Source organism: Haliotis cracherodii, unplaced genomic scaffold (assembly GCF_022045235.1).
Source record: "Haliotis cracherodii isolate W230 unplaced genomic scaffold, xgHalCrac1.p SCAF_7, whole genome shotgun sequence".
Classification (NCBI taxonomy): domain Eukaryota; kingdom Metazoa; phylum Mollusca; class Gastropoda; order Lepetellida; family Haliotidae; genus Haliotis; species Haliotis cracherodii.
The window spans coordinates 60,877,996-60,950,084 of record NW_027266330.1 but is presented as its reverse complement, the minus strand read 5'-3'; the positions used below and the strand labels follow the sequence as shown (position 1 = coordinate 60,950,084).

Genomic DNA, 72,089 nt, shown 5'->3' with positions numbered 1-72,089 from the left:
AAAGATGCCAGTCGAAAGTAGTCTATGTTGGTCATACAGTCATAGCTGTACGTGCGAGGGGCAAGTGTCGTGAACGCACTGCAATTTGCCTGGCTACGTTCCTTAGGGATGCCTGGATATTCTGACCGTGGATTGGAATCCAAGATTCGACATGATAATGATCCTTGGTTAGCCAGCACTGAACTGTCTTGGCAAACAAGAAATACACAGCTATCCGGGTGCCCCCGTGGGTAGCACTCCACCGTCTGCCATAACTACTGCATTACAGCACATGAAGCAAGTTAAGGACGTCAACAGTGGTCATGGGTGGCCCGATCGTCTAGAGTTGGACTGTTCTCTGTACAGTGTTGCCTGACTGATATACTGTTCAATAGCAGCATTAAACTAAACTCACTAAGGGACCGATCATGCATAATAAGGGGAACGAGGGAGTGGAATTTGTCTTAGGACTGTGGCATATTTTAACGCAACCCCACCCCCGTTAACGTCACATTTTGTCATTACCGTCAACTTCCCCAATACATCAATTTCATGACGCCCCCTCAACCCATAATAAATTACCAGTCCGTGAATCAACAAATTTATTATCGTTGTATTTGTTTTTTACATTGTATTTATAGTTTCCATGCCTCCCGCTCCGAATATAGAATATAGATGTTATCCTCCCCCACCCCTTCTTCTTCCCTGTATCATGAATTTATTTTCATGCATCGCCCCCGCTACCCTTATCATGTTGGTCAGCATGAGGTCAAGGAAGGACGGGCCGCTTTGGCCAGCAGCAAAACCCTGCAGAAAGAGTGAAGGAATAAATGTTTGTTTGTTGTTTAACTCTGCCCTCATCAGTACTCAAGCTATATGACGGGGGTATGTAAATAATCAAACCTGGACCTGCCAATCCACTGATCGATACTGTGAGCAACGATTCATGCCGTCAGTGCTCGATGGATTACATGTCCAAATCGCCGGGCCTGATCTGTGAATTCGGGACCTAACCATCATCTAACTAACAACAGAGGATGCCTGCCCCTAGTTTAATTCTAAGCAAGAATTAAAAATTGTACAAATGTTTTGTTTGTTGATTGTTTAACGCCTCACTCAGCAGTCCTACAGCTATGATTGCGGTCTGTAAATTATCGAGCCTGGACCAGATAATCCAGTGATCAATGTTGTGAACACGCCGTCGGGGTTCGATGACACGCATTCAAAGTCAAAAGTTACAAGTCACCGAACACGACCATGGTCACCCGACCCATTTTGTCATCTCATGCGACCGACATACGAAATGTTCCTTATGGGCTTTCCATATTTCAACGTCAATGACCTCCATTGTTGCTGGTACTGAAACAGAACACGCGACGCTATGGAATATGCCACATAGGGTACTTACCTGTATGGGTGATCTCAGGGAGGTATTATACCATATAGACAATGATTTGGGTTGAACGCCGCTTTGAACAATGGTTGAGCCAAATCTAGGGCTGTTAGCTTGAAATGCGTGCGTATGTAGTTCTTAGACGTTTAAAACATTGGTTGGTTTTACTTTGTCACTGCTCAAGTCTACACGCGCACACAACGACGCACACACACATGCCCACGAATACTACTCCGTGATTTGCTGTGAAAAGTTGTTGTTCTCAAACGTGGTCCAAGGGATAGCGCGACTGCCCGGAAGTGGAAGATCGGTGGTTCGATCCATACCTTTTCTTATGGTACTTGTTGTTTCCCTGCCTGTCGCTCGGGCATGAATAGGATAAGACAGGGATATACTGTGTCTGAATGTGCTCTCCATGTTAAACTGCGGTATCTCACGAGCATGCAGTGCAATAACACTGAACGCGACGTAAAACGCTATTTCACCTCATCTCACCTCACTCATATTGATTTGCATATGAACAGGCTCCCAATTATGTCATAAGATTCTTACTTCAGTTAAGATCGCCATGTACGCGGACAGTACAAACGTATTACATCTTCTCTCTTTAGTTTGTAAAGTAATTAAAATGAATCCAAATGTTTGATCCCATGTATCTCTGTAATAGATATGAATTAAAGCATGTGAATTGCATTTTTGTATTTTGTAGTTTTTAAATACAAAAATAAGTACAACAGTGATTTTTTCCACCATATTAAGATCCCTTATCTCATGGATGGTCACAGATGTTGCTTTGCGAAGCAATGCACGTATTATGTTGATTATGTCGCAATTTATTGCGAGCATATGTGAGTGAGTGAGTAAAATTTAACGTCACATCTGCGGTATTTCAGCCATATCGTGACGAAACAGTTATAATAATTATATCGAGATTGTATAAAAATCTGTCAACGATTGACAGTATAATAACTAGTGCATCACAGTTTCGATTTTTAAATCTAGTTAAATATATTCAAAAGAAGACATTATCATTCAACAATACAATATAAAAATGGGCTATAGATCACCAGCAACCAAAGTTAGGCCACCATACTAGAGACCGTGGGGCGAGCATATGTACTACAGGAATGAATGGCTGGAGAAAACGTTCAGTTACAGACAGAATCGTCGATTCGCTGTGTTGACGAAACGAAAAACATAAACAGTATCAGAACCTTGTGGTAACAAAATGAAATCGATATGTTTGTTGAGCTGCATGCAAGTGGCACATAGCGACAACCCACGACCTGGAAACGTCCTTTGTGACTTCCAGGGCAGAAAAAGTCCCTAGTGCCCTACACAATTCTTGTTAGACTAACATTTAACCCATTGGAATTCTGGGTTGGAATATTGGTCCCCATCAACCTCAGGTGATCGGAAGAGGCGACCAAATAGATCAGGTGGTCAGTCTCAGTGACTTCGATTACTGGATTGTCTAGTCCAGACTCGTTTATATATTGTTCGTCTTCATTTAGCTGGATTATGTACACTGTTCATAAAAAGAAATGCACAGGTAGATTTTTAGGAACTGTATTGTACCTAATACAGCCCATATAAATAATTTAATAACATAGATACAAATATGAAATTTTGGAGCTCGATAGTCACCTGTTGTCGTTGTAAAAGGCATTGAAAACTGTCCATTGTCATGTCACATAAGGCCACAAGTTTGCGCTGAACTCACGTGTGACTGCCCCGGGCTGCAATCACGGCTCTGCATCTCCTCGGCACTGACTAGATAAGTGTACGAATTCTGTCCTGTGGTATTCTGCGCCATTCGTTGGCCAGTTTTGGGAGTGTCTGCGGCGTGTTCTGACGTTGACGTACACGTCGATAGAGTTCACCCCAAAGGTGTTCGATTTGGTTGACATCTGGTTCTGCTCCCTACACCATGACACTACCGCCATCGAATTTGTTGAATTCACGTACACAATGTGGGACAAAACGCTCATTTCGATGACGATAAACACGTTGACTTCAATCTCGCCAATGAAGAAGAAACGTGATTCATCGCTGAACACCACCCATCTCCAGTTTCTCAAATCCCAAGGCTATATGGCACCAACGCAAGCGTCGCTGACGATGGATCTGTTGAAAAACAGGGACGATAACTGGTCTTCTGGGTCGGATTCCAGCCTCATGAAGATGGTTCCTGACAGTCTGGTCCGATATCCTCCTCAAACCAGGGATGCCCCCTGCAGTCTCCGTAGCTGCGGCATTGCGATGACGAAGGTGGAACATTCGAATGGAGCGATCCTGTGCAGGGGTGGTAACTCTTGGTCGGCCGGTTCTCAGACGGTCTGAAGTGGAATTGAACAGTGTGTATCGGTCACAAAGGCGGCAAATGGTGCTGTGGTGGACGTTGAAGTGGCGTGCAACAGAAGACTGCGTCTCCTCTTTGGATACGTCCTATGGCAATGTTCGGATCGGCAGCGCTGAGTCTCGGCGTTTTCGTTCTTGAAAAAATATTGACAATTGAATAACAAATTATTGGCTTATGTTTGCCTTTTTATAGCCACTACCACGAGTAATGAATGCCATAACTCGCACATGCATTTTGCTTTACTGTTTTCCTCCATGACATTTTTGAACAAGTGTCAAAGCAATGCCGCTAAAGACATTGCAAATCGACCATGGCTGCGTTCTAACGCACCGTTTGTCGAATATCAGGCCACCAACATTTTCCAAATATTCAGTTAATATACCGGATAATATGTGTAGTCAGGTTCAATGAACGACATACTGCCTGTACGTTTCATTTTTTGAAGAATGTTACTGTCAGCTCTGGGTAGCACCTCTGTTGGTTTCCGACATTCTGCACCAAAACCACTTGCACATCTTTCTCTCATGCATGCGTCTAGACCTTTTCTACATTTGCTGAATTCCTCATCATCCATAAGATTGAAAGGTGATCCGTTAAGTTCGAGAGCTGAGGCTATTGCTGTGAAAAGGCCATTCCGTTATAGTTGGATAGGACGTACCATCAACTTTTCTCACTTCAAACACAAAGTATTTCATAGCAGTAGTAAGATCTTCAGAGTCCATTTCCAACAGATCATCTTTCAATACCGACAGCCATATTATCATCGAAAGAACGTTGCCTACGCTCTTCTTGCCACCTTTTTAACACACTTTTCGTCAAGTCATGTTTATACTTCGTAGATTTGGGTCCGCATGTTTCTAATTCTTTTCTGGACCTCCGCTTCAGTACATGGGTCAAAGGTCATCATTATCAGGGTTTTATAAATTTGACTGTGTTACATTTTCTACCAACACCTCGGAGGCGTGTTTTTTCCTTTACATAATTCCACCAGGTATTCATAGCATACATTTTGCCGAAACACGTGACATGCATTCAATGTAAATGAGGTAATGTGGTTTCAAGCTAATTACATGTATGTGGGTGAATGCATCTGAACTCGTTGTACGCATACCAGTCCACGTTTCTCCGTTGGATGTTAATAGCAAGTGTCGATTGTGGCAGCATACGCAATGTTGTATCCCGGCGAAAAGAAATCTCTATGAAGTAATTCCCTTGGCAAAAAGGAGTAAGTGGGAGAGTTCACTTTTAACACCACTTTTAACAGTATACCAGCTATGCTACAGTGAGTCAGGAAATCCCGAAGTGATGCAGGTCTCAGACCACTTTGGTGAAACTCATGAGCACAGGTATTGTGCTGTCAAAGCTAGAAACATAATCGAGGCGGACCGGGATTCAAACTCACAATCATAGTTTCCTGGAATGCCCTAGAGACTCAACTCTGCACAGCGAATAGCCGCGCCTTAGATGAATGGGCCACCCATGCCCCCTTGGCGAAAGGAGGTGTACTATAATGTACACCCATATCATGGCCCCTTACTGTAACACAATGATGTCCTTATCAAGACGGCCATTCAACAAGACATCGGTCCCTGAAATTGGCGTTTCAGGAATGATTGGTCTCATTTTCTACAGGAAAATATGATTATAACGAACTCAAAGGGACATGACAGTACTACTATCAGTGAAGGTTTCATAACCGCCGTGTATTTAACAATGACCTTTAGCGAATAATGTTGACTAAAGCGAAGTGAAGAGATATTCGAAAATTACACATTGCTGTAAATAACCGTTTGTCTCTTGAGTACAGTTATATATGATTCATATATAATTTGGGTTACAGAAGAGATTCTATATCAGCATAATGCATTAAAAAAGTAGAGGACTTCAAACGGTGATAACATGTTTGTTTGTTTTGTTCGTCTGCTTGTTATTTAACGCGGCACTCAGCAGTATTCCAGCTATATGACGGCAGTCTATAAATAATCGAGTCTGGACCTGATAATCCAGTGATTGACATAATGAGCATCGCTCCACCCAATGACATGCTTCAACCAAGTCAGCAAACCTGACCACTCCATCACGAGAAGCATGGTCGCCTTTTACGACAAGCTGAAGACCTAGTCTACCCCTGATTTTCACGGGTCTGAAACTGTGGTACCATGATTAGAAATGGAAATCTCTTAATGCAGACAAAAACAGGTGGTATGTAATAAACATTGTAGCCTGTTTTGTAGACATACCATACCAGTTTTTGAATATACAACAATTGCCAATAATTAAATCCTAGTCAGGGGCGAGTCGAGGTATATTTGAAGGGGGTAGGGTTAGATTGGGAGGGATTGACAAAAAGGGAAGCTGTGCACCCATGCACCACCTAAACGTTAATGTAGAACAATACAAAATTACATTTCTGTGCTGATCTTAGTTTAGGACTTTCTCAAAACAACGGAGTTTAAGTGGGTTTTGGTGCAAGTGTATACTTAAGTTTTGAAAAATTAACAAACAATGATATTCATTGAACTTCACCAAAATAGGTCCTATCAACCAAGTAAAATGCCGCCAATATATTTAAGTATGTCATGCATCAGAGAGTTGGTATTTTACGACCGCTTCAAACACCGTCTATTTCGAAGCCGGACAGTCGGGCAGTCGGGGTCAGGTGGGGGGAAATTTGGAAACTTAATATGGCAATAGGATAAAACCACTTGTCCCAATAAATATAAATCATGGGAATAAGTTAATGAAACTGTAATGGTATAGTAGCGTAGAAAAAGGAGATTGGCCAAATAATTAGTAAAGAAAATAAACAAACCTAAAATTATTAAATATACTGAACAACAAAAATTCCTGTGACATTGAATAATATTTAATGCAAAGTTATGTTTTTTACTAAATCTGAAACACTTTCGGTTTGCAACAGATATGAGACTCCTGTGGGTGTTCAAATGGTTTAATTTGCCATACTAACTTCAGACAATGCGTGATTTCATAAAAAAAACCATGAAAATACCAAAATGTCAATTTACAATAGCGTGTGTGTCCACCTCTGGTTGCGATGCAAGCAACACATCTTCGTCTCATGGAATGGACCAGGTGTCGCACAAAGTCCTCTGGGATATCTGTCCTTACCTGCTAGAGCATGTTTCGTAGTTCCTGGAGTGTCTGTGGAACACGTGGTTGACGTCGAAGGCGCCAATCCATCTCATCCCACAGGTGCTCGATTGGTGAGATAAGGGGGGCGAGCCGGCCAGGGGATGACATTCACGCTGATTTGTTGAAGAGAAACCTGGAAAAGTCGAGCAATATGAGGCCGGGCGTTGTCATGTTGAAAGGTAATGACTGGGCCATGACGACGCAAAAACGGAAGAACAACAGGGCCGATGTTCTCGTCGCGGTACCGCTGTCCATTGAGATTTCCCTCTACCACTATCAAACGGGTCCTTTGTCTTGCTGCAATCCCGTCCCATACCACAACGCTGCCGTCCTCGAGCCGATTTTCTTCCATGACACAATGACTCACGTAACGTTCACCTCGACGTTCTTACACTCCAATCCGTCCATCGCTGTGGCTGAGGTGAAAACGAGACTCGTCAGTGAATCGAACTTGTCCCCAATGCATGGCCGTCCAGCGTAGACGCTGTAGATGTGCTTGACGGTGTTTCTCCTGTCAAAATGGGACGTCTGGCGGGTCTTCTGGCGACAATCCCTGCACATCTGAGGCGGCGACGTACGGTTTGTGAAGATATTCGTCAAAGGCCGGGGATGCTTCTTCCAGTCACTGTTGCTGTCTAGAATCGATTTTGTAGGTGTGTTGTTCGAATCCAGTTGTCATGTCGATTATTGGTTACGCGTGGCCTGCCACTCCAAGGATGGTCTCTGACTGCATTCGTCTTTTGCCAACGTTGCCATAAACACCAAATGGTGTTTCTGTGGACGTTAAATTGTCTTGCAACATCAAGTTGACTCGACCCTGCTTAAAGCATACAAATGGCTCGCAGACGCTCATTTTCGGACAGGCGTGGCATATCGTAACGTTGAATTATTGCGTAATTTTGTTCTTTTTCTATGAGGTTGTTGTCAGCACAATGATATACAATGCATATGGAATCCCGTTAACGCACATGTTTTATACCCATTCTTGGGTAGTGAAATGCATGGGGCTTGCATAAAAGTCAACTTTTGCATGAAATGCATGCTTTTCTGTAGCATCGTAGTTGCGTTTTTGTGACTTGATGCCATACACGTACTACAATATTTACAAACTTTACTTGTTTGAAAAATACACTGCAATATTGCTGTCACAGGAACTTTTGTTGTTGAGTTTATAAATCTTAGGTGGCTACCTGTGTACAGCTAGGTTAAGAATGTAATAAAAAAACATAGGCTAGTAATATATTAAGTAAACAAAAATATAGAAAAAAGAAGGAAAAGAAAAATATACAAAAAGTGGATACTCATAATCATAATCATATTCGTAATCCTAATCATATTGCAAGGTATTTCCGGAACAAGAACACACATTTTATTCTGCAAATTGTGTATGAGGCGGATGCTACTGCTACGCTTGTTTACGACTGTTTTTAACTTTGGGATAACAGTTTCCCATTATTTGGCTTTGGGTTGAAATGGGCATGTTGTGGTTGTTTTACTTTTTATGTTTAAGAAAATAAGGAAAATAGGTTCAACAGACTGTTTTCACAATGTGTTTTCTAGTTACAGTTTAATACAAAAAAAACAAAATTATATAAATTCAAGCAGACAAAACCGATGAGATTGATAAACATTTTAGGAATACACACTATGGCTGATATGGATGTTGCAGGGGAAGTGTATGACGAGAAATCACGAGCTGCGGGTGTGTGTTGAGGTGACATTTGTTCCATCGGACATGGTAAAGTGTACTGAATCAGTGAGTGAGTGAGTCTATCAATCTATCACCACTGTGGGGGGCACCAGGGTGTGTCTACAATCCAAAATCATGAATATAGGATTGTGGCATTGCTGTACTATTTGTTGTCAATGTATTGCCGACCCGGGAAAATTCGGGTAGAGAATAGGTATTCAGCAACCCTTGGCTGACGTAAAAGGCGACTATGCTTGTTGTAAAAGGCGACTAACGCAATCGAGTGGTCAGGATCGCTGTCTTATTTGCGTAGATCATGATGTCAAATCACTGGATTGTCTTGTCCAGACTCGATTATTTACAAACCGCCGTCATATAGCTGGAAAATTACTGAGTGAGGCGTTAAACAACAAACAAACAAACAAATCTATGTCTTGCCTGTGCGGATTTTATCAGCAGAGTCACTAAAATGTGTGCAAATGCAAAGAAACAGGAATAGAATAACCAGTCCACCCTTAAATAAAATGGACCAACCGCTTGGACTCTTACATCTTATGCTACAGCTAATAAAGATAAAAACTACTTGAAATGGAAAAGCTAAAAGTATATTCCTGACAACTATATAATATCCTGTTGCATGAATTAGGTGATTGTTTAATTCACGCACATAACCTGACACGCCCACAGAGTCAGCAGCCAATCAACGATGAGAAGCATCAAACAGAGTTCAAAGGACCTGTCAGGCAAGAGGCGAGAAGTACAACTGTCAGACTGTATACAACGAACTGGAACAAATATGCCCGAGAGAAGATGGCTGATTCAAATGACACGGTCAGTAACCTCCAGATTCAAACATTAGTTCCATGATAATTGGAAGACACAGTTGGAAAAATGCGAGTTAGAAAAGAAACCAGAAGACATGCAATTTGTGGAGTGAGTGAGTTGGGTTTACCGCCATTTTTAACAGTATTACAGTTATATCGCGGCGTGTCAGCTTAATGCGGGAGGAAAGCCCGAAGTGATGCAGGTCTCAGACGTTTACCACTTCGTTGAAACCCACGAGCACGGTGCTGACAAACCTAGAAACATAATCGGGGCGAACCGGGATTCGAACCCACAATCATGGGTTTCTTGAGTGACCAAGGGACGCAACTCTGCACAGCGAATCGCGGCGCCTTAGACGACTTGGCCACCCGTGCCCCCTGCAATTTGTGGAACAAATAGAGCTGTTTCGTTCATTCTCGATTTCAGCCTGGATGGGTGGTTTGAATGTTCAAGAGGCTGGTTCTTTTCCGACTGAATTTCCGGGAAGTCTACTTTACCAGGAAGTCTATTTTTAAGTGAGTCTTAAGAAGTGTTCGTCCTCCTTCCATCCATCGGATTAAATATCATTTATTTTCGCTTGCCCGCGTGGTTCTAAGGGAGACAACTCCTCAGACCCTCTGACTGACATCTGCAGTTCTCCCCCATTTGTTTGTGTCATCAGGCCAGGTCCATCAAGATTCACTGCACTCTACAAAACACAACAAATATTATTGATAAAGGCATATATTTTCTCAAATAATTTCTTACTTTACTAATTTATGCATTGTAAACTGCGAGGTTTGTATTTGCTTGTAAATCGGTTTTTCAATGTTATTTTTCAATTATTGACTGACTGTGGGACCCTTGGACGAACGCATTAAATTTGTTTCTGTGTAGGCAATCCTAATGTAGAGAACCCATGGATTATTAGCATAAATTAGGAAATCCGAAATATATATCTTGACCCGCATAATCGGCAGCAACTCCGCAGAGTATATAGTGAGTGAGTGAGTTGGGTTTAACGCCGCTTTTAACAGTATTCCAGTTACATCACGGCGTGTCAGCTGGATGTGGGAGGAAAGCCCGAGGTGATGCAGGTCTCAGACGTTTACCACTTCGGTGAAACCCACGAGCACGGGTATGGTGCTGACACAACTGGAAACATAATCGGGACGAACCGGGATTCGAACCCACAATAATAGGTTTCTGGCGTGCCAAAGGGACGCAACTCTGCACAGCGAATCGCGGCACCTTAGACGACTTGGCCACCCGTGCCCCCGCAGAGTACATAGCAATTGCAATAGATCATATTATATGCTGTTTATAATGTACAGTGGCAAATGCCATGCGTTATCTGTATATGTAAAATATTGCTTGAATGAAAATATATATATAAAACATAAATAAATACAAAAATCCGCAGAGTACTCGAGAAACAAGTTGAAATGAATACTTTGATGTGAATTAAACTTTACTGTTTGTTGCGTTGATGGTGGTATCATCAATCGATATATTGAGGTACATCGTCATTGTTTCATTTCAACGAATTAATTATTTTTTTAACACTTCCATCCTCCAAGCACCGTATATGAATTGACACCACCAACACACAACACACATGGTTGGAGGTTTGGATCAACCTTGACATACAGAAACAAATTCCTCAGATTACCGTGATGCTATCTTCGTTTGTTCTGCTTGAAAGGAAAGCCCTGGTCGACCTGGGAAGACAGCATCACAGTCTGTCAACTACAGGCACCAAGTACCTGGGATCTACAGGGCTGTTGCGATTAAAACCTGAAATTGTGATCAGAGATGATATTGCTACTGTATGCATCGTGTGAGGGCGATATAATCACATTTGACTTGGGTGCACTGTTGTGATGGTAGGATCAAAACTATCTATTCTGTGTAAGAAAGAATTGGTTTGCCCTGAACTATTATAGCCAATGAACCAGGATGCTTGCATCCGAGTGCTCTTGAACGTTTTTTTTCTAACGCTAGCTTAATAACGATAAAAGCAGCTACATCCAATAAATAAGAGTTGTCATCCACAAAGTGTTACATTTGCTTTTCTAAAGGTCAGATGTATTTTAAACAATGAAAGTTTCTGAAAAGACTTAGGGACTGCACAAGTCATTACAGTTGTTGGTTGGTTGGTATGTTGTTTAACGCCGCACTCTGCATAATTCCAGCTCTATGACGACTGTCTGTAAATAATCGAGTCTGGACCAGACAATCCAGTGAATGATATCATGACCATCGATCCACGCAATTAGGACACGATGCCATGCATCAACCAAGTCAGCGAGCCTGACCACCTGATCCCGTTAGTTGCCTCTTACGACAAGCATAGTCGCCTTTTACGGCAAGCATGTGTTGCTGAAGATATATTCTACCCCGGACCTTCACGGGTCAGTTGTTCAGAGTACAGGGCCATACGCGCCCAATAGATACATCATAAGAAGCCAACTCGTATATGTCCAAAGTTAAAATTATTTCAACGTTTACCCAGTATTATATTATTGTGCTTTTTTGGTTTGAGTGTAGCTGTGTTACATTATTTCTGTTGAGATTCGGCAAATGCTCATGACATTATGTTTGGACAGTGATCCGTCGTCAGGCTGTTACTATATTTAGATGCTAGAGTGATGTGTAAACTTCCGGTCCGGTATACCGCGGACGGTGACAGTATGTTATAGAAACATGTTTACTCAAACAGAAAATTCTCTCATGTTCCAGTACCTCTAGACTTGTGAGGGCATTGTAGAAATGTCCAGATGCTTGTTTAGCTGTGTATATAGAGGGACAAGAGCGCGTTTAGTGATCTCTCACGCATTTTCATTGCTTCGGAACCAGTTTTCATGTGAGGATAGCCCACCAACCCTGATTCCCTCCCTAGCCTATCTCGGAAGCTTGACCACTGTCATCATATTATATATTGCCATTGAATATATACTTCCACTCCCTTGTGTACTGCCATTGTAAATGCTGTGCAGTAATTTTAATTGATTTGAAAACTCTTTTGCAGTTTGTTGATTGTATACCACTCATTGGTTGTTTGTTGGTTTCACACTAAGTTCTTTTACGTACCGACTTCTGGGATAACATATTGTTTCAATTTGGGAATCGACACGTAACACTAGTAATGTTGTTACCTGTACACAACTGGCTGTAATGCCGACGGGTGTAGTCAAACAAATGACAAGGCCATTCATGCGTCCTGGAAATATCATAAGAAGTAACCTCGTGTATGTGTAAAGGCCAAAGTTAAAATACCCAAAGTTTATCTGATAATGTTGTTACCTGTGATCCAACTGGCAGTGAAGCCAGTGAGTAAAGTCAGACTAGTGCCGAGAAGTCCAAGCCACACATAAGAGAGCCGGTAGATTTCCTCTATCCATATGCTAAAACACGGTCACTCAAGATTAAAAAAAATTATTTAGGTATACAACAATCAAACTCGTGTGTGACAAAACGCGGCCACATCGCTACTGATTTAGATATTTCATTACCACGATTCAGAGAATCAACTTACGTGGTTAGAAAACCACTTTTCCCAGTCGAGATTTCAAAGTAGACACAATTAATGACAACAGCTTCTTTATTTTACTGAAATGGCGACGTTGTTATCAATTAATTGCGTCGTTGTTATCAATTAATTGCGTCTACTTTGTCATCCGTCAACTTCGAAGAAATGCCTATCAAAGAATTCATCAGCTGAGATTTGTTCCTAAAAAATATTTGCCAATTGTCCCCTTTCGCGTGTTTCTGGAGTTTCAAATAGTTTATGACATAAATACCCATTGTGAGTCAATCGGGGAAAAATGTATGCCATATCAACTCACCTATTGTTCAGACGTCATGAACAAAGGAGGACGCCATATCACATCATTTTTCACAATGGAATAATTGCACGTCATGTGAACAGGCTTATTTAGTGTGTGAGTGTGTGAGTGTGTGAGTGTGTGAGTATGGTTTTACGCCGCTTTTAGCAATATTGCAACAATATCAAGGTGGGGGACCCCGGAAGTAGGTTTCCGACATTGCACCCGTGTTGGGAACAGAACTCGAATCTTCGGCGTGACAAACGAACGCGTAAGCACTAGACTACCCCACATGCTTATTCAGAAACTCTGAAATACAAACGCGCAAATACTCGACATTCACACAGCTGGATCATTCTACATTATAAATAAAAATGTCCATAATATTATGAGTGAGTGAGTGAGTTGGGTTTAACGCCGCTTTTAACAGTATTCAAGTTATATCACGGCGTGTCAGTTTAATGTGGGAGGAAAGCCCGAAATGAAGCAGGTCTAAGACGTTTACCACTTCGGTGAAACCCACGAGCACGGGTATGGTGCTGACACACCTAGAAACATAATTGGGGCGAACCGGGATTCGAACCCACAATCATAGGTTTCTGGCGTGCCCAAGCGACGCAACTCTGCACAGCGAATCGCGGCGCCTTAGACGACTGGGCCACCCGTGCCCCCCATAATATTATGAACTAAATGGTAAAAATCATATGGTTGTGAACCAGATCTATGACACTTTTCAATAGATTCCATACAAAAAAACTCGCAATATCATTTGAATCACATAAATTTACAACTCAAATTAAGTTAAAAGGACACTCCATTCTCACACGATTATTTTGCCATTGGATGACATACATGTAGTATCTATAGTCAAATGAAAGGATGGTGGTCTTTACTTCTTGTAAGTAGTACATGTCACATGCCATTTTGTTTCAATGCTGTCTTTTGTAATTGATTTGATACATACGACTCTCGGGTGGTTTCGGCCACCGATACGTTGTACACAGATGGTGTTACCGTCGTCCACGTAGACGTGTTTGGAGCCATTGATGATGTTGCAGTCATGCATTGGTTAGTTGATGCAGGAGGAAGCCATGGTGTCGGCTTCACAACACCGGAAAATGCAGAACCCAGGCAGATACACATCATGAGTATTAAACCAACGAGGGTACCGGTGAATGCCCCCTGTCACATCAAAAGAAGGTGTGAGTGAGTGAATTGGGTTTAACGCAACCTTATTCCAGTTATATCACGCCGTGTCAGCCTAATGTTGGGGGAACGGTCAGACGTTCACCACATTGGTGAAACCCACGAGCAAAGGTATGGTGCTGACAGGCCTCGACACATCATCAGTGTAATTTGACCTTGAAGGAGAGGAACTATTTGATTCGTTGGGTTTCTTGGTTTGTATAAACTTTAAAAACACGTTATTTCTGTATTCAGTGATGTAAAATGAGTGAGTGAGTGGACAGTATTTACGTTACATCATGGCATAATGAGGGAAGAAAGCCCGAAGTAACCACGTTGTGAAACCCACGAGCAAGGCGCTGACAAACAGAAACATATAATTTGGGTAAACCTAGACTCGAATCCACACCCATAGGTTTCTGATCCGGAATAATTAAAGAATCAAGAATGAAGACCAAACGTTCGAGTAGTGAGTACTTGCAAAAAGTCCTTATCTAGTGAGCCCAGAGCCATAACGTATGTTGATTTATCATATAATGGGTAGGTTTCTCGGCAGGATAAAGCCAACGGATAAAAACGATAGCCGTTGGGGTCATATGGGGATAGAGATGCAAATGTCAAAGGTCAAGTAGGGACTACTTTCAGTGTTTATAAACAATATGGCGTCACCCTTGTCATTCGGCGATCGAGTCAGAGTTTACCATCGGGAATCTCGATAAACTACAGGGATAATAGCTATCATTATCAAAGGAACAGTCTAATATACTGAAAATCAGTGTCTAACTGTCCTAGGCATTTTATAAGCTTTGGCAACTTTGGAGATATAAATTTCGAAACAATTTTGCGAAGGCACTAGGCCAAGCCAAGCGGGATCAGTAGCCATGTCTGTGCTTGTAGATCTCAGCGGCTTGAAACCTTTCCCACAAATTAAAATAGTTGGATTTGGCCGAAATATGTTTGAATTGTTACCTTGTTTCGTTTTGTCGCTGTGTGTACATCTTTTTACACTTCTGTGTACATCTGGTTGCACTTCTTAACGTTATGACATTACAGGCCGACTGTCAACAACGTCTGAACGTGGCCGTGGCGTCTCATAGTCTAGGGTTAGAGTAGCTTCCCTTCGGCAAAGGGCAGTTACTCTAGCGGACAGACCAATGGATTGCCGCGAAAGGCAATTAATAACAATTGTTGTTTTGCGTATATGTTGCTTAGCCACTGTATAAGAAACAGATTTCAGTTGGAACTATATTGGCTATTGTCAATGTCCGACTGACACATCACTAACCCTGTGACGTAATAAATATTAATGCGCGCATTCCAGGAAAACTTGCAATGTTTTGTTAATGTTCGTGAGAGAGGAAAAGCGATTTTCAAGCACAGAATTAAAGAATACCATTATATGATAAAGAGGTTATGACGCTTTTGTATTTGGGGATGGTAAATATCCTGTATTAGGAATAAACACTATGTATATAGCTCGCCAAGGCTCGCTAAAAACAATGTTTATTCCTTATCCAGGATATTTACCATCCCCATACACAAAAGCGTTATAACCTCTATATACCCGGAGAAGAAACACATGACCAGGTTTTTTGTGATTGGTAAATAATAAGGGTTGACATGTTTATCGATATCCATTTTTTTCAGTCTCAGGAAACCAATGCAAGATTATAACTAACCTAGCGTTTCTCCAGAAACAGATTCCATTCGGCGTAAAAGGAAAAATAGCAGTTGAAAGTTATGAATGGACAATTAAAGATCAACGAAGATACATTCATACAATTTGCGAGGAAAAGTAAGAATGTATTGCCTGATTCTAATTAAATAATAATGAAATGATAGTAACATAAAAAAATAAAAATAAACGAAGATGATAATATGTGTGACATCCATCTTAATCTATAGCACCCAGCACGGGTGGCCCAGTCGTCTAAGGCGCCGCGATTCGCTATGCAGAGCTGCGTCCCTTGGACCTGCCAGAAACCTATGATTGTGGGTTCGAATCCCGGTTCGCCCCAATTATGTTTCTAGGTTTGTCAGCACCATACCCGTGCTCGTGGGTTTCACCGAAGTGGTAAACGTTTTAGACCTGCATTACTTCGGGCTTTCCTCCCAAATTAAGCTGACACGCCGTGATATAACTGGAATAATGTTAAAAGCGGCGTTAAACCCAACTCACTCACTCACTCATTTGTAGCTGCGGTATTTGTTCTATGCTTATGTTGTGACGTTAAACTTTAACTCACTCTATGCTTATGTCCCAAGTGGTAGAACCAGGATTCGTTTAATGCGAAACAGGCATTCGTAGAGATGATTGACTTGATACTGATCTGCGCGAATTCCTCCAAAAACTAACGGGATAGTGACATGACATTAGAGATCATGGCGGTGTGTGGACATTACACGGACAATGAAAAGGGAATGCAATGTCTTATGTGTCGACCATTTGCGTCAAGTCCTCCCCAGCACGTCGTGCACAGAGATGAAATGTAAGTTAGTACCACATGTTGGGTAATGTTTATAAATCATCAGTTAAAGTTCTTCAGGTGATATGTCTGAAGGTGCGATGTTTTTCCCAACCATAAAACGCTTTTTGAAGAAAACAATAATTGCGAGGACCAAGCGGATGATGTGTGAACTGTACCTTTGCATTAGCCCAAGGACAAAATGCTGCCATGATAAATAATCCGCACAGAGGTCCGACGAAGGCCGCTAAGACACCAGTGGCTATCTGCAATGTTATAACCAGCATTGTCAATAGTTATAGAAGGGGTTTTATCTATCACGGCGGCTAGAATTGCCCAAATAGTGCCACGACACTGTAGCTCACTATGTAGTCTAAAAAAACAGGGAGGGGGCTGCGGTTTATCCCCACATCCCCACCCAGATCCGAACCAGTCCACCCCACCCACTGGAGAAATAGTCCTATGATGAAACAGGGGTAGGTGTCGTTGATAGCTTTACACATCTCGGAATTAGGGACCCATGAAGTTTTCAGCAGCCCATGCGTGCAGTTAAAGCCGACTATGCTCGTTGTAAGAGGCGACTAACAGGATCAGATTGTCAGGCTTGCTAACTTGGTAGATGCATGTAATCGATCCCAATTGCATGGATCGATGTTCATGATGTTAATCACTGGATTGTCTGGTCCAGACTCGATCATATACAGACCGCCGTCATATAGCTGGAATATTGCTGGGTGCGGCGTAAAACAGCCAGCCAACCAACCATTGTTTTTACAGTTCATTCTCCTTATAGAAATATACCTGTCATGAAGACGATGTCTACTGTGTCAGGTATTAGTCCTAACGATTATTGTTTACCACCGATAACCTTTAATGTTTAAGGACTGATAAAGAATTGAGAATGCACAAGACTACTGAAGGGATCCTCTGTGTTGTTTCTATTTCATAGCTTAAGTTGTGGACACTGTAATCAAACAGATGCGCAGACAGAAAAGTGATTAAAAAATATGCGTGGAAGTGGGCAGACAAGGCGCTGACCTATAATTGAAATTACGTGGAGCGATAGACACCGGGAACCAGTTTTAACCCCTATGGTGGATATTTTCGGGGGGGATGACGATTTTTTATTCATCAGCTACCAAATGAGACTTTAGTCAAGCATTTATGATGTTGCTATGTTGTGTTTACGTGCCCTTCAAACAAAGTTACATGTATGAATTGAAATATAATTGAACGTATAAACTGTTCTCTGTATTCAAAGAAACATTTTGATCACCCGGAATTTTCTCTGCAAAGACGCAGTCTTAGTTGGTCATGGAATCTTCCAGTTTCGTGTTTTCACTCTGCTACACAAAGTAATGATTGTCTGCATGCTTCGTTTATCCCTACTGATTCCTACTAAAATGCATAACAGGCGTTCTATTAATACACTAGAGTAAAATACGAAATGTGTTGTGAAATGCAAATGTATATTCTGATCGCATTGATAAGCTTATTAAATCTCTTATTTGCAAGCGCTTAATTTCGTACAGATGCACATATAATTCTTAGAAAACGAATTTCTGCATAAACAAGCTTACAAACGTTATTTCACAATGTACAGTTATTTTGATAGAAATTAAAGCATGCTTTGTTGCCGATGCTACTTCGAAACTTGGCAATTTGCATTTAACCCTGTTACGTGACAGGGGTCACACAAGAACTGTCGCAATGTTTACACCTTAAGATTGATAGGAGTTGACAGCATATCAACGTCACAATGATGAATAATTAGCTAAAGTTAACCACTTTTACACTTTACAACCACATAATGTGTCCAGAGCAGTTCTATTTGTAAATCCATGTATCTGCGGCAAAACAACAACAAGTATTGAGGAGATAACTACTCAAAATCTACCTGGCATTACGGTCACTATTGCAACATCTGAACGGTCATTCTCACGTCTTAGGAGACTGAAAACACACCTTAGAAGTACCGTGACACAGCAACGTCTTAACAACACCATGCAGATGGACACTCAGCGATTACATCACCGAACAGACGTCACTAATTGTTTTACTCTTTAAATAAAGATGTATTTATACTTAACAGCCTGAACCCAACTGAGTCCATGCTGTCCTTCATGCTGTGATCATATGAACTGGATTGGAACCAAAATTTCTTGAACACAATATTAAACATTTTTTCTCTCCATCATGTATTTGACTGCAAAGTTTGTGTATTATGATGCAATCAACATACTTCATATCCTTAGGTACGAAATGATTATAGGTGCTGGTCACAATTGCTTACCTATGAAATTAGCTAAAAAGAAATAAATCTACCCCCCCCCCCCCCCACACACCACAAATCCACTCCAGCCCACCCCACCGTACACAAGCACCCACTCACCCCACTAGCGGGCCACCAATCTGGGACACACAGGCCACGATTAAAGCTCACTTGACTTTCAATCTGATGAGCTAAACAATAATAAGTTAGTTATCTTGCCTCATAACATGCAGATAACAGACATACCCTTCAGATGAATCTATTTTAGAAATTCAACACTGTAATGTAAAGTAATGTAAAGACATTTGAAGTTTCTTTTCCTGGTCAGATCAAAGGAACTGTTAAATTGAAAAAGTGAGACCACATGATATTGAAAGTTTCCATACCTGCAACAATGTTCCACCGACCAATGATATGTGAATCGCTATGCCAAAGGTGAACATTCCGTAGATGATCACTGAAAGAAGATCCTACATACCTGATATGTTTTGTTTTTGTACAAGTTTTTTGTACATATATTCTCCCATGAACTTGGAAAATACTGATTTGGATTGGTCGATCAGAGGTTATGAAATCACAATAAACCCCTCTGTTTGAAACAGCCGACTTGACAGCCGCATCACCGCGGAAGCCATGTTTTGAGAATAGTACTTTTATAAGTCATTGTGGCTAGGCAACTTTAAATAGTTATATATAATATTATATAAATACATGACTTGCTCAAGTCACGATATGGCTGAAATAGTGCCGATGTGACTTAAAACTTAACTCACTCACTCACTCACTTAAATAGTTATATGTACAGTTATATGCTACAAAACGCAAAGTCGCGACTACTATAATATTCATCATGAGTGGCAATACTAGAAATCTAGAAAGAGAATGTATTAAGTCTTGAGGACAACAGCGACTGTGTCGTCATATCTTTTGCGTGACGGGTGATATGACGTCACAATAATGACGTGCGGCATAGAACAAAACCTTTGCAAGGCTTTACTGAGTTTTCTTTGGGGGTTCTCACCTCATGTTAGCTTACGAATATTTTGCCGTGCTACATACTTGCCTGTTAGAGTGAAATGTTTGGTGTAAACATACTTTTTGAGCTCCATATTTTGTTGTTTTCTTTTGCGCTTTCTGATCGACAACCCACTCAAAACACTGTACTCAACCATGCCACTTCATTCAATGTAGTTGCTATTAGTTAAGAGTTATTTGGTCATTGAAGAATCTATATATATTTTCATAAGTATTTTGCCTTTTACGCCCAAAGGAATCTGTTTCGGCAGATAATCGAGACTTATTACTCCCTACGTTGACGTTTTCTATTCAATTCATATTAATAATAAATTAATGCATATATGCTTCTTCCATGGCTTCACCCCGTGCTTGCGATGGTAGATAGTAGCAATATCATGCATGTGTATGCAACGTCCTACCCGCTGCTTTAGCTACAAGTGTTGCCTTGAAGTCGGAATGGTTTGGCAGGTGATGCTTGAGGATGTCCTCCCAGGTTGTGGCCGACAGACTGGACAGCCCAGAGGAAATAGTGCTGAAGGGATTATGTAAAATGTGGACATTAATCTAACAAAAGCCATACAATTAAATAATTTCAAATCCTTAACATGTACACATTATCCATGTCGACACTTGTTAAATGACATGCACATAGTTTTGTTACTTCTACTTCAGAGAACTGACGTTCAGCTGTTTAGCACTGATAACGACTGATGCCAAGAGTCTTCAGTTTCATTTCTCTGGGTGCCGTCCCCGTGGTATAGTGGATAGAGCGTCTGCTCCGAAAGCAGAAAGTCGGTGGCTCGATCCCCTGTCGCGTCATACCAAATACGTTAAAACATTGAACTTGCTGTTTCCCGGTCTAGTGCTTGGCGTTAAAGGGATTTAACAAGGTCTGATCGTCTCAGAATCAGTATACTGCGTCTGAGCGCGAAGTATCCATGTTTAACTGCTGCATGATATCTCAGTGGGCGAGCACTATCAAGCCTGCACTAGTACAAGCAGCCACACACACGCATGCATGAACTTCGCTGTATAAGCGCAATGATACTGACCGCGAGGTTAAGCCACATTTTACCTCCCCATTCCCTCACCTGAGTGAGGCACTACAGAGAGCTGCCACAAATAATCCCAGCATCCCAGGGATACCTTTGAAGATGTCCACAGTCAGGATAGGAAGGATCTAAAAACAATAGTATCATTTTTGTTCCCAGTGCTCTAAACTGATATTGTTCAAAACACATTTACAAAAACAGTTGACATTTCAGTATAACTCTTAGTCGTGTGTCACTTTAATCTGGCCATCTTCCCGAGGCAAGGGAGTTAGCTGTCTGTAAAAGTCCAGTACCCACCCTTGCCAAACTAGGCTGGAATAATGGAGTTGTATTTTGGCTGGACCAACGAGTCTGTGCAATCAAAATCCTGGAACGAATTCGGCGTCTGGTTCATAAACAACATGGCAATCACAGCGCCGAATTCGTTGGATTGCAGGATTGGAAGAGCATGTATACCGTTAACTGAGCGTCGACATATATTTTCCTAGTCATTTCACCTCATGTGATTCGATGCACACAGCAATAAAGATCATTATTATCGATGAAATCGTCGTGACTGGGCGCCGCCATTTTGTTTGAAGCAAGTGAAAGATATATGAGAGGTGGAATTCGATCAGTTGTGGGGACATAGATGGGACATAACTCGTAAAAGTCACTACGATTGAGCCTAGAAATTCAAGCCAAGTTCGGCAACTGGACTTTTAAAGTCAGTTATCTACCTTTCCTGAGGAAGATGCAAGCTCCTTCCCAGTGCGTGACAGTCCATCGGTTGTGAGTTTAACTCCAAGCATGGTTGTGGCCAGTTAACACAGTGGGGAGCTTTGACCGGTGGCAGCGCTAGCGATAGTATAGAGAGCTCAGCGAACGGGCTTTCGCTTTGAGGAGAGTGGGAAGGGTGCAATCTGGCGTGATTCCACAGTTGCCTTTTGTGCTTCTAATATCTCAACACATTGACGGAGTTTCTCAATATGAAGGTCAAATGTGGGTCTGTTGAAGACAAAAAATAGGTTGGTACCTGATTTGGGTTGGTGATTTGACCAGAAGCAAACGGATCGCACCCCAGGTGATCGTAATATGAGTAAGCCACGACACCGATTAGTATGGAGAGTGTAAATGACAGCCAGTAGAGTGGACCGGCCATGAAGGTAACCCTGGAGGAGAAAGCATTTCACAATCCAAGAGTCATTACAAGATAACTTTCATCCAGAGGATCAACACGGCGCAAAGAAAGTTTGTTGCATACCCGACTATTGATGCAAGTACCTATACTGCCGTGAAAAACATGTGTAACATAGATGATAAAACAAACTGTAATTTGCATGTGGTACCTTCAGAATCAGGAGGGAGAAAATGACACGCTTCAGATTTCATATCAATGTAACATAAAAGTAGAAAACAAACATTTTATGAAAACAAAACTAGTAATATGTTTTTACAACAATGACTTCCTGAAACATTTATGTTTTCAAAGAACATGGGGTAATACACTCACAGTGGTATCCATGATACTGTTGACATTGATATCTACAGTGGTAATGTTATTACTATTTTTTCATAATTAATGTCTTCAAAGTAACAGCTACAATGTTCTTACATTATTTTATAATGAAGTAGATCTGCACAGGGACACATGCAGATAATGGTATAATTGAAACCCACAACGTTTTGAGTGCATTTGTTATTAACAATGAACCATTCTTCTCAATGAGAGTCACCTCCCTAATGGTAATATGTTTACTCCTGTAGCCTGACACATGAATTATTCTTCTTTCAAGAGGTGCTAATATCTCGCAACACGGAAACTGTGACAACATTTAACGTTTAGTGATATGCTATAGGCCTGTTCCAGACCCTCACGACAGACAGTCAGACCCGCTTCATGGAAACTGTTTCAATGTTTAACGTTTAGTGATATGCTATAGGCCTGTTCCAGACCCTCTGGACTGACAGTCAGACCCGCTTCACGGAAACTGTTTCAATGTTTAACGTTTAGTGATATGCTATAGGCCTGTTCCAGACCCTCACGACAGACAGTCAGACCCGCTTCACGGAAACTGTTTCAATGTTTAACGTTTAGTGATATGCTATAGGCCTGTTCCAGACCCTCTGGACTGACAGTCAGACCCGCTTCACGGAAATGCGTCAACGTTTAACGTTTAGTGATATGCTATAGGCCTGCTCCAGACCCGCTCGACAGACAGTCAGACCCGCTTCACGAAAGCTGTGTCAACATTTAACGTTTAGTGATGTGCTATAGGCCTGTCCCCGTCCCTCTTGACAGAAATCAGACCCGCTTCACGGAAACTGTTTCAATGTTTAATGTTTAGTGATATGCTATAGGCCTGCTCCAGACCCTCTCGACAGACAGTCAGACCCGCTTCACGGAAATGCGTCAACGTTTAATGTTTAGTGATATGCTATAGGCCTGCTCCAAGCCCGCTCGACAGACAGTCAGACCCGCTTCACGAAAGCTGTGTCAACATTTAACGTTTAGTGATGTGCTATAGGCCTGTCCCCGTCCCTCTTGACAGAAATCAGACCCGCTTCACGGAAACTGTTTCAATGTTTAATGTTTAGTGATATGCTATAGGCCTGCTCCAGACCCTCTCGACAGACAGTCAGACCCGCTTCAAGGAAATGCGTCAACGTTTCACCGCAGCAAAATGCGGGGAAAATGGGTACCCTGCCCATCGCCACCTAGTGGCTGCAGGCGAGGAGCGCAAGCGCTCTAGGGCAGGTGAACCTGTCTAGAACAGGACGCGGCTCCCTGTTATGATTGTTGCCGAATAACATCCACGGGTTTGGGGAAATAATTTACAGTTATGAATGTTTTAAAAAACAATTTCATAATAATTTATGTAGTTCGTCTCCGTGCAATGATAACATGACATTGGCCTTTCCTATGTTGAATAGGATAATTTAGTACTATATTTACATACATATACATATATAATCATACATATTATAATCCCCCACGTGTAGAATAATGCATGAATTTAATACGACAGTGTCAATATAAGTGATTCTAAACACAACTGCTGTTGTTTGGGAAACATTTGTTTCGGATTTGAGATGCAAACTTTAGTAATATCTTATACTTTTGGTAGATCTGCAAGAAACACATATCCAGTCATTATCTATCGTTTATTGTATATTCTTGTCAGACAAATAGTTGTCATTAGTAGAAATGTTCAATTATATCTCAACGATGTAGAACATGCATTTGTTACTATTTGTAACACTTAGATTACTCTTAAAGATAGGCATCTCTGAAACTGATTGCCTTGTTAACAAGTCATACTTCTGTGCTCCCCTCAGCGTCTTCATTGAACATATACGCTGTACGGTTGATTGGTTGAATGACAAATTGAGTCCTCTTGCCAAGTACCCAAAGTACAGCCCCCAGAACGTGTGGCGCACAGTGGGGTCAGGGTCAAAGCTGTTAATTGATAAGATGTTAGTAGGTGATGTTTTCTTCCGTGATGTGATTTTGTCACAAAAGGAACTATGTGAATCATCAGCTTTGGGTTTGGAATAAACTTTCCCAACACGCTAGTTCTATATTCAATCATGTATATTGCTGCACTGTTACCTTTTACAGGAAAGGTGAAGTATTCAAAGAAGTAACAATTGCTAACTGAACAGCATTCGAGTTATATCACGGCGTGTCAGCTAAATGAGGGAGGAACGCCCTACGGGTGAAACCCACCAGCTGTGCTGACAAAATTGTGAATTGGAATTGTGCTGACAAACCAAAAAACATAATAGGTTAGAACCTGGATTTGAATCCACGATCATAGGTTTCTGGCTTGCCCAAGGGATGCAACTCTGAATTGCGGTGTCTAAGATGACTGGGCATCCCGCGACCCGATACCATGAGTTCATCTCATTGAACGTGCTGACTTTAAATCTGTTGATGGGTATGTCTATTTATTTGAAGGGAGGAGCAATTGTTTTCAGAAGCAGGCTGCACAAAAAGGAAAAGCGTTTTAGAAGGGGCGTTCCACATTGAAATCGTACGGGTGAAAGACAACTGTTCATACTTTAACATGTTAAATCTTCCTCCTTTGGATGCAGCAGACCACACTTCCACCACTCCCCGGACATCTAAGGTACCCTGGAAAGTGAAACGTTACTTAATTAGGACAATATTGATGTGTGTTATGCTGTGCCTGTGTTGTTTCTTTTTAGTTGTTGAACGCCGCATTCACCAATATGCCAGATACAGACAGCGATCTTGTAGCGTATTAGTATCATATAACCAGTCACTCGCGTTATCCATACGATGTGTAACAGCGCCAGAAGTGTGTATGTTGTGCACTATCAGACCACAGAGCTGCCGACTGCACTTGACTGAGTGTATTTGCATGTAATGAGAGAATACACCCTTTCCCCGGAAAGCCGAGTGTTTGTTGTAGCTGCCAAAGTCATCACATAAATTGGCGACGAGGTAAAAGTGGATGTCTTAGCGTTCTTGTGGACATTTTGTGTGATTAAATGTTCGTCGTGTTTCAATCTCTCCATAAACATGGCGTCGCCTACCTCCGGGAAGATCGACGAATTTAATCTAGAGACTGACAGCTGGGACATTTATTGTGAGAGGTTAGACTTGTACTTTACGGCTAGAGGTGTTGATGATAAGAATGATGAGATGAAACGGGCTATTCTGCTTAGTGAAATGGGTAAGACAGCCTACACACTTCTCCGGAATGTGTGTGCTCCTACGCAACCTAAGGAAATGGGGTTTGCTGAGATAGTGAAAGTCATGCGCGATCATCAACACCCAACACCGTCAGTGATAGTTGAAAGACTTAAATTTCACAAGAGGGATAGAAAGTCTCAGGAGAGTGTCGCAGCGTATGCTTCCGAGTTTCGCAAATTGGCAAGTACATGTGACTTTGGTACTACTCTTAATGATTCACTTAGAGAGATAATAGTTTGTGGCATTAATAATGATGCAATACAGAGGAGATTATTAGCAGAGAAAGCTCTTGATTACAATAAAGCTTATACACTAGCACAGTCAATGGAACTGGCAGCAAAGAATGTAGAAGATATTAAAGTTGGTGTTTCAAGTGTTTCAGCAGCTACAGGGGGTAACATGCACAAGATGTCATCATCTCAACATGCTCCTGTCTACCCACCATGTGACAGATGTGGTTTACGAAATCACAAATCTCCGGACTGTCATTTTCGTACCTCAAAGTGTTACAATTATGGTAAGATTGGCCACATTGAGAAGGTATGTCATCAGTCACAGAATAGTAAAGGTTCTCGTTGTGGACGTGGTTCGTATCGATCTAGTGGTCAAGGTCGAAGTGGGAGTCAGCACAAGCGTTCAGCGACACATCAGGTCACTCCTGATAACAACAATGATGTTGAAAGTGAAGTGTATGACATTTACAAGATGGAGACTTGCTCTACATCTTTTGTTGGGAGGAGAGAGAAGGAACCACCAATGTTTGTTGATTTAGCACTTAATGGTCAACCATTTAGCATGGAGCTGGATACAGGTGCAACGTTTTCAGTGATTAATGGGGACACTTACATTTCGTTAGGGAAAGATCCACCCAAACTAGGACCTCCTCATACCTTGTTACGTACTTACCTAGGTGAGAAGATACCTTTGCTTGGTTCTTGCTCAGTGAAAGCGAACTACGGCAAACAGACAGCAGAACTGCCAGTGATTGTAGTGAAAGGGAGAAGAGCTAATCACTTTGGTCGCGACTGGCTGCGACATGTTCGTGTAGACTGGGGAACAATCCTCAGAGTTGATTGTGATGATGTGCAAAGTATCCCTAACTCTCATTCCGATGTCTTCAAGGAGGAATTTGGTGAGTTGAAAGATACAAAAGTGAAGATTAACATATCTATTCCTTCCACAAGCACAGAAACATGGCCTGTGCCTTGAGGGACAAGGTTGAGAATGAACTTGAACGATTAGAGCAGCAGGGTGTCATAAAACCAGTGCAGTACTCAGAGTGGGCAGCACCCATCGTACCAGTGCGTATGTGTGGAGATTGCAAACTAACAGTCAACCAGGTAGCTAAACCAGATTGTTACCCAATACTCAGCATTGAGGACATATTTGCATCACTCTCAGGTGGTAACAAGTTTACGAAATTGGACATGAGTAATGCCTACCAGCAGCTAGTGTTGGACGATGATTCCAAGAAACTCACCACAATTAACACCCATAAAGGTCTATACGAGTACCAACGAGTACCTTCTGGGGTGTCGGCAGCTCCTGCGATCTTCCAGCGGACAATTGAATGTCTTCTCAGCGACTTGCCACATGGGTGCATCTACCTCGATGATATTCTCGTCACGGGTGTTGATAATGCAGAACACAACAAGAATCTGAATGAAGTCCTTGACAGATTGCAGAAAGCAGGGTTGCGTCTAAACGCTTCAAAGTGTCACATCAAGAAAGACTCAGTCACTTACCTTGGACACCGGATTGACGCACAGGGACTGCATCCATTAGAGGAGAAGGGCAACGCTATTGTGTCCGCACCAGCTCCTCAGAATGTGACAGAGTTGAAGTCATTCCTTGGGTACAGTACTACCAGAGATTCCTGCCAAATGTCTCCACGATGTTAGTGTCACTACATGGGTTACTACAAAAGGACGCTCAATGGTGATGGACCAAGAAGCATGATACAGTATTTCTAAAGGTGAAATCTCACTTGTCTTCATGTAAGGTCTTGACTCACTACAATCCAGACCTTCCTCTCAACTGATGCTTCTCCATATGGAGTAGGTACCGTCCTGTCACAATTCATGCCAGATGGTACTGAGAAGCCTGTGGCGTTTGCGTCACGTTCCTTGTCACCCGCAGAAAAGAACTATTCACAGCTTGATAAAGAAGCACTGGCAATAGTGTTTGGCATAACGAAATTCCACCAGTAGTTGTTTGGACGGAAATTTCAGCTGTTATCAGATCACAAACTCCTCATGGGTCTATTTGATGCAGAGAAAGGCATTCCAGTGATGGCGTCAGCCAGTATATATATATATATATATATATATATATATATATATATATATATATATATATATTTATATCTATATCTATATATATATCTATATCTATAGAGATAGATAATATATATATCTATATATATACATATATCTATACTCAAACGATTAGTTACAGCAATTGTAGTTTTCGAATATCTCTTCACATTTTTCAAGTCAACATTATTCGTAAAATGTCATTGTTGAATAATACCTCATACAGAATCTATATGTAAAGAATGTGAGGATAGAGGATGAATACCATGTCTTTTTTTCAATTACAGAAATATATTCACTGGAGAAATTAATTTTTTACAGAAATATTATTAAGTGTATTTTAACTCCTGTCATATTAATGTACAAAGCTTTATATCTATGTAAATTATTTAAAATGGGATCGTCAAAGATCTGGACATGTGACCTAAAATATAATTTATCTTACAATTGTACTATGGGTCATGTGGTCTGCATTACAAAATAAACTTGATTCACTAGGTTGAACAGTAGTGACACTAATAGTGAGAAGCAATATTTCAGTAATATAATTAACGGGCTTCACACACCGTACCCGCATCTTCGGCATGACGAGCGAACGCTTTAACCACTTGGCTATCCTACCGAACCAGTGACACTAATAAACCAAATCATGCAATCATATTTACATATGCAGTTGTTCTTAATATTGATTTATATTCCAAAGGATTTTATAAAATATTCTGGCTATTTATATTGATATAACCTTTTTTGTAAATAATGATAATATTGGTAAATAAGGCAGTTATGACTTAAGGGACCTATAGGCTATCCCATCGCCCCAGTGACACTAATAAACCAAATCATGCAATGATATTTACATATGCAATTGTTCTTAATATTGATTTATATTCCCAAGGTATTTAGAAATCAACCTCCCAATGTTCTGGCCAATTATGTGGATATAACAATTTTTAAAAATAATATTAATATTGGTAAATAAGGCAGTCATGACTGATAACATTACTGTCAAGTCCAATCGCGTTCGTTATAAACATAGTTTTCTGCATCATAATTCCTAAAACGCTAATTTCAGGGACCCTTGTCTTGTTGAATGGCCGTCCTTATAAGTACATCACTGTGTTACGGCAAGGAGCCATGCCAGAGGTGTACACTTTCTGTCACCAAGGGGGGCACGGATGGGTCCAGTCCGGTCCGCCTCAATTATTGTTCTAGGTTGTCAGCACCATACCCATGGTCGTGGGTTTCACCGAAGTGGTAAACGTCTGAGACCTGCATCACTTTGGGCTTTCCTCCCACATTAAGCTGAGACGCCGCAATATTATTGGAATACTGTTAAAAGCGGCCTTAATACTCAACTCACCCACTCACTTCTTATCTCTAAGGGAATTCCTTCATGGGATTTTTTGTCGCAGGGGTCCAACATTGCGTATGCTGCCACAATCGACATTAGTTATTACCATCCGATATGGTATGCCAACAATGAGTTCCGTTGCATTCATCCACTTGATTAGCTTGCATCTATATGCACCTCATTTACATTGAATGCATGCATGGTTCGTGTTTCTGCATAATGTATGCTGTGAATACCAGGGGGATATTGCTTAGTGAGCAATGTGACAGTTATATCTGGGAGGCCTATTAAATGTAGGGCTTGGACAAACAATCCTCTTTAGCATGGGCAAAGATCCACATCGTCGTGGCACGATGGCCACCATTTGCCCCGTCCCATATTGTGACCATCCGAACGTTTTTTTAGTTGTTATTTTTTTGTTTGACGCCGCATACATACTCCAACCATATGAGGACGGACTGTAAACAATCGAGTGTGGACCAGACAATCCAGTGATCGATATTGTGAACAACGCTCCACGCAGTGGGTATTCGATTGGGTTTAATTTCAGTCTAACAACAAGGATTGTGTAGGGCACTAGGGACTTATTCTGCCCTGGAAGTCACAAAGGACGTTTCCAGGACGTGGGTTGTCGCTATGTGCCATTTGCATGCAGCTTAACAAACATATGGATTCGCATTTTGTTAGCACAAGGTTCTGATACAGTTCATGCTTTTAGTTTCGTCAACACAGCGGATCATCGATACTGTCTGTAACTAAACGTTTTCTCCGGCCATTCATTCCTGTAGTACATTTGTTCGCAATAAATTGCGAAATATGCAATATTGAACTTATATTGACATAAAATCAAATCAACTTACTATGTACATTGCTTCACACATCAATGTGATAAGTGATCTTGTTGGTGAAACTTTTAAACGTAGTATCTTCGTTATTTTAATCTAAGGCTTAACTGGTTCACTGTCGCCAGTGACTGAAGGGATGATATAAATCCTGCCGGGGTCCATGCAGGAAGCAAAAGTACTGTCAGTCCCCATGGTCCCCAGTATGGTGATCTCCCTTCCGTTGCTGACGGTTTCTAGCCCATTTTTATATTGTGATGTTCATTAATGCTTACTGTTTTTTATTATTCACAACTAGTTTTAAATCAAGTCTGTGATATTCTAGTTATTCTACTGTCCTTCGTCGACAGGTTTTTATTTCGTATAATTATGTGTATTATTAATGTACTTCTCGTCACGATATGGCTGAAATACTGCCGATGTGACGTTAAATCTTAACTCACTCACTCACTGTTGGTGAAAAATCACAAAATTTGCTTCTTATTATAGTATCTTAGGAGCACTAAAATACAATCTACAAGCTTCAATTCAAAATTATTACATACATACGAGACACCAAACATTTTCCGACTTATAATTGTTTATGTAATAATTGCACTTTTTAGATATAATGTCTGGTTAATTGAAAGTAGTCATGTTTTGAACTTTTTGTACAGTCCGCACACATGCTGATTTTTATTGAAGTAAGTTGACGTCGTACATCTTTATGACATCACGGCAGAATTAGAAGGGACATTGCCGCGTTGTCGCATTGTCGCCCTTAAATAAAACTTGCAAAAAGTGTCAAACAGTTACAACGCAACATTTTGCCTAATTGTTGCTTTGTCGCGCTTTGAATATATTATACTTATCCTTTCTCACACTATGCAATTCTCTTTCTTCTTTCGATTCTGAGTGGAAACGTGTCTGAATTAAAAGTTTCCAGCTTCTAAAGTCTATAACCCCGGCATACCTCACATCGCCAGGGTCACCACCAAGATCTGGGTCATGCACTGATCACGTGTCTGTCCCAGTCAACTCATTTTCTTTCAAGAACATATAACCTAAGGAATTGGGATGCATGGATGGACGAGTGGGCATATAACGTGTTGAGATAGGAGAAGTATATAAATATACAATTTATAATAAAATTTATGATAAAATATTCAACTTTTTAAACTTATCCTATCTCACACTATGCATTTTATCCAACGGTTGGATATTTGGGAGCTACTCCCTTGTCTATAGATCACAAATATAGGATATTTACGAGTTAGCTGGAACTTAACAGTGGTACAATACTTAATACAGTAATACAGTTAAGTGTCTTAAGACACAAAAAAACAAAAAACGAAACCCCCCAAAACAAACCCCAAACTCGTAGACAGAATAGGAAGAACACTCTCAAAGAATGTTTATATCCTGATACGCCTACAAACACAATAAGTCGGGTACAATATGTGTCACATTTTCAAACGTAAGGACGCGTAATCGTATGTCTAAAACGAACGAGTACGACTTATATTCGAGAGAGTATGCATCCAGTCGTTGAATCTACAAGACGGGGTATTCCTATCTACAGAGGACGATAGGTTGGACCCGCTCGGCATCTCTTTTATCAAACCCTCAACCATCTCAGTGATTGAATCGATGGGTAAATACTATAAGAGGAAACGATCGACAATATCCACAAAAGGATCATCGATCCGTTACTCAACACACATACATGAAGTAGAGGTGTTTGAAATACGGGATCGGGACACCGAAATCGGCCGCGTCTAATGACGACTTCAAGTTTAAGACCAAGGTCTCTACAGACGATTAATTATATCCCCCAACTGTATAGTCAAGATGGACACAATTTTTATTTTCACAGTATTAAAGAAGTTGTTATCCATAAAAATTGTGTCTATCTTGTCATCCGTTAACTTCTTAGTAATGCCTATCAAACAATTTAACTGTATAGTCAGTCTGGGAAGCCCGAATGAATACAATAAACACAAATAATCATGACAAATGTTTAATAGTGAGTGAGTGAGTGAGTTAAAAAGTTTCATCGCATCGTCAATATTGCAGCCATATCGCGATGAAAACAAGATAATAATTTCTAAAATCCTGTCAACAAAGGACAGTAAAATGGTAGGGTAAATATCACAATTAAACAATAAAACAAACCAGATCAAATTTAAAACATCATTAAGTACATAAAATAACGATATCAATTAGAAATAGGTTATAAACCACAAGCAACCAAAGTTAGACGACCTCACTGGGGATCACGGTGACCTACATTACTTTTGTTTCCTGCACGAATCCCCAGCAGGATTTATGTCATCACTTTGGACACCAGTGACTGTACCATATGCTAGCCAATATTAAAAAGACACAACATAATTTCTAAAACACTAGTCAATAGTATTTACTTTGATTGATAATGGATAAATGTGTCACTAGCAGGAGGACAATATTTTTACATTACTTTAACCCCCGAGTGACACAACATCTATAATCTCAGTTGATGATAATATTACACAAATTTTAAACACATAGCAATTCTTCAAAATGTATCCATTAGTTGCTATTTCTTTTAAAAAGCCAATAATTAAATGAGCATTCACATTAATGAAAAGATCTTTTAAAGATGATGAATGATAATAGATAACTTTTGTGAGAGAAAAATCAACACAGTCAAGCAAAACATGCTTGACTGTGATTCTCTCATCACAAGGGACACCTAACAGGTTTACAAATGATCAAAAACAGTATCAGGAAAACAGTCGTGCAAAATGTGCTGAACTGAAAGATGAAAATCTTTAAATTTGAGTTCAAGTCACTTTGAAACAATGATCCAATATCTGAATGATCAGTAACGTGTATGTCCACCATTAGCTTGAATTCAGGCTTCTACACGTCTTGGCATTGACCAGATAAGCCTATCAAGTGTCTGCTGTTGAATGTTCTGCCATTCTCTCCTTAAGGCCTGTTCAAGTTGATCCAGATTCTGAGGACGAACATGAAGACCATAAACACGCCTTCCAAGAATGTCCCATGCATATTCAATAGGATTAAGATCCGAAGACCTTGCAGACCAGTCCATATGCGTGATGTTGTTGTTCTGAAGAAGATCAGTGACAACTCTTGCTCGATGTGGACGAGCATTATCATCCATGAAGATGAAGTTAGGACCTGCTTGTTGTGTCAGGGGAATGTTCACAGGTGTGACAATCTCGTTCCTGTACCGTACTCTAGTCATGGTACCACGTCTGATGACCACAAGATCAGTTCTGTGTCCAACCCTGATGCCAGCCCAGATCATCAAACTTCCACCTCCGTACTGGTCGTGTACAGTTGGCATATCGTTCATTGCGGTTTCTCCACACACGTGCCCAACCATCATTGAAATCAAGGCAGAATCTTGACTCGTCTGTGAAGAGAACGTTACGCCAGCGATTCACCCTCCAGTTACGGCGTTGATTGGCCCAAGGAAGTCTCTGTTGTCGATGGTGTTCAGGCAGTGGGATACGTCGTACTGGTCGTCTGGACCTCAGATCCTGAACGTGAAGTCTGTTTTTTTACTGTCTGTGTTGAGATTCTGTTTCCTGCAACTCTCATGGTTTTCATTTGTACCATGGTTTTATTCGTAGCATATGTGTTATTTTAATGTTTGCTAAATTTGTCAATAATCGCCAACAGCTGAAGGGATGATGTAAATCCGGCTGGGGTCCATGCAGGTAGCAAAAGTACTGTAAGTCCCCATGGACCCTAGCATGGTGATCTCTCTTCAGTGGCTGGCGATCTATAGCTCATTTTTATCTTGTATTGTTTCGTATGTTGTTATATTTTTATTGCTAACTACTAGTTTTAGACATGATCTGTGATAAATCTAGTTATTTTACTGTCCTTCGTCGACAGTTTTTTATTTCGTATAATTATGTGTATTATTAATGTACTTCTCGTCACGATATGGCTGAAATACTGCCGATGTGACGTTAAATCTTAACTCACTCACTCACTGAAGGTCATTCTGGAGAGATATGGCCGTTGTAAACCTGTTTCTCCGGGCTAGGGTGGCTAAATACCGGTCCTCACGAGGAGTTGTCACCCTTGGACGACCTGTGCGTGGTCTCTCTGTCATCAGTCCAGTTTGATGGTATCGAGTTATCGCTCTTGAGATGACACTGCGGTGAACATAAAAATGATTGGTTACAGCAGTTTGGGTGTACCATTCCAACAATCTGAGCAACCTCAGTTGGCGTTAAGTGACGCCTAGCCAAGTCTAAAGTGTTAATGTCGACAAATTGTCCTTGCTGGCAGTTTTTAAGCAATCAGGGTGCATGGGTGAAGTGTGTAAAACATGCCTGTCGTGCATTTTGCATGTGTGTTTTGAGGGTGGTTGCGTTCAGGCGATGTTATCAGTGTTATCAGGAAAATCTACATGGAAAAGGCCTTAAGTCGAGTATTCGTAGGTAATTCTCCTGCCTGAATTTGTTCTCAATGGATAGCATTCAACACTGATGAGAATGTTGCACGGAAAATAATACTTGTTGCTAAACTTTTTGTGAGGAGTATATATCGACATTATTAGGTACAATACATTTTCTAAAAATCTACCTGTGCGTTTCTTTTTATTTTATGAACAGGCATACAGGCAAGTACCATATATGGCATGTTCCATTGCGTTGCGTGTTCTGTTTCAGTACCAGAAACAAAGGAGGTCATTGACGTTGAAATAAGGAAACCCGCAAGGAAATATGCTTTTAGACAATTTAAAGAACATTTCGAAGACATTGTTTTCTACAAGAACAAGTTCATATGTACACTGTTCCTGTTCTGGGCGTTACTTGTCCCGGTGAGTTCAATGATTGATATTTATTGATTACTAGAAGGTCGCGTCAGGTGACCTGACTAATCCACCATTCCGTGTCAAGGCTTCTGAATTCTCCGTAAGGAACACATTCATACATATGATTTCTGTACCTCGAAAACGAATGTAATCAAGACGTTCCGAATGCAAACAAAATTAGCCACGCTCTGTTGGTATGGCTATTTAATACAAGACACAACGCATCCCTCATTAAATTAGGCGGAGTAACAAAATACTGAGAGTTCAACGGATGCAACCCCTACCCCTCTATGTAGGTCAGATTTCCACACAGAGAGGTGTAAACGATCTGGTAATAATGAGGCTGTCATCAATAAGAAACGCCGTGATATTATTATCGATCACTGGATTGTCAGGTCCAGGTTTGAATATTATCAAACCGCCGTCATATAGCTTGAATACTTCTGATGGCGGAGTTAAACAACTAACAAACATTTATTCCTTCTCTCTTACTGCAGGGTTTTGCTGCTGGCCAAAGCGGCCCGTCGTTCCTGGACCTCTTGCTGATCCCCAACACGAAGGTGGAGCAGGCCTCGGCGCTGTTCACATCAGGAGCTGTTGGCTTTACGGTCGGTGCGCTCGTCAGTGGGTTTCTGTACAACAAGTACAAGCTGCTGTTGCTGGCGGCCTGCCTTGTCGGTAGCAGCCCGCTCTGTACCCCGCTGCCAGCGATCGCCATGTATTTTCTCAGATCGTTTGTGTCTGCCGGAGTAGAAACAGGTAAGCAGCTTTATTTGTTGGCGTAGAAACAGCTAGGTAGTTTTGTTTGTTTGCTTATGCTGCAGTTTGCAATATTACGGCGGTCTGTAAACAGTCGAGCCAGCAACAGGCAAGCTAGTGGTTGATTGTATGAGCAACGTCCGCTGCAATCCTGGTATGACGCACAATCAGCTATATTGTTTTGTTTGTTTGTTGTTTAACAACGCACTCAGCAAAAGTCCAACTATATATGACGTTAGTCTGTACATAATCGAGGCTGGACCAGGCAATCCAGTGATTAACATCATGAGTATTGATCTACAAAATGCCAGTTAGAAAGTGTGCAAATGTAACAAATGTTATATTTGAGATAACACTTTCTCAGTAAAGTACAAAGTAAAGGAAAAAAGACCAGAAAAAAGTCCCCATAATTTATACTATTCCAGTGTTATTCCAAATGTAACATCTGTTACATCAGGAGCATCGATCTACGCTATTGGGATACGATGACATGCATCAACCAAGTCAGCAAGCCTGATCACAAGATCCCATTAGTCGAATCTTGGCAGAATGACCCATTATCAGCTATGACACTGATACGGACTCAACTCTTGTGAGTGTGATTCTCTGTCAGCCGCCATCAGCCACTCACCGATAAACTTTAATCAATGTAACTATCATTTTTTACATGGTTAATAATGTAACATGAAAGAACCAATCAGACTCTTCTACTTTCAGGTGGAATAGGACTTGATGCGACTCTGGGGCAAGGATAGTCGTGTTTTGATGCAGATTCTTCGCTTCTGTTTCGCCTTAGGCGGTCTTTTAGCCCCCCTGGCAACATAACCCTTCCTAGCCCCAAAGTCCGTCCATACCACGATCACAACAGTCCTTGTCAACGAGTCCCTTTTTCTTGAGTATGGAAACAATACAACCAATGCGTGCGTCCAGGACATTTTTAGATTAAAAGCGACTAGTAACAACATGACGACTGCAGCCAATGAAGACGCTCCGAAACCGCAAATCCTTTTTACTTTCATGATCACAGCTGTTCTGTTCCTTTCTGCTGCTCTTCCTTTCTTGTCATGCTATTGTGCGCTAGAAGAGACGTTTATGTCATTCCTGGCGGTATTTACAGTATTTCCAATGACCTTCACATGGGTCGAAGAGCATGTCATCAAGGTCACGGGTCACGTCTGTTATAGTGATATATGCAGCATCGGCGGTAATGGCGACACCATTGTTGTTAGGATACCTGATGGAGGAAGTGACGTATATGTGGTTCTCGTATTTGCTGTTTTGAGTGTCAGTTATTCTGTTAATTATACATATTGTGCTGCGGTTGCTCTCGGTTTTTGTGTTAAAGAAATATCACAGTGCAGCTGAGGCTGAATCACCTAATGAGCTTGCTACACCTCAGGAAAAGGGGAAAATGTTCGATCTAAACGAACATGTACGAACGTTTGAATTTTGATATTGAACAGTATGATGACAGATATAATTATATAAATGTTACGCTGACCACAAGTTTTTGCCAACTGATAAGGGTAGCGGGGCGACGCACAAAAAATTGATACAGGGAAGAAGAAGGAGTGAGGGAGTATCACAACTATATTCACACGATTCTATATTCGGAGCGGGAGGCATGGAAAAAAATATTATGGGGTAAGGAGGCGTCATGAAATTGATGTATTGGGGAAGTTGACGGTAATGACAAATGTGACGTAAACGGTTGGGGGTGGGGTGGCGTTAAAATATGACAGTCCGAAGACAAATTCCACTCCCCCGTTCCCCTTATTATGCATGATCGGTCCCTTAGTAAGTTTAGTTTAATGCTGCTTTTGAACTGTGTATCAGTCAGGCAACACTGTACAGAGAAAAGTCCCGCTTTAGACGATCGGCCCACCCATGACCACTGTTGAGTGAAGACGTCCTAAACTTGCTTCATGTGCTGTGGTGCAGAAGTCATTGCAGACGGTGGAGTGCTTCCCATGGGGGCACCCGGTTGCGAATCCAAGATATGTCATGCTCGTGATTTCTGGTTTGCCAACACAGTTCAGCGCTTGGAAACCAGGTTGCAAACTTTAATAAAGTCACGGCTGTTCTCAAATCTGGTCTGTTTGGACGCAAAAAAGTGAGAGAAAGTGTTACACATCCAGATGAACTGCCGGCAATGTCAAAACTCGAGGTCGTGTGGATAGAGGCCTACCTGGAGAGCAGATGGTCGGTGGTTCGTCACGAGACGAATAAGGTAAGATTCCACCTGACAGATGTCGTCGTACATTCTTGTAGATGTCCAAATGTATGTATTCGGCATACAAATAACAATAAATTCATAATATACGAAACAGCTTGCCTCGGATACCTGTTGCATGCATGTAGAATATCATTGGTTGCCTCGGATACCTGTTGCATGTGCATGTTACAAAAGCATTGGTTGCCTCGAGTACCTGTTGCATGTGTGTGTTACAATATCATTGTTGCCTCGGGTACCTGTTGCATGTGTGTGTGTTACAAAAAGATGACTCGGATACCTGTTGCGCGTGTGTGTGTGTGTGTAACAATATCATCGGTTGCCTCGAGTACCTGTTGCATGTGTGTGTTACAATATCATTGTTGCCTCGGGTGCCTTTTGCATGTGTGTGTGACAATATCATTGGTTGCCTCGGGTACCTGTTGCATGTGTGTGTTACAATATCATTGTCGCCTCGGGTACCTGTTGCATGTGTGTGTGTTACAAAAAGATGACTCGGATACCTGTTACATGTGTGTGTGTGTGTGTGTGTGACAATATCATTGTTGCCACGGGTACCTGTTGCATGTGTGTGTTACAATATGATGGCTCGGATACCTGTTGCATGTGTGTGTTACAATATCATTGGTGGTCTCGGATACCTGTTGTATGCATGTACACTATCTTTGGTGGCCTCGGATACCTGTTGTATGTATGTACACTATCTTTTGTGGCATCGGGTATCAGTTGGATATGTGTACACTATCTTTGGTGGCCTCGGGTACCTGTTGTATGCATGTACACTATCTTTGGTGGCCTCGGGTACCTGTTGTATGAATGTACACTATCTTTGGTGGTCTCGGATACCTGTTGTATGCATGTACACTATCTTTGGTGGCCTCGGGTACCTGTTGTATGTATGTACACTATCTTTGGTGGCCTTGGATACCTGTTGTGTGTAAGTACACTTTTTTTATTGGCCTAAGATACCTGTTGTATGTATGTACACTATCTTTGGTGGCCTTGGATACCTGTTGTGTGTAAGTACACTTTTTTTATTGGCCTAAGATACCTGTTGTATGTATGTACACTATCTTTGGTGGCCTCGGGTACCTGTTGTATGTATGTACACTATCTTTGGTGGCCTTGGATACCTGTTGTGTGTAAGTACACTTTTTTTATTGGCCTAAGATACCTGTTGTATGTATGTACACTATCTTTGGTGGCCTCGGGTACCTGTTGTAAGTATGTACACTATCTTTGGTGGCCTTGGATACCTGTTGTGTGTATGTACACTATCTTTGGTGGCCTCGGGTACCTGTTGTATGTATGTACACTATCTTTGGTGGCCTTGGATACCTGTTGTGTGTAAGTACACTTTTTTTATTGGCCTAAGATACCTGTTGTATGTATGTACACTATCTTTGGTGGCCACGGGTACCTGTTGTGTGTAAGTACACTTTTTTTATTGGCCTAAGATACCTGTTGTATGTATGTACACTATCTTTGGTGGCCTTGGATACCTGTTGTGTGTAAGTACACTTTTTTTATTGGCCTAAGATACCTGTTGTATGTATGTACACTATCTTTGGTGGCCTCGGGTACCTGTTGTATGTATGTACACTATCTTTGGTGGCCTTGGATACCTGTTGTGTGTATGTACACTATCTTTGGTGGCCTCGGATACCTGTTGTATGCATGTACACTATCTTTGGTGGCGCTCGGGTACCAATTAGATGTACATGTATGTACACTATATTTAGTGGGCTCGGGCAAGTGTTGTATGTATGTACACTATCTTTGGTGGTCTCGGATACCTGTTGTATGTATGTATACTATCTTTAGTGACCTCGGGTAAGTGTTGTATGTATGTGCCACTATCTTTGGTTTGCCTCGGGTACCTGCTGCTCATTGGTGGCCTAATAGACACAGACTTCATGAACTCAGTTCGAACTGTCAGTTCATCGCTTGACTTAATATCCACGAAAAAAATTATTGGCATGACATCTGTGTACATTTGAATCATCCACATAATGTTTCCAGATGACACGCTATGCAACTCTAACTACAAAGGAACATTAAATAATGAATATAGCACATGTTGTCTCGTTTATGCTCCAGGCTATAATATACCAGACAACGATTCGTCATGGTTCCATGCAGACCTTTTTTGCTTGGAGTTAAACACATCACGGCGTACACAGCAGAGTCTCGCCAAGCAGTACGATATCGTCATTGCCGTACAATTGAGTGATTTACACGTTGTTGATATTGAGGATTGCTGTCGCTGGACCCGCGGGGTTGTGGTACCAGTCCAAGACGTGATCAGCGTTGCTGTTCAGGGTTCGTACAACAGGAGCGGACCACCTGTGGCAGGTAGGCTTCGTATGTTGTACAGATCAACAAGTGTCATCTCGGAGCAAAATAATGACGGCAGAGCGAGAGAGGGTTGAGGAGAGGGTGCTTGGGGGCATAGGTTTCTATAATAACATACACGCAATGGATGGATGCGTCAGTCCTGTACACCCATGCAATCTGTTCCTGTATGTACACAACAAAAGTAAAACCCTCTTCCGGTTTAGTAACATCACTCTCGGTTCGAGAAAGCGTTTGCCCAAATGCAGTACAACTTTGAAACAGAAAAGCCTTCGCCTGTAGCTACCACAATAACAAAGTTATTTCCTCTTTTAATTTAATTACCTTTACTCCACGTCATCCAATCACAATTAGTTGCTTAGAGTTCATAATAACTGATTGCACGTGTGATTTATAGCACATCTGACAGAAAGTCAACAAAGAGCTTATACCATGACCTGGTTGTCCGTCGTCGTTGTGGGCGGTGGCATTATGGGCAGCATTTCTTTGATCCCGGTGTTACCATGTATACTCAGGCGAGTAAGCAGAGGTATACGGCCGTAATTGGGCCGTTGACAAGATTTTAATGTACGAGAAAGGTGTTTGCATGACATGCAAAAACAGGAGCGTTTTATCTGAATGACTTTTTCATTAGAAACATAACATGAACCATTTTACATCATCCGATGATAGGTGTTCTCACACATGACTAAAACAGTACACTTTTGACAGAGAAATTCCTGTGTTTCTACCTGACACTCCCCCAGAGATATATGTGCAGCTACTTCTGGGCCTCATCATACAGGCTCAACCCGTGAAGGTCCGGGGTAGAATAGGTCTTCAGCAGTCCATGCTTGGCGTAAAAAGCGACTAACGGGATCGGGTGGTCAGGCACTTATCCCAATTGCGATGCCTATGATGTCAGACAATGGATTGCCAGGTCCAGACTCGAATATTTACAAACCGCTGAATGCGACGTTAAACGACAAACAAACAAACATCATAAAGGTTTCGTTTTTTTGCAATATTATGATTTTACATTGTACATTCAACTTTGCATCATACTGAAAACCGAAACTTGTACTGCCACGTGTTTTTCAAATTATAATGAAAATTGGTACACGTGAAATTAGATGTGCGGCTCCGTTGTTTGCGATATTTAAATATTTGACGTTTATTTGACACTCTCATCTACTTCTTCCCACCAATAAAGACAACTAAATGTAAGAGGTTCATGTCCACCACAGTACCAATAATGAAAATCTATATATCGCTATTATTCTGTCCTGCTAAAGCGTTCACTCGTCACGCCGACGACCCGGGTTCGATTCCCGACATTGGTATAATGTGTGCAGCCCATTACTGAAAGCGGCGTAAAATCAGACTCATTCACTCAATCTTGAAAATGTAACGAAAATTTGGTTGATGATGGAGGAGAGGTGGGCACTTAATTCTCTCAATATGTGCTTCAGGCTGTGTAAACACCATCTCCCTAGTTTGCCGCACCTAGCAATATTCCAGCTATATGACGACGGTCTGTAGATAATCGAGTGTGGACCAGACAATCCAGTGATTGATATCAGGAGCATTGATCTGCACAATTTGACATGCATCAGCCAAGTCAGCAAACCTGACCGCCTACTATTTGACCTTACAAGAGGTTGCACAATTAAAAATAATATGAAACTGTCTAGTTACAATAACGCTGGTGTGACTTTAAACATACTCTTTGTGAAGACCAATCCCTGTTTAGGCTAAAACAATGTATCTAATGATGTACCTGTTGGTTTATTCAGGTGCACAGATATTTTTCTGCAAATCTGTTTCTGGGTATTTCGGTACATATACAATCCCGGTTAAATCATCATGAACTGCCTCAGCATCGTTGACTACGTGGTGTTCGGCGCCACCATCCTCATGTCACTTGGCATCGGTTTGTATTTTGCCCTGTCTGGTGGACGTCAGCGATCTACATCAGAGTTTCTGGTCGGAGGTCGCGACATGCAGATTATCCCCGTCGCGTTGTCACTCGTGGTGTCCTTTGAATCGTCCATCATGATCCTGGGCATTCCAGCTGAAGTGTACGTGTATGGCGCCCAGGTCTGGATCTCTTCCTTCAGTTCATGTCTGACGGTGTTCATTCTTACTGGTCTACTGGTTGTGCCGTTGATGCATCCACTAAAGATAACGTCTGTTAATGAGGTACGTGCAAACACTACTATACCTAAGAATTAAATTGTTAACATAATGTCTACAATGAGGTACTTGAAGCAGTTTGCCTATTTTATTTGGTCAATGTTAGCTGTTATTATTAATCTTGATTCTTAGCATGTGCATACAATGTTTCGTTATGCACGGATAGTCTTTTGTTACTAAATTTAGCATATGTCAAGTAGCATTGGTCCTTTTCTAGGATAATCGTGACACGAGCCATTAACATACTAAACTTGTTACAAATAATGTTGACATCACCTACAAAATATTTCACATGAAGGTCTTTAGTTTATGAAATCCCTTTCGCAGTCAAAGGTATACTTTGCTTTCTTGTCAAGGTGTCAATATCATGATGTGAGTGCTTACTTACTGTAGCGATGATCAATTTTAAGTTATAGAGTTTAAGAATCACCATGAATAATCTGCATTTTTTACTGAATTAATGTAGACACTTTATTTCGTATTTGAAGGCATCCAACTTTTAACAACTTTCGTTAAGTATGAAATTACCGAATGATAAGAAGGCTGATTGTAGAAATTCAATAAAACATACGATATGTTTATTTGAATCTCTTATTTACTATAGTGTGAATTGCTTCCCTTCACAATTCATCAGCTAGGTAGTGATAATTGATGTCTAGTTTGAAATTTAATAATAGCTACTGTGTCCAACAATCGTATTGTACTACTAAACGGGGTTTGTCCCAGCATTAGAGAACCAATAGTGTGTACAAGATGGGTGCTTAAAGGAGTTTTATGTGTGTGTGTGTGTGTGTGTGTGTGTGTGTGTGTGTGTGTGTGTGTGGCTATTACAATTGTTCAACAGTCAGGCGTAAAGATGGGGGATTGAAACATCAAGGGATATTTTGAAGGGATTCGAACTTGATAGAATGCCCGTTAGAATGCGGAGTTGCACAAAAAATGTCGACTGCAATTTGCACATTCAAAATATGAAAAATCAAGAGAGAAACATGAATATAGCAGAACTGAATCTCAGGAGCGAAAGTCAATCATGTACAATCTTTGTCTTTGTCAGATCTTCATACGAGACTGAGATAAATGGCCGCCCTTCTCAAAGATACAAAATTGGCCTTAATGCCGGAAGGGATTTCATAGCTACATATCATAATAAGTTTTTGACAGCCGACACAAAATGCTTCAACGAACCAACCAACTAAGCCACCGAGGCTTCCACATAATGCAAGTCCGACAAGTGGTAGTCTAGATCACGTTTTTTATGTACCCAATGTCAATGTGTGTTTTTAGACCACATGGGTTTATGACATTGCTGACATATATCAATGAAATTAAACATTGTACATTTCAAATATTTCAGGGGTTGGAGGCTAAACAGTATTCGGTGTATTCACCATTTATATAAGACTTAATATACAAAACTATTTATGTGTACACTACACCAAGCTATGTCAGACTTCTAAGAATATAAGCTCTTTCGGAGCATTGCCTACTTGAAGTCGGGGAAATAGAGTTGACATAAGTAATCAAAGTTTGATATATTTGAATACAAGAATAATACAAATTGTAAGATTCTGTTCTAATGTTTCAGTATATAGAAAGGCGTTTCAATTCCCGTGCAGTCTGCCTCTTAGGAACTTTTGTTGGTCTGTTATACTACGTACGTCATTATATTTATTGCATGCCTGATTGTAAATGTTATGTCAAATATGCCGGTCAAATGGCTGTTCCGAGTTGCTTCCATTTCGTGTACCAGCATCCACACAAAATGCGTTACATTGTTTTACTTTACCTATATTATGGATCTATGACATTAAAACAAACTGTCCCAAATCCTTTATTATGCCATTAACGTATCATAAAGCAATATTATATTAATTATATATATCCTAACGTGATGTGTTTTCGAGCCCCTATAAAGTATTTCCGATAACGTCTTTAATAACAATCCAAATACACTAAAAATGTCTTATTTTGAAGAAAATTTATTACTGTTAACGTTTGGATGGTCAAATGACCAGGTCTCGTGATTTTTAAAGTAGTATCACCTCGCCGAGCGAGACGTGTCAGTCAGGCGCCATCTTGTTTCTGTCACATGATTTCGAGCCCCTCCATTACAGTGAAGCTAAACATAGAAGCTCAACATGATCAGTCACATGACATTATAAGAAATTTACAAACAACAGCCGATTCCTCATCGGTGCATTCGATCGTTGTGGTGCATAAATACCATTAGATCAATTTTGATTTAAATGTACATTAGTTAAAAACTAGGTTTTGATGTATGTTTTCATTACTTGTTGAATGTCTTTTCTCGTGTTTCCTATTTTGCAACATAACTACAGCACCAATAGGCGAACACATTGATGTCTTAATTAGGCTTTAAAGCATCTACCTAAAAACTAAACTATCTATGTGGAGGATTACCAATCACTACTGCAATCAAGATGTTCGAATCCATGGTTTACCAATATTAACATGTGGCTCTGAAGTTTGGGGGTCCAATACTACGAAACTTTAGAGATGGTACAACCTATATATTACAAACGGATTCTTAACCTACCAAATAATGCAAGCAATGACGCTGTTCTTGGTGAAACTCGAAGATAACGATTATATGTGTATCATATTAGTAAATGTTTTAAATCATGGACAAAATTAATCTCAATGAACACTGATCGTCTACCAAAGCAAACGTATTTATTGATGTACAAATTAGATGAAGCTGGCCGTATATCATGGGCAACACATAAAAAAACACACGTTCTTTTCAAGTATGGATTTGGCTATGCCTGGATAATTCAAGATGTTGGAGATCCGCAAATATTGATTTCACAATTCAAACAACGTATCGTGGACTGTGGTCAACAACGTTGGACTGAAAACCTCTCTCAAAAATCAAAACTTAAAACATATTTAACTTTCAAATCGGTATTAACAATAGAAATGAACCTTCAGGAAGTAAACAAGAAGATCTATAAAGAAACCCTAACAAGATTCCGATGCAGCTGCTATAATCTTATGATCGAAACTGGACGTCATACCAATATAGAAGAAAACAAAAGATTTTGCCCACAATGTCAAAAATTGGACTTCAACCACATTGAAAATGAATATAATTTCCTTCTTATTTGTACGTCATATTCAACATTACGTTTACATTTTATTGATACATATCTTCACACTAATCCATCATATGAAGAATTTGTAAATCTTATGTCTTCTAAATGTAAATACACTATTACACAACTTGCTAAATATATCTACCACGCTTTTAGATTACGCGTGTCACTCACAATTCACTGATACATTATTTATGTATTATATTCCTTTCATGTATTTATGCATACACTTTATTGATATCATGCATATTCTATGGGCCTATGGCCTGAAACTTGGAGGAATTAAACTCTACTACAGCATATATCTTGATTACGTCATGAAGCGCGTGGTCAAATATTGTAAAGGACCTCAAAAAGGATGAGACTTGAAACATATGATGTTGGGATATATAAACGGGTTTTTTTCATTCTAACAAAAATATACTGAAATGGAAATATTTGCTTTTAAATCTAAAGACTTGGCACAAAAAAGATTTACTTAAACGTTCTCTTACTTATATTTGTATTTGTAGGTATTCTACATGGGACTGGTGGTGTTTGGGACAGCCATAGGTCTCGAAGAAGGTAATTGTATATACTCTTTAAAAAAAAGAAAGGCAAAGCCAGATTTGTGTGAAGTAGTCAAATACATTTATAGGAGAAACCGTACAAGATATTGATCCAAAATGTTGTGGAGATAACACTTGGTGATTGTAGTCATCTCAGTTATCGGTACATAGGGAAAGTCGAGGATGAAGGTCAGCTAGCATCAATAACGTGTATGCCCCGTTGGAATCCGAATCCGAATCCGATCCTTGGGTATGGTAGCCCACTGCTGCAACGTCTAAAGTTGTGGTTGACGTCGGCGTAGCCGTCTATCTAGTTCATCCCACGGGTGCTCTATCGGGTTCCAATCCGGGGATCTAGTGGGACAGGGGAGTACACATGCTGTTGTGATCCGTGCTGTATCGAGTGTTGTCCTGCTGGAATACAACGTTGCTGTTGATTGCAATTGTGAGGACTTGTGGTAGGAGAATTGTGTTGATGTATCGTTGAGCTGATTGTCCTGGATATGGACCAAACCTGTCCTGCCATGATCAATGATAGCCTCCCACATCATAATGCTACCTTCACCAAAACTGTCCACTTCCTGTACCCAGTTCTCAGCGTAATGTTCTCCCCGATGTCTGTAGACCAGTGCTCTTCCATCGCCTCAACGGAGGAGAAATCTTGATTCGTAGCTAAAGCAGACATCTCTCCATCGCAGTTTAGGCCATACCCTGTGTTGACGATACAAATGCAGTCGTTGTTGACGATGTTGTCGACTATATATGACACGTCGAACAGGACGTCTTGATCGTAGACCTGCTGCTCTTAAACGGTTTCATACAGTCTGATCGGAGATTCTGCGCAGTCTGGGTATTTGGGAAGCGGTTGAGATGGCTGTGGTCGTCCTTTCACGTAGGTGGCGCAGTTGGATGTTCGCTAATTCTGCTTTTATTGTATTCTTCGTATTGCGTTTCTTTTTTGAAGAGTATAATATCATGTTGGTAAAGAATGGGCCACATTAATTTGCTTTTGTTGTGGAAAATGTTATCTATTTATCAATATGTATCACCTTTTGAATGGTACGCTTGTAATATGTAATTGTTTGAAAACTAAACAATACATATCTAATTGGCTTGGTAAAAATAAAGCTGTTTTGGGATAAGTGCCTCCCTAAAGGAAAAGTGATTAATTTATAAAGCTTTGTTATGATGGTAACTTGAAGCATGGGACCTTATGATTACAAAATGTGCAGCATTATTTTTGCATTAAATGCGATCAGTTGTTTAGTTAAATCATGACATTAAACATAGTGTGGGTTTCTAATTCTTGCCAATAGCTCGGTTCATGGTTGGCTTTTCCATGTGTGTTTGGGAAAGCTAACAATGGAGATAGTTTCGCCTTGACTCAAGTTAAATTGTTTTCAAATGATACTCAGGCAAACATATCTCTATTTCAGTGGCAGATATCCCCCAAATGTGGTCAATGTTCCTCGCCATCTTTGCTGCCATCATTTATACAGCAATGGTAAACTGTACAAGAGAATGTGTATGGGTAGTTTTAAGATGTGAATGATGAATGTATGAAATGTATATCCCTTCTAGTTAATAATATCAGTGTGAAGTAGTGTCCGACTGTGGACGAGGCTTTACGTATGTCACTAGCATTTGCAACCACGAGGCAATGTGAAATTTGATAGTCATTAATAACCCATGAAGATCCTGGTTAGAAAAGGTCTTCAGCAACCCATGCTTGCCGTAAAAGCGACTATGCTTGTCGTAAAAGGCGACTAACAGGATCGGGTGGTCAGGCTCTCTTCTCTGACTTGGTTGATGCATGTCATCGTTTCCCAGTTACGTGGATCAATGCTCATGATGTAGAACACAAGATTATCATATCCAGACTCGATTATGTACAGACCGCCATGATCAGCGGCCATTTTGAACCACCATACTCCATGTTCTTCACCCACCCTAAATGTGTTTTTAAGTGAGGCTGTTGCTCTGTTAATGAGTGAGAGAGTGCGTACTTTGCTGAAATAAGTGTTTTAATATATAGGGTGGTATCAAAGCAGTTGTATGGACCGATGTCTTCCAGACGATCATTATGACCCTAGGAATACTGTTCATTGTTATTAAGGTAAGTTTATCTTCCTGGAGTGTCTTTACACACATGGGCAACGTGTGTCCGAAACGTGTGCACCCGGTCAATGGTTCGTGTGGAACCCATCAACCACACGAGTGGAACCCGTCAACCACACGTGTGGAACCCGTCAACCACTTGTTTGCAACCAGTCAACCACTTGTTTGCAACCCGTGACCCAACATATGGGAGGGAACAAACCTTTGACAAGACCCTTATTATCTTGACATACGAGGTAGTAAACATAAGTGTACTCTTTTAAAGAATAAAATGCCGTGGGTTGTATTTTTTATTTACTTTTAAGATGAGATATAAATAAATTGTCTTACGTGCGGATTTACGCAAAGTGTGCCTTCACCTTTATTTTTTATATGAAATATCAATATAATGTATAGCTTCTTTAAAGATGATGATAAAATGTACAAGCTTTAAAAATATTTACCTGTATTTGAATAATGATGACTCCCTCAAAAGAATCCGACCTCAGCAATCTCGGACAAGTCCATTTCATGAACAGGTGGTTTGTGTATTGGTATTTCCCGTATATTCTCAGAATCCTCATATCGATAGACTGTACCTTTTATCCCAATACCGATAGTCATATCTTCGCACTTTGGATCCGATCGTTTGGCCTCTGCATTTATCTGCGTTAGCCAGCTAAACCTATGGGGAACAACTCAGTAGATACAATAAACAACGTCATCAAGTTCATCTGCGCATGTTCGAATCTTTAAAAATGAGGTCATGACAGAACTATGTTTTATCGTGAAATAAACCACACTTCGTCATTGCACTTTGCGAATTATAACGGAGCTATAATATATAGGTTAAGAGGAAATAGGTACTTACAACATTCATGGAGTTAGGGCGTTATATTATTGATGTCCTAATTGTCATTTAACCAATTAGGCTTGACTTGTTTGCTCTTTTTGTTTTGCAATTTTTCGCCCTTAAACGGTGATAATTTTAATAATAACAATCTTGTAAAGCTTTCCTTTGGTGCACTGACAGGTGTCAATACAAGTGACAAAATATTTATCAGACATTTCTGCTGAAAGCAGTGTCGATTGTACGATTCCGATTCACACTACATCATGAGCAGATGCTTATAAATCACAATCAAATATTCATTCCATAAAACCCATTTTCTTGCCCAACTGTAGATAAAATTACTACATTAACAGGGATACAGCAAACCATTGATCGGTTATTCCCTAGGCAGGTAGTTGTCAGACAGGTGATTAATGAAGACACTCCTCGTTAGCCTGATCTACTTAGATGTTCGTGATGATCAGACAGGTAGACTGTCATTTTCCTCCAACCGAATTTTAATATTTACCAAAACAAAAGTCTGATAACAAAGCACCTCAACTCCTGAGTCGAAAGAAGCGACAAAAAGGGATGGGGTGATCAGGCTCGCTGACTTCATGCATGTGATCGTTGACCAATTGCTCAAGATGTCAATTACTGGATTGTCTGGTTCAGATATTTACAGACATCCGTCATATAGCTTGAATATTGCTGAGTGTATTGTATATGTATATGTATTGTTTGCAGTGAATCGGACTCGCGGATATTATCTCTTTGTACCCTTGTTTTGTGTATGGACCGGAGGCCTTAAGTGCAATAAAACCCTCGATCTTGATCTTCAGTGCGGTGTTGAACAACAAACAAACAAACCACAAAGGCACAAAATGGCTTGTCAGCTTCAAAATTGTCCTCATTGCGCCACGTTTCACTTTCCAGGGTACCTTAGATGTCGGGGGAGTGGCGGAAGTGTGGTCTGCTGCATCCAAAGGCGGAAGATTTAACATGTTAAAGTATGAACAGTTTTCTTTCACCCTTACGATTTCAATGTGGAACGCCCCTTCTTAAACGCTTTTCCCTGCTTCCAAATACAATTCCGTCTCACTCAAGATAAATATACACACCAATTCACAAATTAACATACAACACTTTCAGTGGGCTGAACTTATAGCTTGTGGGTGCACTGGTTGCCGAGCAATGTAAGACGCCGCAAGTCTCTGTGCTAAGTCGAGTCCGTCGGAAATTAGAAACCAATGATCGTCGGCTTAAATTCCGGTTCTAACCCATTTGAGTTTTGTCGGCTTCATTCCCGAGCTCGTGGGTTTCATCAACGTGGTCACTTCAGCCGTTCCTCCCTTATTAAGCTGACACGCCGTGATATAAGGGGAATGCTGTTCACTCACTCACTCAGCTGGTATTCTTTTCTATTGTTAGCAATTGTTACCGTATAAAATACTTAAATTTTCATGTGAAAGGTACAGCAGTACAGCAGTATACAATATGAATATTGAAATAATGTGTTGGGAAAATTTATTCAAAACTCAAACCTGATGATTCAAACAGTTTCTTTTGTTACAAGGTCACACCAGGGAAGAAAACATTGCCTACTAATATACTTTTAATTTACAGCTTTGATCCTGACCCCACTGTGCGCCACACGTTCTGGGGGCTGTACTTTGGGTACCTGGCAAAAGGACTCTCTGTGTCATTCAACCAATCAACCGTACAGCGTATATGTTCAATGAAGACGCAGAGGGGAGCACAGAAGTATGACTTGTTAACAAGGCAATCAGTTTCAGAGACGTCTGTCGTTAATAGTAATTTAAGTGTAAGAAATGAAATGCATTTTCTAATTTGTTGAAATATAATCAAAAATCTTGTCTAGCAAGAACATACAATAAACGATAGATAATGACTGGATATACGTTTCTTGCAGAACCACCCAAAGCTTTGGATGTTACGAAAATAAGCATCTCAAATCCGTGACAAAATATTTCCAAAACAATAGAAATTTTGTTAAGAATGACTTATATTGATATATTCTAATTTCTGATTCTGAAGGAACCACATGCAAATTACAATTTGTTTTATCTTTCGGTTATCCGCATGTGCTATTTATGACATGAAAGGTACTTGCATCAATAGGCAGGTATGCTAAAAACTTTCTTTGCACCGTGTTGATCCTCTGGATGAAAGTTAACTTGTAATGACTCTTGGATTGTGACATATTTTCTCCTCCAGAGTTACCTTCATGGCCGGTCCTATCTACTGGCTGACTTTTACACTGTCCATACCAATCGGTATCGTGGCTTACTCATATTACGATCATCTGGGGTGCGATCCGCTTGCTTCTGGTCAAATCACCAACCCAAACCAGGTACCAATCTGTTTTCCGTCTAGTACTGACCCACATTTGACTGTTGTGTCTTATGTTCATATCAGGTGTGTGGTATGGAAAAAAACTATGCCAAGATGATGTGTTATAAGCACGTGAGCTAACTGTGGAATCACTCCAGATGGAATTTTGCAAAGGGAAGGGAGTTAACTGACTTCAAAAGTCGAATTTCCATCCTTCCAATCTTGGCTTGCATTTCTAGTGGCTATGTCTCTTGTATGGCCCCCCTACCGACCAATCAGATTTCGCCTCTCATATATCTTGCACATGCTGTAAACAAAATGGCGGCGGGTCAAGACGATTTCATCGACAATAATGATCTTTATTGTAATAAAAGGAGGATTCTAACTCGCAATGTGCATCGAATCACTTGAGCACCTTGGTTAAAAACATAAAATGATTTGATAATATATGTTGACACAGCTGACGGAATACATGCCCTGCAAATCCTGCAATCGAACAAATATTTCACAGTGGTTGCCATGTGGTTTATAAACCGGACGTCGATTTCGTTACAGGATTTTGATTGGACTATGCACAGACTCGCTAGGATTTTGACTCACTGGTCCAGCCATAACATAACTCCATAATTCCAGCCTAGTTGGGCCAGGGTGAACACTGGACTTTTGTAGTCAGTTAATTCCCGTGCCTCGGGAAGATTGCCAGATGGCAGCAATACACGACTCTGGTGATGTTAATAGTTAGAATGAAACACCAACTGTTTTTGTTAAATAATGTGTTTTCCACAATGTGAGTTTAAAGTGCTGGGTTCCAAATGATACTTTTTCAGATCCTACCCATCCTGACTGTGGACATCTTCAAAGGTATCCCTGGGATGCTGGGACTGTTTGTGGCAGCTCTCTGTAGTGCCTCACTCAGGTGAGGGAATGGGGAGGTAAAATGTGGCTTAACCTCGCAGTCAGTATCATTGCGCTAATACAGCGACGTTCATGCATGCGTGTGTGAGGTTGCTTGTACTTCATCGGACTAAAGCCGGTTTGATAGTGCTAGCCCACTGAGATATCAGATAGCAGTTTAACATGGATACTTCGCTCAGACACAGTATACTGATTCTCAGACGACCAGTCCTTGTTACATCTCCTTACACCGAGCACTGCACAAGGAAACAGCAAGTTCCATCTTTTGTGGAATGATGCGACCGGGGATCGAACCACTGACTTTCGGCTTTCTGAGGAGACGCTCTATCCACTGCAACCCAGAGTAGGCAGCTCCACTAAAGAGAACTGAAAGTAAAGAGTCTTGGCATCTACTATCATCATCAGTACACAGCTGAACGTCAGTTCTCTGAAGTAGAAGTAACAATACTTTGTGTATGAAGATATAACAAATGTCGTTTGTCCCATGAAGAAATTGTCACATAGTATGTGTCCATGTAGGATGTCATCTAACAAAGGCAGACATGGTTTATGTGTACATGTTAAGGTATTTAATAATTCATTGAATGGGGTTTGTTGAGATTGAAGTCCACATTTCACATAATCCCTCCAGCACAATTTCCTCTGGGCTGTCCAGTCTGTCGGCCACAACCTGGGAAGACATCCTCAAGCATCACCTGCCAAATCTTTCCGACTTCAAGGCAACACTTGTAGCTAAAGCAGCAGGTAGGATGTTTGGAACACATGTTTGATATGTGTGTATATGTCTGTGTCATTTTTTGTCTAACCATACCCGTCTTCCCGTGTCCACTAGCCTATATCAAAGACTAGTTTCTACGCTTGCCACAACAAGGCCACTTTCCTTGGGTCGACTCTGGCGCCACCTCGATTAGATCACTAGTTGAGCACCTCATAATGAAAACGAGATATCCAATCAGACAACTGTTCTAATATCGTATAGCTTCACAAAGATGGCGACTATCATAGGCGACGACTAAGTCGATCAGACAACGAAAACAATCGCAATTTCATCCCTGACACGAAACATAGGCAACACAAAGTAAACTCACAACAGCCTTTGAACTAAATATGGCACTATATACCCTCAAACAGTTTGTTTACACCATATTACTTAGGTCGAACTTATGACAGGCTGTGAAAGCATGTAGCAACGGAACTTTGTCAGCTAACATGAGGTTGGCTCCTCTGAAGAAAGCACGCAAAGCCTTGCATTTGTTTAGTTCTACGCCGTGCGTAACAATTATGATGTAATATTGCTCATTGTGATGGAACAGATATGTTGTCACAGTAATTATATATAGGCAAAGGCCAAATAGTAAGCTCTCTGTTGTCCTCAAAACATGATATTAATTCTCTTTCTATATTTCTATCGTGTTTTCTGCACAATATGTATTGCCACTCATAATGGATATTGTTGTATCGGCAACTTTGCATTTTGTAGCCTATAATTGTACATATAATTATTAAAATATGCCTACTCACACTGAGTGTAAAAGAAGTATTATTCTAAAAAAATAGTCTCCGCAGTGATGCAGCCGTCAAATAGGTTGTTCAAAACAGAGCTCGGGGGGTTATTGAGATTTGATTACCTCTCACTGACCAATCAAAATCAGTATTTTCCAATCAAAATCAGTATTTTCAAAATTCGTGAAAAAATGTTGGGTAAAACAAGAAAAAACAACAAAAAACACGTGTACTAAAACTCGTTGTCACTAGGCAAATACCGGAATTTAGACACTCGTGTCGAAAACAAATAATGACGCTCATATTATATCCTCTATATATCATATACATATATGGTCTATTTTCAGTGATCATCTACGGAGTGTTTTCCTTGGGGGTAGCCATCGTAATATCATTGGTCGGAGGAACTTTGTGGCAGGTATGGAAACTCATCTTAATATCATGTGAAACTCACTTATTCAATATAACAGTTCCTTTGCTCTAAACAGGGAAATAAAGTTATTTACGTTACTTTCAAAAACAGTGTTGATTTTCTAAAACTGATCCATCTCAAGGGTCTGTTATCTGCGTGGTTTGAAGCAAGATTAATACATTATTATTGTTTAGCTCACCAGACTGAAGGTCAAGTGAGATTTTGTTGTAGCCTGCATGTCTGAGGATCGAATTTGATTTTACACTTTCAACACTTTAGAGACATTTGTTTTAAAATAGTAATAAAATGTCTGGTACACGTGTAATTAAAACTAGGGCAAAACGTTTGTGCCCGGGTGCATATTGTTTACTATTACCAGGTAGGGTCCCATATTTTTGTTACAGATGGAAAGTAGTATGTTATTGTCTGTGATAGTGAGTGTGAGGTCGACAACCTCTGCGTGTTTGTGCGCGTGCTTGAGTACGTACATGCGTACGGTAAAAATACCATTTAGCTACTGTTTTGTCTTATTGACCAAATCGTCTAAGTTAGGTAGATTCTCAAAACGCATGATCAACCATTTTGCCAAAAAAAATTTGATATTCAAAATTTAACACTGACGATAACGTGTGATCAAGAAGATTTATATAGGTTAGCAGTTGTCAGCTGCCTTTAGCACCTATAACGTGTTATATGTTAGACAAAGTATTAAGTATACTACTCAAAATTTGATAAGGATCACTAGGTGATATGTGTGTAAGTTACCACAAACATAACAAAAGACATGACTCTGACTCAGAAACGTGTTTAATCATGTTATGAATGAAAATGCATGAACAGCATGAACTTGTATCAATATGGAATGTTTGAAATCTGCAAACACCAAAAGGCATTTCATTAAAAAATGTTAACAGCAAACAAGAGAAAGAATTACACAGTTATGAGGGATAGTCCATCATTACACTTAGTCGATGAAGTGTCAATATCGAGTATGACCTCCCCTTGCATAAATGACGGCCTGACAACGTCGAGATATGCTGTCAATAAGCACACGGATGTTCCCAATGGGAAGGTTGTTCCACTCTTCCACGAGGGCATGTCCGAGCTCTGCCAAAGTCGTGGGTTGTGCTCTACGGCGTGAAAGGGCAACCTGCAGCATGTTCCAGACATGCTCAATCGGGTTCAAGTCCGGCGAGCGCGCTGGCCAATCCATGCGGACAATTGTCTCCTGCTCAAGGTACTGCTCAACCACCCTGGCGCGATGAGGACGGGCGTTATCATCCATCAGGATGAACTCAGGGCCAACAGCACCAGCGTAGGGTCTGACGTACACATCGATGATCTCATCCCGGTACCTCACCCCCATCATTGTTCCTCTCTCCAGGACATGAAGATCTGTCCTTCCATCTCTGTTGATTCCACCCCAGACCATGATGGAACCACCACCATAACGGTCATGTTCACTGATGTTGGCATCATGGAAACGTTCACGTTGTCGTCGCCGCACCCGCTGCCTCCTGTCTGTAAAGTCCAAACAATACCTGGACTCATCGGTGAACAGAACTGGAACCCAATCGTTCCGTGTCCAAGTGACATGATCTTCAGCCCATTCCAATCGCTCCCGCCGGTGTCGAACAGTCAGGGGGATTCGGACACATGCCCTTCTCGAGTAGAGACCTGCATTGTGAAGACGATTCCGTATCGTCTGAGTGGACACATTCACCCCCGAGGCGTTCAGGAGGTCGTTACGTAGGCTGGTTGCTGTCCAGAAGGGATGACGTCGTGCCTGAAGAGCCACAAAATGATCTTGGCGTTGGGTTGTCGACCTCTGACGACCAACCCCATGTCGGTGTGCTGCTGTACCAAAATTTTGCTGTCGGGACCAGGCCCTGCTTACAACGCTCTGGCTGACGTTTAGTGCATTGGCAACGTCACGTTGTGAATAGCCAGCATCAAGCATTCCAATACATCTGCCCAGTTGTTCTGTCGTCAGGCGACGCCTTACACGTTGAGGGGGCATTGCGTAGATAAACGTAGTGTAAACACTCAATTGAGTTTACAGTTTCAACATGAATCAGACACCGTTGCCTGATTGGAAATCGTGCAATGGTAGCAAAAGTATGAACTGTGATGTGGAACGCATTTCCCATGGCATGAAATGCACGTCCACGTGTGTTGGAGACGTTTTTGATTTCACTTGAACACAATATTGCCAGTTATGCAGTTATTTTGTTTTTTATTAAGAAAAATATCTACGATCCTTATCAAATTTTGAGTAGTATATGTTGAAGGCATCATAGTGTACTAAGTTTGCCGTCAAATATATGGTGGAGAGAAAACATGTATATATTGTTGACAAGAAACTATGAGTCCTATCCTGTTCATGTGATCACCAAATGAAGGACAGCATTGACTTAGCTGTGTGCAGGTTGTTAAGTATACATATTTTAAAAGTAAAACAATTACTAACGTCTGTGAGGTGGTGTTATACCTGAAATCTAACAATTATTTTTTCCATATTCACATGCTTTGTTTCATAGCAGTACGGGTTAGGTAGGACAGTTCCCATACAAAGCCACCACAGAAGGTATGACATCTCTGGTTTGTATATGCAAATGCCTTGGAAATGTCCATAAGGCATATGTCATCAGTGTCCTCTTTATAAATGTACAACAGCATGATAAAATGTGTCTACTTTGTCAAGACGTTGCTAGGGCAACGTACTTTTTAAATGTGTCTTCAGTCTGCTAAAACTTGAGAATGATCGTTCAGATGTTGCAGTAATGATCCGTGTTATCAGGTAAATCTTGAGTACTTATCGCCTCAAGACATGTTGTTGTTTTTCTGCTGCAGATCAGTGTCTGAAACTCAGCAGAGTAAACTGAGTGCCCTAAGAGTTGGCACATTTTAAAAAACTGTAGGCCCAGTGGAAAAACTGTAGGCCCAAACATTTAAGCTGAAGCAGGAAGACATACTCTTGCAATATAAATTACAGCACACAACAAGTCAACCAGGAATGGTAATTTCATTTATTAATTTATTCAATTCATTCACAATATGCTTGAAACGTCTTTATGTTGCTCTTTGACATGTTCACTATGGATCCGTTTTCGAAGCATGTGTCCCAGATTATGTTTTTTAATAACCTGGCATGAAATAGATCATTATTTTAAATCTATTGATAAATATGATAAATTGAAATCAAATACGTATTTTCTGGCTTTGTGAAAAGTGATAGATTATATAGAAAAAATAATAATTTGATGTGGCTATGGTTTGACGGGTACAGTGTTGAAAGAGTTTACGAGCAGAGTACTGGGTCCTGTTTCTCAAAGCAATCTCAGTGTTTTGATTCATTTACTATGCTTACAGTTTGAAATAAAGTGCAGGTCGTAAGGGCCTCCTGAAATATAAAACTATCAGCCGGAGGAAAAATCTGTCGGCCTTGATGTCCAATTTGAACACTGCTGCAGATACATAGCTTTACAAATATAACTCATCAGTACAGATTAATTGGTTTACAAGAGTAAAGGTAGTTTTTAACCTAAGCTAGATTGGTCGTCATTGTGACGATGATATGCTGTCAACACCAATGAATCTTAAGGCGCAAACATTGACACAGTTTCTGAATGACCCCTACAGTAACAGGGTCAAAGGCAAATTGCCAAGTTTCGAAGTAACATCGGCACCAAAATGTTTCCTTGTATACAAACTGTTCAGGATTCACAAACACCCGTGAGAGAACTGTTTATGCATTCAATTTTATTCCGATTGATACATGTAGCTTTGTTTGCAGGGCACGTAAACATAACATAGCAACATCATAAATGCTTGACTGAAATCAAATTTGATAAACGGTAGCAGATGTTTGTCGCTCTGCGCAATTTCAAAGATCGGTCGGTGTCATGTCTGCCTCCTTCCACCTTGGATCTTTTAATCACATTCACGGGGCTTTTCTGCCTACACATTCGTTTGATTACCGAATCCACAATATGATATCTGAATTAGTAACAACATAGAAGATGCAGTAGTGTACTCAATTCTCAATTTTTAAACATGAAGATTATCAGAGATTTACGATAATCATTGGGAGCAATCCCTGACACAGTAGACATTGTCTTTATTATAGTGATATAATTATAAGGAGAATTAACTGTAAAAACATAACAAATGATAAACCTTTACTGAGCATGTCAGTTCTGAAGAGAATTATACCCAGGTGACATAGCTGCTTAACATTTTGAATGCTACATATATTTTACAAGTTTAAGACTGTAGGGTTCTTCCAAAAATATTGTTTGATTTTGCAATACCAAATAAAGTGGATACTGAAATTCTTCTTCAACATCATTGGGACATGTTTTCTATCTGGAACATTAATACCTGCATCACTTCGAGCTTTCCTCTCACATTAAGCTGACACGCCGTGAAATAAAAATAATACTGTTAAAAGAGGCGTTAAACTAAACTCACTCACTCACTAATACTAGTGTACATTCTTTTAGATTTTATTAGGCAGCGTCCTAGCCCAGCAAACACCACTGCATTACATGTAAACAACTAATAATCGCTTACAGAAGTCAAGGTGTGATCGCTCTACATTATCTACCTTGAGGAAACCAAGGTTAACTGATGCCTGACATAAAACGCCACCAGTGTAACCATCGAACAATTTCCAGATGTGTAAAGCTATCAACAACACCGATATTTGTTTCCTCACAGGACCATTTTTCCACTGACTGTATTCGCCACCTTTTCTAAACACAACGTTTGTGGTTTGGGTGTTAAATTCAAAGCCCAATGATTTTCAATAAAAATGTATCTAGGAAAAGTGATATTCGCAACACATTCAAAATTTTCACTTTATTTTCACTTTAAGACTACTTTCAAAGAGTGTATCTTATAAAATGTACAAAAGTAAATGATCAAAAAATATATCCCAATAGCACAGGTTTTTCTTTAAAAGAAAACTCGTTCCGACGCCTGCGTGTGTTTATGCAGGAAGTAATATTCAATATCAATGCTGGCAGCAACTTTTGTAAATTTTGATAAGTGCCTGTCTTCGTTGACTATGTAGTGAGCTACAGTGCCAACGCACTATAATGGCAGTTATAGCCTCCTTGAAAGCGAAAAACGCATATATAACTATTGACAATGATGCAGGAAGTAATATTTAATATCTATGCTGGCACAACTTTTGTAAATTTTGTTAAGTGTCTGTCTTCGTTGAGCTACAGTGCCAAGGCACTATTTTGGCAATTATAGCATCTAAAAAAGCGCATCTATAACTATTGCCAAAGATGAATATGTCATTGTAGATATCCATAAGCGTCCTAGCGGCCTTTTCCGGACCTCTGTGTGGATTATTCATCTTGGCAGCATTTTGTCCTTGGGCTAATGCAAAGGTACGGATCACGCATCATACGGTTGGTACTCTCATTTGTATGTCAACTGAAACACTTTAACGTTTAAGTGATGATTTTAGCAGGCATACAACTATTTTGTCTCAGACTGAGCAAACTTTGTCAGTATCATGAGGTTTTGGTTTTGTTTGTTTGTTGTTTAACTCCGCACTCAGCAATATTCCAGCTATGTGACGGCTGTCTGTAAATAATCGAGGCTGCACCGGACAATCCTATCCAAATGGGATACGATAACGTGCATCAGCCAAGTCAGTGAGGCTGACACTCCGATCTCGTCAGTCGCCTCTTACGACAAGCATGGTCGCAAGCATTGGATGATGAAGACCTATCCTACCCCGGGTCTTCAAGGGTCAGTATCATGAAACAAGGGCAAAGTTCCTATATTTGTCCAAATTGTTTTCGAATTCGGGACAAAAACTGCAAATTTTGAGACCGAAGGGGAAAGTAAAAACTTAAAAATAATATAAATAATAAACATACAGTAATAAGAAAAAAGATGAACTCCTTTCAGGGAAATACATTTTTGATATCTCATCAAAAAGATGTTACTGAAAATAGAGTTCCCACATTATTCTCTTTTAGTTATGGCTGTCATGTAGTTATATTGAAAAGGTCATTTTTGTCTATTATGCCATCATGTTTGCCTTTTTGAAATATAAAATGTGATTGGACATGCCGTGATATAACTTGAATACTGTCTGCTCACTCACTCTTACTCTTTACAATTGTTAGCAATTACTGTATCAAATACTTAAACTTTCCTGTGACAAATACAACAGCATACATTATTGAATATAGAAATAATGTGTTGGGAAGGTTTATAACAAATCCAAACTTGATAATTCAAATAGTTCCTTTTGTTACAAGCTCATATGGCACCAATTAGGTTTCTAGGCCTGTCAGCACCACGCCTGTGCTCGTGGGTTTCACCAACGTGGTAAACGCCTGAGACCAAGGGTCCAGATTTTCGAAACGATCTCAACTGAGATAAATCTTAACAATTTACGTTCGAAGATATGATATCTTAAGTTTAAGATAAGATAGACTTTCGAAACTATCAGAAACCTGTCGTGCAGATCGCACGAAGATACGATAACTATTGTAACTCTAACTGAGAACTCATTTGTGTCAGCGATTGAAAAAGTGGGGTGTTTCCAAATGACGTAACGGAGATATCCCAGTCGCTGATAATAACAAGTGACATGGAATTCATGATCAAATGTCTGGTCACATTGTTTAACAAGCAACTATTTGAGTGACATTCCGTGCAATCCTACATGTATATGTTCTTCATGTGGACGTTTTGTTCTTATGTTAAATGATGCCATGACTACCCGAACACAAATAACATTCGTGTGCCATGCAAAGGCATTTTTCAAATCCAATAAATGTTATAATCAGAAAGTCTAGTGTTACCACAATGTAGCTATCAGAATTGGAATATTGTGCAAATAAGATACTTCACTATTTTTCCTTCAAATGATCCTCCCGCAGGCGGGCAGAACGTTATGTTAAAACTTTGCGTATTAAGTCTAGGACGACAGTAAGGGACGTTATTCTAAATGACAATGACGAGACCTATGATTGAACAGCAGGCGTTCAGCATGTGAAAGTCTGATGTTACATGATGAACACTTGGTCAGTTTCACAATACTGCTTGCTTTTTGTGTTTATGTCAAAAGTCAAGTTTATAAAGAAAACACCAATATTATATCTGGAAACTCAAAACATTTTTTTTTGTTTTTTACATATCGAATATATTTTCGGAATAAACAAAGGACTCAAATACAATATCAATCTATTTGTATTTAGATTATATAATTTTAAAAAATCTATCTACATCTTTGATTCTTATCAAAATTTGAAAGCGACACTAAATTTTCGTTCACAGATATTTTCGTTCGGAGATACTTCAGGAATTGTCAAGTTATGTGGAACACGCCACAAGTAAAACTGAACATACATATAATGTAGTCCTTTTCTATTTTTTTAAATTAAGTAGAGCTAATAAATTGATTGGTCTGATTTGATTTAAATCAAATAGAAAACGAAACATCCACATTGTAAATGTGTGATATCTATTCCCAAATGTAGTGGGATGACGTTTGGCTTGTCTGACAGCATTGCTAAGGGTCATCTAATAGTACTTGTCCGGTGACCCTATCCATTACGATGTTTTTATTGTGTGAACGGTCTCAAGTATCCATATTTTATTAATTCAAAACGAGTAAATGTACACTTAAATTTTAATAAGACCAGCATCACTTACTATTGTAAAATCGGTCCATTGAATGCAAAATTCAAAGATTATCTTGGTGAAAATGTCTATTTTATACTGATCAGTAAAGTTCATTCAATGAACATTGTCTACGAAATTATATTGGAAAGTGATTTTTGGAAAATGTTCAACACTTTTGATGACATCTTATACCTAAACGAGCATGGGAAACCATTTTTTACTTGATTTCACATGTGTGATTGATGTAATTTTATAACATTTGAAAATAAAGACCAAAGCATTGTCACAAATGCAATCCAGAAAATATAACAGCGGGACTCCGCGCTGTATGAAAACTGTAACATTGAGCAGGGTCTCACTGGGCAAATACAAAGGGAAATCACTCTCAATTAGAGTATGATTAGCTGACTCTAGTTGACAATAAGGTCACGGTCACTACTATAGCCTGCCGACACCTTCCGTTTTTATCCTTCCCAAATTATCGAAAAAGAATGTTGTTTCACACTTCTTCAGCATGGACTCAGATAGAAATATATTGTAAGCTATCGACTCCATAGTTATACTATTAAGAACATTTCTGACGTGAAATCTTTGATGCGTTCTTCGTGTTTTCGAGGTGTCAGTTCGAATCCCAGAGTTATCAGAAATGTCAATGTTTGAACGTAAAGCAGATTTTTTGTTTGAAAAAAAAATTGTTTGCAAAAGCATGCCGCCATCTTTGATGAAGATAAAATAAACTTACGGCAGGTATGGGGCTATCTTAGATTTATGACAATCTTACAATATCTTAGGGCTACGATAGTTTTGGGAATAGACTACGATAGACTACGATTTCCATACGATAACTTAACGATACTTTTAGGGCTACGATGGTTTCGAAAATCTAGGGCCTGTATTATTTCGGGTTTACACCACACATTAATTTGACACCCTTTCCTGTGACAAGACACAACATTATACATAATTGAATACAGAAATAACGTGTTTATAAAGTTAATACCAACCACCAAACCCAATGATGCAAATAGTTCCTTTCCTTCAAGGTCAAATTACACTGATGATGTGTCTAGGCCTGTCAGCTCCATACCTTTGCTCGTTGGTTTCACATGCATCATGTCGGGCTTTCCCCCAACATTAAGCTGACACGCTGTGATATAGCTGGAATACTGTTAAAGGTATCATTAAACCCAACTCACTCACTCACTCATTCTATGCATGTGACAGGGGGCATTCACCGGTACACTCGTGGGTTCAATGATCATGATGTGGATCTGCCTGGGTTCTACATTTTCCGGTGTTGTGAAGCCGACACCATGGCTTCCTCCTGCATCAACTAACCAATGCATGACTGCAACACCACCAGTGGCTTCAAACACCTCTACGGGGACAACGTTTACACCATCTGTGTACAACGCATCGGTGGCCGAAACCTTCCGAGAGCCGTAAGCACTGAAATGAAATAGCTTTGTGACATGTAATACTTACAAGAAGTTAAAGACCATCATTCATTCATTTTTTTCTATAGTTAATAAGTCGTGTGTGATGTCTTTTTAACTTATTTTAAGTTGTAAATTTAAGTGATATTCTACCATGAAATTGAAGAATGCTTGATTCTGATTGATTAAAAATAGATTTTCTTTTCGCTACAGAAACCTCTTTTATATTTACTAGCCTTTTCACACAAAAAACGTGCGCATGAATACATCGAATCCCTATACAGTCGATCACCATCAGGATTTGGCAGGAGCGGATTTGAAAGTCCATCAGAAAACACTCCTTCCTTCAAAAGTCCACGAAAACAATGTCCCGACATCACTGAGGTCACACCTTATCAAACTAATTCATTTCTGAACACGCACAATTCAGAAAATCATTCACGAACCACCATTCCGTGCCACAAATGTCTCATTCCTTTCACTCGCCGGCTTTGAATCCGTGAAATCTTGAATTTGACAGGTCAAATCATGCAGATTCGCTTGTCAAAATATCGGCTCGTCTGCAGCCTGAAAAGCAGCTGTTTAGTCATACTCAGTTCCATTGGTAATCCCTTTGTACCAGCAGGCTCATTTCCAGTAAATATAGAGTTTAATGTTGAACCACAATATAGATCAGGTTGTCATCTTACTTCCTGTAATACCGAGAATGTAAACACATCATTGTCAGCCATTGGCAGTTGTGAGGGTTGAGTAACCGTGATGTATATCAAGTTCTGCCATATCCAAGTTCGGGATGGACAGACATTTATTTTGATTTCTTTATTATTTACTGTGGATAATTGCAAACTAACTGATAAGACTTGCATATGTAATATAAATAGTAGAATATTATTTCATAAAGTTTGTTAGAGAAATCTATTCGTTTTTCATTTTTAAAACTAATTTCTACAACCCGTTTCTACTACACTGCCATGGAAATGGCATATTCGATTTCAAAGAAATGTCTTCTCATGCTTCAAGAAATTACTTGGTGAGTCCAAACAATGCACAGCAGGTTGCAATGAAATTATAACATCTATCTTTGGACTAAGTTTGGAGGGCCAGCTGTCAACTTCTCTTTGAAAACGATGTGTTATGAACACTTATTTTGAACTAATAAAGACCTTGGGTATTTTGATGATGAACTTCTATGGTATTTGTTACAAATATAACTAACTGTGACCACATTTCGGAATGTTTTAAGATTGCGTCCCTTTGTACCCTGTGTTGTTACACATTGCAAGAGAGCACCGTTGAATATAGCGGTGTTGCCGTCATGGTAGAATGGAGATAACCTACAGTGTTTTGAAATTTGATGTAGTCTCTCTGTGGAGAAGCCACCTCTTATTTATACATTTGAAAGCGCTCGGTTCCAAATTAAAATGAGATGTACCTCCTTTACAGCAGGTCCATATCAAATTGCAAAACAAGGTAGGTTATCTTCTTATTTGCAAATTGCTTTTGTATTATTGAGTGTTAAAAGGTCCGATTTGATTATTAATATTTTGTTCAGATTATAATGGACATTTTTTTACCAGAAAGGTAGACTGATCGAGTTGTGTGGATGTGGAGTATTCGCACGTGTGTATTTTAGAGTTTCTAAATAAGGCTGGTCACGTGATGACACATTGTTCCATTGCATAAACATTGCATGATAAGGCGTCCTCCTTTGTCCATAACGTCTGAACAATAGGCTGACCGCTGAGTTGATATGACACCATTTTCCTGTATTATCGGTCATAGACTCACAATGGGTAATCTTGTCATAAACTATTTACAAATTCGGCATTATCTATGTTTATATTTTCCCATTTGTCAGTTTGAGCGGCACGAGAAAGGTGACTATGTCGACCATGAGAATATATTATTTAGAAACAAATTTCAGCTGATGAATAATTTGATGGGCATTGATCAAAAGTTGCCGGATGACAGAGTAGACAAAAACAATTTATGGACAACTTTATTTCACTGTGATAGCGACCATTTGGTATGGATCCTTTTATATGGTATAAAGATCTATACCAAAACGTCACCATTACAGTAAAACAAAAGATGTTGTTATCCATAAATTGTGTCTGCTTTGAAATCTCCACTGGGACGTGTGGTTTTCTAACTCACATGTGAATTGATTCTCTGAATAGGTGTCATTAAATAACCAATTCAGCAGCGATGTGGCACCTGTTGTCATACACAAATGTAAGTTTGGTATAACTGTTTATTTTTTTAATCTTGAGTGAACGTGTTTTAGCATATGGATAGAGGAAATCTACCGGCTCTCTTATGTATGGTTTGGACTTCTCGGCACTAGTCTTACTACACTCACTGGCTTTGCTGCCAGTTGGATCACAGGTAACAACATTATCGGATAAACCTCGGATAATTTAACTTTGGAGTTTACACATTCACGAGTTTACTTCTTATAATATTTCCAGGGGCGGTCGGGTAGCCTAGTGGTTAAAGCGTTCGCTCATCATGCCAAAGAAACGGGCTCGATTCCCGACATGGGTACAATGTGTGAAGCCCATTTCTGGTGTTCCCCGCAGTGATATTGCTGGGATATTGCTAAAAGCTGCGTAAAACGATACTCACTCACCCTTATAATATTCCCAGGACGCATGAATGACCTTGTCATTTGTTTGACTACACCCATCGGCATTATTGCATGTAACAACATAATTAGGTAAACCCAAGCTTGCTGTAATAGGAGAAAATGCTTGTCCTTAGAGGCGAATAACGGGTCCGGGTGGTCAGGCTCATTGACTTGTTTGATGCATGTCACTTGATTTTCTGGTCCAGACACGATTATTTAGAGATGCCCTTCATATAGCTGGAATATTGCTGAGAGTGTTGTTTAACAACAAATAAACACAAACTTATGATAAACATTATATCTACTGGGCACGCATGGCCTTGTCATCTGAGTGAGTGAGTTTGAATTTACGCCACTTTCAGCAATATTCCAGCCATATCACGGCGGGGGACACCAGAAATGAGCTTCACACATTGTACCCCTATCGGTAAAGGAACCCGGCTCTTCGGCGTGACGAGCGAATGCCTTAACCACTTGGCTACCCGACCGCCCCCCTTGTCGTCTGAACAACTGTAAGGCCTTGTGCGACGCTGCATACAATATCAGTAATATCTCTGATCATAATTTCAGGTTTTAATCGCAACAGCCCTGTAGATCCAAGGTACTTAGTGCCTGTAGTTGACAGACTGTGCTGCTGTCTTCCAAAGTCGACCAGGGCCTTCCTTTCATGCAGAACGAACGAGGATAACATCACGGTAGTCTGAGGATATTGTTTCTGTATGTCAAGGTTGATTCAAACCTACAACAATTTGTTATGTGAGCTGATGGTGTCAAATTCATATTCGGTGCTTGGGGGAGGGAAGTTTTAAAAGAATATACTCTTCAAATAAAGAAATGCAAAGCCAGATTTGTATCAGGTAGGAAAATACATTTATATGAGGAACCGTACAAGGTACTGAGCCAAAATGTTGTGGAGAGAACACGTGGTGATTGTAGTCATCTCAGTTATCGGTTCTTTGGGAAAGTCCAAGGTGAGGTTAAGGTACTATCAATAACGCGTATGTACCCCGTTGGAATCGATAGCGGCCTGATATCTCCTGCACATGGAAGGTACGTTGGCTGCAATTGGGAGGACGTGTGGCAGGAGAATTTCGTTGATGTATCGTTGAGCCGTAAGATTGCCTTGGATACGGACCAAACTTGTCCTGCCATGATGAGAGATAGCCTCCCACATCAAAGCTGTCCACTTCCAGTACTCAATTCCGGCGTAAAGTTCTCCCCGACGTCTGTAGACCCGTGTTCTTCCATCCCCTCGACGGAGGAGAAATCTTGTTTCGTCACTGAAGCAGACATCTCTCCATCGCGGTTGAGGACATACCCAGAGTTAACGACACCAAGGCAGTCGTTATTGACTCAATATGACGCGTCAAACAGGACGTCTTGCTCATAGACCTCAGCTCTCAAACGGTTTCGTACGGTCTGGTCGGAGACTTTGCGCAGTCCGGGTATTTGAGATGCGGTTGAGGTGGCAGGTGGTGCAGTCGGATGTAGCGATCTTGGGCGGGTTGGTTACTCTTGGTCGTCCCGACCTTTGCCGATTACGTGTTGACCCATGCTGTTGAAACCTATCCCATAGCCTTGTGATTGTGCTGGGCGCTACAATGAAAACTCTGCTCGGGATTCCCCTGCCTGCAAGCGGCCTATGACGTTGCTTTCTTTGTACTTCTGTTAATCTTGGCATGTTGAACAGTCACTGTTCGATCGATGCAGATGCCAGGCAATCAAAAACCCTGCACTTCAATACCGTCCAGAATGCTGCTGCACATGCAGTGTGTGCAGCTCCATGGCCCTTTTTTTAATGCATTGGGTGCGTTTTTTCCGAATTACACGTGTTTCGCGACTAATGGTTTGGCTGAATTGTCACTTACACTATAATACAATAAAGCTCTTCATTTTGCATCTCTTGGTCCGCCAATTTTGCTTTTATGGCCCAAACTATCAGTTTTGCGTTTCTTTTTTTAAGAGTATAATTAATTCGTTGAAATTATTCAATGACGATGTACCTAAATATATCGATTAGCGATACCACCATAAACGCAACAAATAGTAAAGTTTAATTCACATCAAAATATTAAAACCTGTTTCTAGAGAACTCAGTGAGAAGTTTTGTGAGAAAAAGATTATATTCATTCCAGCAATATTTTACATTTACAGATAATGCATGGAATGTAATACTGTCCGTTGTAGAAATAATATGTTCTGCTGCTATATACTCTGCGGAGGTGGTGCAGATTACGCGGGTCAAAACGTATTTCCAATTGCAAATTTATGCTAATAATCCATTGGTTGTCGACATTAGCTGCTGGTTGCCCAGAGAGTAACAAATTTTAAGCGTTCGTCCGAGGGTCGATTAATCAGTATATAAAGCGAAAAAAAGATTGAAGCAAACATAAACTCGCAGGTTAGAATGTATAAAAGAATAAAGTTTAGAAGTTATTTAAAAATATATATATATGCCTTTATTGACAATATTTATTGTGTGTTGTAGAGTGCAGTGAGTCTTGCTGGGCCCCGGCTGATGACGCCAACAGAGGGAGGACATGAACTGCAGCTGTCAGTCAGAGGGTCGGAGGAGTTGTCTCCCTTACAACAATGCAGAGGAGTCGAAACAATATGATATTTAATCCGATGGATGGTAGAAGGACGAACACTTCTCTTTGCGTTAAGACTCACTTAAAAATAGACTTCCTGGTATAGTTTGGAAATTCAGTCGGAAAAGAACCAACCTCTTGAACATTCAAACCACCCATCGAGCCTGAAGGCCGAGAATGAATTAAACAGCTCATCTTGGTTCCACAAATTTCATGTCTTCTTGTATTATTTCAAACTCGCATTTTCCCAACTGTGTCTTCCCATTCTCAAGGAACTTTTGTTTGAAACTGACCGTTACTGACCATGTCATTTGAATCAGCTGTCTTCTCTCTGACATATTTGTTCCAGTTGGTTGTATACAGTCTGGCAGTTGCTGTTCTCGCCTCTTGCCTGACAGGTCCTTTGAACTCTGTTGGATGCTTCTCATCGTTGATTGGCTGCTGACTCTGTGGGCGTGTCAAGTTATGTGCATGAATTAAGCAATCACCTGATTCATGTTACAGGATGTTATATAGTTTTCAGGGATAAGGTTTTAGGTTTTTAATTTAAAGTATTTTTTATCTTTATTAGTTGTAGCTTTGGTTAAGAGCCCAAGCGGTTGGTCCATTATATTTAAGGATGGACAGGTTATTTTCTATTCCTGTTCCTTTTCATGTGCACACTTGTAGTGATTCTGCTTATATAATCTGCACAGGGAAGACATGGATTTGTTTGTTTGTTGCAAATAGCGCAGCAATGCCACAATCCTATGTTCATGATGTGGGTTTGTAGACACACCCTGTTGTCCCCCACAGTGGTGATTGATTGATAGACTGACTCACTCATTGATTCAGTACACTTGACCATGTCCGATGGAACAAATGTCACCTCCACACACACCCGCAGCTCGTGATTTCTCGTCATATCACCCATAGTGTGTATTCCTACGTCTGGAAATGTTGATCGATCTCATCTTTTGTGTCTGCTTTGATTAATAAATTTGTCATTTTATTAAACTGAAACTAGATAACACATGTCTTCGTTGTCGAATATAATTATCTGGATACACAGTCAATGACGAAAGTAATCTAGTTTAACTTCCACTTAGGTAATCATAGAATTTCAAAATGTGGCGATTCGCTGCCTGACATGAAAATATTATTGCAGGATCATCTCTAAGATTTTAACTCTCTCACTGCCGAGGCTAAAACTAATTGGAATAACAAATATTATGAGACAGATGAAAAGCTGATGTACCTGAGAAAATGGCACATATGACATTTTAATGTGGGAAGCGCACTTTTAATATCTACAGATTTCGAATAATGAAGTTTGTGTATGTATGTGTTTCATTTGCTTGTTTCTTGCTTTATGCTGCCGTCAGCAATATTCTACCCCAGAATCCGCTCGGGGGGATATAAGCTATAAAACTGGGCGAAGATATATTGTTAATTATTCAAAATAATAAATGAAAATAATGTTCAAAACTTACTTACTTACTTCAACAGCAACGAAATGCTTAAATCATTAGATGACTACCTGATACGAGCGAGTGAGTATGATTTATCCGCCGCTTTTATCAATAATTTAACAATATTAAAGTGGGCGACACCTGAAATGTATTCACACGTTTTACCCATATTGGGAATCGAACCACTACGTTACTCCATCGACACTACGTTACTCCAATAGTCTGGAGATATAAATATTATTCAAAATCCTAATAATACATTATGGCGAGCCAGTGGCCAAATGCCCCCTGATATGAATATCGCGGGAGTTAGACGTTACGCTGTTGCCAAACTAACCCTTTTAAAAATGAACTCAATGATAAATGCAAGCATGTCGTAATGTCATCAGAACAATTTGATTACCTCCTCACCTACTAAGCGCCACTTCTAGTGCTCGTGGTCGCACTGAATATTCATATCCATAATGGGATTTCTCCAATCGATTATTAATCAATTATTGTCAGAGTATGAGAATGTACGACATATTTATGTCAGGAAGAGGTACCAGGTTTTCATTTCACAAACATTGCCATGAACAAACTAATAAGTCATGTTGTTAAAAGGTGTGAACAATATACCTGTACGGTCGCATGGAGTAGGTTTATTAGCATACCTACGGAAAACCCCGTGATGATCCTGTCTTCAGCAACCTATGCTTGTCCTTAGAAACGATTAACGAATTAAATGAATTTTATGCCACACTTAGCAATATTCCAACAATATCATGGCGGGGAACACCAGGCTACCCCACCGCCTCCGTATAATTATTGAGAACAAACATTAATGAATGCCATGTTTAAGTGTCTTGTTAAGGCATTTAAAGTGGCGAGGCCTTTGTCACACATTTACTGGTTATGTGTTTCTGATGTCTATACTTATGATTGATAATTATGTACCTCTCCAACCAATTGCAATGTTAGTTTGTTATAAAATAATTATGAATTGTGAGTTAGACGATTATCCAACGGGTGATATTCATATTGTTTCGAAAAATGTTCTTAAAAGTGCCATCACAGACGTCCCTTAGAACATTAAAAGACTGTTTGTAGTTTAAGAAATATGTGCCTCATCCTGTGTAAAATTCGGTTATTGTATCTTCATTATTTATTGTGTAATCCTATTTCATTAAAGATGTAATGAAACGCTGATTATTTTGTTATGCGTTTCTTTTTTGGCCAGCGTATTTAGGCAAACACTCCGTGAACCAATGGCTGGTTTAAAACTTTCTTTGCCCCTCATGTGAGAATGTATACGGAGGAACCGGTCGGTAGGCAGCTACAGGGAAATAATGCGATATCATCACGCGATCACTGACTACTATTGTGTACAGGTGCAATGTGTGACAAATATAATATAAAACGCCCGAGAATAATCTGTATCCATTATCTGCAGAACAGATTCCATTGGGCGTAAAAGGCAAAATAGTGATGAAACTGGTATGAAAGGATCATTGAAAATGAGTTAGGACTACCAGTAGCTGCCGCCTGATACAAACTTTGCAGAAATAATATGTGTTCTTGTTCCGGAAATACCATGCAATATGATAAGGAATATGAATATGATTATGATTATGAGTAACCACTGTTTTATTTATTTTTCTTTTCTCTTCTTTTTTGTATATTTTTGTTTACTTAACATATTACTAGCCTCTGTTTTTTTTATTACATTCTTAATCTAGCTGAACACAGGTAGCCACCTAAGATTTATTCTTGATAATTTTAGTTTTGTTTATTTTCTTTACTTATTATT

At 40.2% G+C, this 72,089-nt stretch overlaps 1 protein-coding gene and 1 pseudogene across 1 annotated transcript; one reads left to right on the top strand and one right to left on the bottom strand.

The window, feature by feature from the left end:
* Positions 1–10,010: 10,010 nt before the first annotated feature.
* On the bottom strand, positions 10,011–26,939 carry LOC139449059 (sodium-dependent multivitamin transporter-like; annotated as a pseudogene).
* Positions 26,940–42,423: 15,484 nt separating this feature from the next.
* On the top strand, positions 42,424–68,802 carry LOC139448606 (sodium-dependent multivitamin transporter-like). Its single transcript, XM_071230171.1, has 15 exons — positions 42,424–42,759; positions 44,339–44,407; positions 46,382–46,433; positions 47,854–47,921; positions 48,453–48,533; positions 50,283–50,356; positions 50,973–51,110; positions 51,585–51,720; positions 52,529–52,617; positions 53,248–53,360; positions 54,467–54,537; positions 59,850–59,936; positions 63,418–63,635; positions 65,917–66,017; positions 68,747–68,802. The coding sequence occupies exons 1-15, from the start codon at positions 42,424–42,426 to the stop codon at positions 68,800–68,802; spliced, it is 1,689 nt and encodes a 562-aa protein (XP_071086272.1).
* The last annotated feature ends 3,287 nt before the right edge of the window (positions 68,803–72,089 follow it).

Excerpts from the sequence above, each read along its gene's own strand:
- LOC139448606 (XM_071230171.1), top strand. The coding sequence starts at position 42,424 with ATGAACTGCCTCAGCATCGTTGACTACGTGGTGTTCGGCGCCACCATC. Across the intron at positions 53,361-54,466 it reads ACTTGTAGCTAAAGCAGCAG|TGATCATCTACGGAGTGTTT; the intron begins GTAGGATGTTTG and ends GTCTATTTTCAG. Across the intron at positions 66,018-68,746 it reads TGCTGCCAGTTGGATCACAG|AGTGCAGTGAGTCTTGCTGG; the intron begins GTAACAACATTA and ends TGTGTGTTGTAG.